This window comes from Protomyctophum parallelum, assembly GCF_964188405.1.
Source record: "Protomyctophum parallelum genome assembly, chromosome: 13".
Classification (NCBI taxonomy): Eukaryota; Metazoa; Chordata; class Actinopteri; order Myctophiformes; family Myctophidae; genus Protomyctophum; species Protomyctophum parallelum.
Genome location: NC_139708.1, coordinates 25,032,363 through 25,104,451, shown reverse-complemented (window position 1 = coordinate 25,104,451; position 72,089 = coordinate 25,032,363). Strand labels below are relative to the sequence as shown.

The 72,089-nt window shown below is 42.8% G+C and overlaps 7 protein-coding genes across 7 annotated transcripts; 2 read left to right on the top strand and 5 right to left on the bottom strand.

Annotated features, from left to right (window-relative positions):
* The first annotated feature begins 1,242 nt into the window (after positions 1 to 1,242).
* Positions 1,243 to 2,325, top strand: LOC310869398 (histone H2B 1/2-like). Its single transcript, XM_083780120.1, has one exon. The coding sequence runs from the start codon at positions 1,250 to 1,252 to the stop codon at positions 1,625 to 1,627; it is 378 nt and encodes a 125-aa protein (XP_083636246.1). The 5' UTR covers positions 1,243 to 1,249; the 3' UTR covers positions 1,628 to 2,325.
* A 38,657-nt stretch (positions 2,326 to 40,982) lies between these two features.
* LOC310869402 (histone H2B-like) lies at positions 40,983 to 41,357 on the bottom strand (the record flags this gene model as incomplete). Its single annotated transcript, XM_083780124.1, has 1 exon — positions 40,983 to 41,357. The coding sequence occupies one exon, from the start codon at positions 41,355 to 41,357 to the stop codon at positions 40,983 to 40,985; it is 375 nt and encodes a 124-aa protein (XP_083636250.1).
* A 1,214-nt stretch (positions 41,358 to 42,571) lies between these two features.
* Positions 42,572 to 42,955, bottom strand: LOC310869397 (histone H2A-like; the record flags this gene model as incomplete). Its single annotated transcript, XM_083780119.1, has 1 exon — positions 42,572 to 42,955. The coding sequence occupies one exon, from the start codon at positions 42,953 to 42,955 to the stop codon at positions 42,572 to 42,574; it is 384 nt and encodes a 127-aa protein (XP_083636245.1).
* Positions 42,956 to 44,604: 1,649 nt separating this feature from the next.
* Positions 44,605 to 45,252, bottom strand: LOC310869393 (histone H3.2; the record flags this gene model as incomplete). Its single annotated transcript, XM_083780115.1, has 1 exon — positions 44,605 to 45,252. One exon carries the CDS (start codon positions 45,250 to 45,252, stop codon positions 44,842 to 44,844), a length of 411 nt encoding a protein of 136 aa, XP_083636241.1. The 3' UTR covers positions 44,605 to 44,841.
* A 1,734-nt stretch (positions 45,253 to 46,986) lies between these two features.
* LOC310868564 (histone H2A-like) lies at positions 46,987 to 47,583 on the top strand (the record flags this gene model as incomplete). Its single annotated transcript, XM_083779021.1, has 2 exons — positions 46,987 to 47,033; positions 47,214 to 47,583. The coding sequence occupies 2 exons, from the start codon at positions 46,987 to 46,989 to the stop codon at positions 47,581 to 47,583; spliced, it is 417 nt and encodes a 138-aa protein (XP_083635147.1).
* Positions 47,584 to 48,157: 574 nt separating this feature from the next.
* Positions 48,158 to 48,775, bottom strand: LOC310869388 (histone H1-like; the record flags this gene model as incomplete). Its single annotated transcript, XM_083780110.1, has 1 exon — positions 48,158 to 48,775. One exon carries the CDS (start codon positions 48,773 to 48,775, stop codon positions 48,158 to 48,160), a length of 618 nt encoding a protein of 205 aa, XP_083636236.1.
* A 1,737-nt stretch (positions 48,776 to 50,512) lies between these two features.
* LOC310869401 (histone H2B-like) lies at positions 50,513 to 50,888 on the bottom strand (the record flags this gene model as incomplete). The annotated part of the gene is made up of 1 exon (XM_083780123.1): positions 50,513 to 50,888. The coding sequence occupies one exon, from the start codon at positions 50,886 to 50,888 to the stop codon at positions 50,514 to 50,516; it is 375 nt and encodes a 124-aa protein (XP_083636249.1). The 3' UTR covers position 50,513.
* Positions 50,889 to 72,089: the final 21,201 nt, after the last annotated feature.

Genomic DNA, 72,089 nt, shown 5'->3' with positions numbered 1-72,089 from the left:
TATTCAGATTTATCTTTTAAATGCATTGCCATACAGCAACTATTTATTAATCTCTTGTCTAGCTGTATATTAGTCTTAACTACTCTCCATTTGTCAAGGTCTGTTTGTAAAATAATTGCCCCATCAGGTCTGTTAAAGGACCACTTTTCAACTTCTTATAATCTTCACTAATAATCATGATAAAATCACACGATTCTTTTTCCCTACTCAGTATGTGTCTCATAGGACGGATGTGGGCAGTTTAGAAACCGTCTTCCAGTGACATCATTAGACAGATTATTTCATTGTTCCATTTTCGCATTGCAACTTTTCAGGACTAGAAAGCCTGCAGTTTCTATTGGCTTGTATTCCCCATTGATGTCACTGGAAGACGGTTTCTGAACTGCCCACAGCCCTCCTATGAGACACAGACCGAGTAGAAAACAATTTCGCCATTTCATCATGATTATTAGTGAGGACCTATTATATGAAGATTATTAGGTTAGTGGTGAAGTGGTCCTTTAATACAATAGTTAAATTAAAGGGTAGTATGGAATGTCATATTAGACTCGTCCTGATTCAGACGTTTATTTACGGGTGTTCTGAACAGGACGTGAGTTGTTGGTCCTCAATACCGTGAATGCGTTGTGAGAGAGGTAAGCGTCTGCTCACTTGTCATTTGGTAAGCCTGCCCTATGTGCTCGTTTTGTAGGCTATGTGTTTTTCGATTTTTATGAGTTTTATCAAGATATGAAGTGCTTAATAATACACACAGACCTCTGACTGGGTGTAATAGTTGGAGCCACAAACAGTTTTGAATAAACAGACTAGGAATGGGAAGAGCACACACACTCACACTCATGCACGTACGCGCACACTCACACAGGCCTGTGTGAGCCTGTCACTGCCAGCTCTCTATTTTGGCTTTATAAGAACAGAAGAGCAGAAATATTATCAATTAATAACAATTCATTAACTCTGTCTTAATGAACATCTAGATAGATCAGGGGGAAATGTGGAAAAACATAATAGCCTAATACCCAAAATATCTGTACATTCTTAATTTACAAAATGTATATTAACCCCTCACCATGTTGCACGAGCGGGAAAACAGTATGCAGGAACAAAGACACCACCCTCTTTGTGGCAGGATCAGATCAGCCAATCATATAGTGGGAGTCGCACACTTAATTTGCATAGCCGTGCTATAAATGCTGGTGCAACGCCGACCACTTATCACTTCTTCTCTTCGTTCCACTGAGAAAGAAACATGCCTGAAGTAGCAAAGCCAGCGCCCAAGAAGGGCTCCAAGAAGGGCGCCGTCACCAAGACCGCCACGAAGGGCGGCAAGAAGCGCAGAAAGGGGAGGAAGGAGAGTTATGCCATCTACATATACAAGGTCCTGAAGCAGGTCCACCCCGACACCGGTGTTTCTTCTAAGGCCATGGGCATCATGAACTCCTTCGTCAACGACATCTTCGAGCGCATCGCCGGTGAAGCCTCCAAACTGGCTAACTACAACAAGCGCCGCACCATCTCATCCAGGGAGATTCAGACCGCTGTCCGCCTTCTGCTCCCCGGCGAGCTGGCCAAGCACGCCGTGTCTGAAGGCACCAAGGCTGTGACCAAGTACACCAGCTCCAAGTAAACTCTTCTGCCTGCTCTAAACACAACGGTCCTTTTAAGGACCACCCATCTTTTCCAAGAAAGTGTTTATCCAAATACTATAAGCAAATGTCTGCTTATCCAGTTAGTCCAGGTCAGTCATCTGATGCTGATCTGGATAACTATACTAACACTAGGTATGTAACCTATTAATGAAGTACTGTGCATTACTTAAGCAAAAAAAATATTGCTGTAAATGGTGTTCAACATTATGAACTTTAAAAAGCATGTCATAATGCAGATTTTCTCCATATTTTGCTGGCCAAGCACGCTGTGTCTGAAGGCACCAAGGCTGACCAAGTAAACTTCATAGTTTGCTATTAAAAACACAATGGTCCTTTAAGGACCACCCATATTTTCCAAGAAGAGTCTACATATGTATATAATGAACATGGCCATTACAATGCATGTCGGCTAAACCTCTACCAGATAGTCCAAGTCTGACATGAATGTGTGAATACATTGTGCTCAGAAATGTGTAGACAGATTAAAGTATTGTGGTTAGATGCCGATAGAAATTTACTAGATATCATGCAAGCATTACACTAACAGCATAAATGTACATACATTTAGGACCTCATGTAGAATAGAGGGGGGAAATAATGCATTAACCACCACGAAGCAGTGTGGGTTCATTTCACTAATTTTCCATTCCAACTGAATAAATTAAGCAATAACCCGCTGTGCCGTTATGATTGCATAATGATGTGGACAGACTGGATGAATAGAAAGTTAAGCTATAAAAGTGGGCATTTAGAATATTGGAAATTACTCTTATGCAGAAACAGTGGGTGGCTCTTAAAAGAGCCTTTGTGGGAGTTTGTTCAGTCGAGTTAAGTAGATTTATTTTTTAGCGGCTTTCTCGGTCTTCTTGGGCAGCAGAACAGCCTGGATGTTGGGCAGCACATCGCCCTGAGCGATGGTCACTCCACCCAGCAGTTTGTTGAGCTCCTCGTCGTTGCGGACGGCCAGCTGGAGGTGACGGGGGATGATACGACTCTTCTTGTTGTCGCGGGCAGCGTTTCCAGCTAACTCCAGGATCTCAGCGGTCAGATACTCGAGGACAGCCGCCAGATAGACCGGGCGCCGGCACCGACTCTCTGGGCATAGTTGCCTTTACGCAGCAGCCTGTGAACACGACCCACGGGGAACTGGAGCCCGGCACGGGATGAGCGGGTCTTAGCCTTCTGCCTGACCTTTCCTCCGGTCTTTTTTTTTTTTTTTTTTAATTGCAAATTACATACCAGTAAAAATCTTGTTCCACAGCAGACATTCTTTCCTCGAACACCCCATACATGGCAGCATTATAGTTGATCTTAAGTTTAAAACCAATTTGTGGCATTTTCCCCCATACAAAGCTAGACCTTTGGCAGTCCACTAGCAGGTGCTCAACTGTCTCGTCTGCACCACAATTTAAAATTGGGCATTTAATGGTTCTAACGAAGCAGCTCCATTTAACAACTGCTCGTACAGCTAGTCTTCTCACGGAGACCAGCCACATGACGTCTCTGTTCTTTTCAGAGATATTTTTACTACTAGAATTTTTAATACACACCCGCTTTTGATTTTCATCCAGATATTTGTAGGGAAAAATGCCACCATATAAGTCATCACATATCTTACCATATATACATTTACTAGTCATAGCAGTCCAGTCAATATTTAAATGTGCAGAGTTTGACATCAAATCACCATACATGACTTTAAAATACGGAAAGGAGCTTCTTGCCCGACCCTTCTTTTTGGTCCAGCTCAGAGCCTCCCCTATCCACATAGCCCTCCTTTTAAAGCCAGCTGCTACATTTTTACAAAAAGAAATTTTCAGTTTAAGTCCTAAGTCCACAGCCCCAAGGCCTCCATTATTTCTACTCTTATATAGTAAGTTTCTCTTTGTAACTTCCCTAGTGGTTCCCCATAAGAAATTGACTAGTGTTTTATTTATGTATTTCAGTGTCTGGTCCTTGGGAGGGAATATAGTCGCCAAAAAAAGCAGTCTTGCCAAGACATATGTCTTAATAATTATAATCTTTGTTCTATAACAGCAAGATTTGTTTTCCCATTTTTCTAAGTCCTCCTTTATTTCTTTATTTTTATTATCCCAGTTCTGTTCATAACTGACATTATTACTAAACTTTACCCCGAGGACTGTCATTGTTTCCGTGTCCTTTATATTTAGATTTGGCTTTGCCTCACCCCTCCCGAACCAGACACCTTCAGTTTTATCATGGTTTAACCTGGAACCCGAGATCTCTTCGTAAAGTGCCAAGTGCTCATGTACAAAGTCTAATTCATTCTTGTTTTTAATTATGATGGTAATATTGTCAGCATAGGCCAAAACAACGACCCTCTCTCCACCACTAGTTTTTATACCTGTGAGTCTTTTATCATTCTTGATCTTGTTTAATAACGGATTAATAGCTAAAATATAAAGTGCAGCGGACAGGGGGCACCCTTGTTTTACACCCCTCTTAATTTCAAATGTCTCTGTTAGAACACCATTTACATTAACTTGCACTGTGGACTTGGCGTACAACAATTTGATCAAATTAATAAAATCATGATGAAAACCGTATACCTTTAAGACCTCCCACAAATACTCTCTGGATATAAAATCAAAAGCCTTTTTTTGATCTAAGCTTATAATAAAGAAACCCTCATTTGTATACCCACTTGTTATATCCCTTAAAATACTTAAGTTATCCCACATCAACCTTCCCTTAATAGCACATGTCTGTTCTTTTTCAACAAGTTTTTCCAAGTCTGTATTTAATCGATTAACTATTATTTTTGCAAGTATTTTATAGTCAACATTCATTAACGTAACATGTCTCCAATTATCTAAGTTATATGAAGACCCTTTTTTATATATAAGCGATATAACACCATGGTAGAAGGATGAATGCATTTTGCCTTCCTTGATCCCATCATTATATACAGAGGTTAGCATATGTACTAAATCGTTTGTGCAGGAGAGATATAACTCATTAGGCAGGCCATCGGGGCCTGGGGATTTACCCTTACTCAACTGGACAATTGCGTCCCTCACCTCCTGATTGGTGATTTCCCCACCCGTAGAGTTACGGCCAACCTCCCTCAAATCAACGGAATCAAGGAAAGCATGCAATTTATATTCATCAATCGTAGTTTTCTGGTACATTTTTTCACAAAGCTTCCTAACAGTTTCTCTTTTCATCTTCTCATCTTCTACCATATCACCATTTTCATTTAAAATCGCACTGACATGTTTACTTTGGAGTTTCTTTTTATGCATATTAATAAGACAAAGTGCATTGCTGGACGCATTTGTGTCACCCATGCCTGCCTGTAGGCGGAGGCCCTGGGAGACATCATTTAATTTGGCCAATTCAGATTCCATTTCAGTTAGTTTATCATTATCCTCATCCGTTCTATTTGCCTTAGTTTTTAGATTTATATAATCAGCCATTAATATACTGTATATTTCGTTTAGCTCTTGATTCAATCTTTTACATTTGTATTTAAAGTAGTATCTTAGTCTATCTTTAGTGATTTCCCATAAATCAACATATGAGTTAGTCAAGACATTTAAGCTTTTGGCAATAACCACTTCTTTTTTTAACTCTGTAAGCACATCATTATTATTTAAACAGTTCACGTTTAATTTCCAAAAACCCTTCTTTTCTGTCTTGCCAAACCTCAAGAGAACTACTACTGCTAGGTGATCTGAATTGACCAAGACACGTGTCTTATAGTATATAGGGATAATATCATCATTTACATATATACGGTCTATCCTCGTCTTGACATTAGTGTCAAAGCGAGTATAGCCGACCTCAGTTGGATGCAACATCCTAAAAACGTCACTCACTCCACAAGATTCGCTCATTGCTTTAAGAGCAATACCTTCCCTATTGCGAGCCCGGGCATTCAAGTGTTGAGCCGAAATCCTGTCATTATCATCGGTGTATGCATTAAAATCTCCACATAGTATGGTAAAAAAACCAACTGTTAATAACTCATATAATTTCTTAAACATTCGTACTTTCGTTGCTGCATCCGGAGGAGTATACACATTTATAATTCTCATTTTTAAGTTTTGATAAAAACAATCTACTAATAAGATTCTCCCTGGAATAATTTCTCTTGCTCTTATAATTTCAGCTTTACTCTTAAAAAATATGCCTATACCATCAGCCTTATCTGTGCCAATAGATATAATTGAAGTGCCCTTTTCCCACTTTAACGTTACGTCTGCAATGTCCTCCTGAGCAGTTAGCCGCAGCTCTTGTGCGCATATAATATCATATGTAGTGTTGTGTAATATGTCTATTTTCATCTTTCTATTTTCCATCGACTTGATACCTCTCACGTTACAAGTAACGATAGAGAGTGTAGACATTATAATATTAAGTTAAGTAAAGGCATTCATTTCCTTTTGTATCTTTTGTCAAGTTCATTCGCCAGAGGCGACGTGAGTCGCTTCTGTTTGGCACTCACTTGTTGTGAAGCTCTCGGTGTTTCTTCCTCTGTAGCAGCGAGGGTGAGCTCCCCTCCACTAAACGCCATCTCGCTGCTTCTTGAGTTGCCACTACTCATCTCGTCGCTTGCCGAGTCATACTCGGACTCATCGCCTCGCTCCTCCTGCTGTTGCTCACCGGTCCCCCCCTCATCCCCCACGCCTGAGGAATCAGACCAGGCCGGAAGCAGCTCGTTGACAGCCCTCTCTAGTTGTCTGACAGCCTCCTCCGTCTCCTCCGCTGGGAGCAGTAGCCTCTCTGGCTCTTTCTGCCACCGCTCTCATGTTGGCTGCGGCGAAACTGCCGTTCCCACGTCCTCTTCCTTTTCCTCTCATAGGCGCGGCTTGTTGTTGGAATGCACACGCTGCCATCTCACCAGTCACCTGCCGCTGGATCGCCGTTATCTCCTCCTCCGCACAGACCGGACCTGCCTCCTCCCCCGGTACCTCGTCTCCCGGGATCACCAGTAGTGCAGGCTCGGTGCGGCTCTGCCCACTGTCAGCCGACAGTGGGGTGCTGGCGTCAGCCGGTGGCGGCGGTCTGGTGCGCCTCAGTAGACCGATGACTCGGTTCTGCTGCTCCTCGGCTCGCTCTTTCCTCTCTGCTCGTGCCTTGTTGCTGTAGGACTGAGGGCACTGGAAGAAAGAGTGCCCCCTCTCTCCACACAGGCTGCATTCAGCGTCATTGGAACATTCTTTGGCTTTGTGGCCCAAAGTCCCACATCTCCAGCACTTCACCTGCGTGCATTCTCGGACCTGGTGCTCCGTGCTGTTGCACACAAAACACCGCGTCTGCTGCCCAGGGTAAAAAATCCGCCCGTTGTATGGGCCCAGGGAAATAGAGCTTGGCAGTGACAAACGTTGATTTATTTCGTCACGTTTGAGTTCAACCTTGTACTTCCGTACACCATACCAGATCCCGAACTCGTCGACTGGCTTGTATGGCTGCTCTTTGATATAACAGTACCGTTTTAGGTACAGATCCACATCATGGTCTGAGACCCGGCCGGTCCAGAACTTCACCACAACGTTCACTGTCCCTATATTGACTGAGGATTCAATGGACCAGCCTTTCCATGCATCCCGCAGTTTGTCAGTCTCATACTGCTCCAGGAAGCGACGGAGTGTCGACTCCTGGTAGAAACATAGCTCAAACTCCCGTCGGTTTGGCAAAGCAATAAATGAATAGATGTCCTTGGCACAGACTAAGTTCGATTTGAACAAAAGTTCTTTGCCGACAAACTCCCTTGTCGGGAGCTCCGCCTCACCAGTGAACTTAAGCCTTGCCCAGTTATTAACGAACTGGGAGGCAAAAGACGCCATAGCTAGGGCATAGCTAGGGCTCGCTTTGTGCGCGAGCAGCGCGACCAAACATTTTCCTACCTTGCTTTTTATATATACTTTATTGAAAATTATTCAGGGTTTACAGTTTATGCAAAATTACAAATACACATACACATAAGTTACAAAAATATAAAAATATATAAATCAATGCATTTCAATACAAGTTTTTTTTTTTTCTTTTTTTTCCTTTTTTACAATGTTAGTAGGTGCCATGGTGTCAGTTTCTTTTTTCGTGTGTCAAGAGTTCTTTGTCTTTTTAGTTCAGTTTGGATTTGTTTGAAGACCACCTCTCCCGAGATGGTCTCCTGGTGAATTACCATGGCACACCTGGTTTTCCACAGTTTGTTTACAACAGTGCAAATCACATACCAGTAAAAATCTTGTTCCACAGCAGACATTCTTTCCTCGAACACCCCATACATGGCAGCATTATAGTTGATCTTAAGTTTAAAACCAATTTGTGGCATTTTCCCCCATACAAAGCTAGACCTTTGGCAGTCCACTAGCAGGTGTTCAACTGTCTCGTCTGCACCACAATTTAAAATTGGGCATTTAATGGTTCTAACGAAGCAGCTCCATTTTACAACTGCTCGTACAGCTAGTCTTCTCACGGAGACCAGCCACATGACGTCTCTGTTCTTTTCAGAGATATTTTTACTACTAGAATTTTTAATACACACCCGCTTTTGATTTTCATCCAGATATTTGTAGGGAAAAATGCCACCATATAAGTCATCACATATCTTACCATATATACATTTACTAGTCATAGCAGTCCAGTCAATATTTAAATGTGCAGAGTTTGACATCAAATCACCATACATGACTTTAAAGTACGGAAAGGAGCTTCTTGCCCGACCCTTCTTTTTGGTCCAGCTCAGAGCCTCCCCTATCCACATAGCCCTCCTTTTAAAGCCAGCTGCTACATTTTTACAAAAAGAAATTTTCAGTTTAAGTCCTAAGTCCACAGCCCCAAGGCCTCCATTATTTCTACTCTTATATAATAAGTTTCTCTTTGTAACTTCCCTAGTGGTTCCCCATAAGAAATTGACTAGTGTTTTATTTATGTATTTCAGTGTCTGGTCCTTGGGAGGGAAAATAGTCGCCAAAAATAGCAGTCTTGCCAAGACATATGTCTTAATAATTATAATCTTTGTTCTATAACAGCAAGATTTGTTTTCCCATTTTTCTAAGTCCTCCTTTATTTCTTTATTTTTATTATCCCAGTTCTGTTCATAACTGCCATTATTACTAAACTTTACCCCGAGGACTGTCATTGTTTCCGTGTCCTTTATATTTAGATTTGGCTTTGCCTCACCCCTCCCGAACCAGACACCTTCAGTTTTATCATGGTTTAACCTGGAACCCGAGATCTCTTCGTAAAGTGCCAAGTGCTCATGTACAAAGTCTAATTCATTCTTGTTTTTAATTATGATGGTAATATTGTCAGCATAGGCCAAAACAACGACCCTCTCTCCACCACTAGTTTTTATACCTGTGAGTCTTTTATCATTCTTGATCTTGTTTAATAACGGATTAATAGCTAAAATATAAAGTGCAGCGGACAGGGGGCACCCTTGTTTTACACCCCTCTTAATTTCAAATGTCTCTGTTAGAACACCATTTACATTAACTTGCACTGTGGACTTGGCGTACAACAATTTGATCAAATTAATAAAATCATGATGAAAACCGTATACCTTTAAGACCTCCCACAAATACTCTCTGGATATAAAATCAAAAGCCTTTTTTTGATCTAAGCTTATAATAAAGAAACCCTCATTTGTATACCCACTTGTTATATCCCTTAAAATACTTAAGTTATCCCACATCAACCTTCCCTTAATAGCACATGTCTGTTCTTTTTCAACAAGTTTTTCCAAGTCTGTATTTAATCGATTAACTATTATTTTTGCAAGTATTTTATAGTCAACATTCATTAACGTAACATGTCTCCAATTATCTAAGTTATATGAAGACCCTTTTTTATATATAAGCGATATAACACCATGGTAGAAGGATGAATGCATTTTGCCTTCCTTGATCCCATCATTATATACAGAGGTTAGCATATGTACTAAATCGTTTGTGCAGGAGAGATATAACTCATTAGGCAGGCCATCGGGGCCTGGGGATTTACCCTTACTCAACTGGACAATTGCGTCCCTCACCTCCTGATTGGTGATTTCCCCACCCGTAGAGTTACGGCCAACCTCCCTCAAATCAACGGAATCAAGGAAAGCATGCAATTTATATTCATCAATCGTAGTTTTCTGGTACATTTTTTCACAAAGCTTCCTAACAGTTTCTCTTTTCATCTTCTCATCTTCTACCATATCACCATTTTCATTTAAAATCGCACTGACATGTTTACTTTGGAGTTTCTTTTTATGCATATTAATAAGACAAAGTGCATTGCTGGACGCATTTGTGTCACCCATGCCTGCCTGTAGGCGGAGGCCCTGGGAGACATCATTTAATTTGGCCAATTCAGATTCCATTTCAGTTAGTTTATCATTATCCTCATCCGTTCTATTTGCCTTAGTTTTTAGATTTATATAATCAGCCATTAATATACTGTATATTTCGTTTAGCTCTTGATTCAATCTTTTACATTTGTATTTAAAGTAGTATCTTAGTCTATCTTTAGTGATTTCCCATAAATCAACATATGAGTTAGTCAAGACATTTAAGCTTTTGGCAATAACCACTTCTTTTTTTAACTCTGTAAGCACATCATTATTATTTAAACAGTTCACGTTTAATTTCCAAAAACCCTTCTTTTCTGTCTTGCCAAACCTCAAGAGAACTACTACTGCTAGGTGATCTGAATTGACCAAGACACGTGTCTTATAGTATATAGGGATAATATCATCATTTACATATATACGGTCTATCCTCGTCTTGACATTAGTGTCAAAGCGAGTATAGCCGACCTCAGTTGGATGCAACATCCTAAAAACGTCACTCACTCCACAAGATTCGCTCATTGCTTTAAGAGCAATACCTTCCCTATTGCGAGCCCGGGCATTCAAGTGTTGAGCCGAAATCCTGTCATTATCATCGGTGTATGCATTAAAATCTCCACATAGTATGGTAAAAAAACCAACTGTTAATAACTCATATAATTTCTTAAACATTCGTACTTTCGTTGCTGCATCCGGAGGAGTATACACATTTATAATTCTCATTTTTAAGTTTTGATAAAAACAATCTACTAATAAGATTCTCCCTGGAATAATTTCTCTTGCTCTTATAATTTCAGCTTTACTCTTAAAAAATATGCCTATACCATCAGCCTTATCTGTGCCAATAGATATAATTGAAGTGCCCTTTTCCCACTTTAACGTTACGTCTGCAATGTCCTCCTGAGCAGTTAGCCGCAGCTCTTGTGCGCATATAATATCATATGTAGTGTTGTGTAATATGTCTATTTTCATCTTTCTATTTTCCATCGACTTGATACCTCTCACGTTACAAGTAACGATAGAGAGTGTAGACATTATAATATTAAGTTAAGTAAAGGCATTCATTTCCTTTTGTATCTTTTGTCAAGTTCATTCGCCAGAGGCGACGTGAGTCGCTTCTGTTTGGCACTCACTTGTTGTGAAGCTCTCGGTGTTTCTTCCTCTGTAGCAGCGAGGGTGAGCTCCCCTCCACTAAACGCCATCTCGCTGCTTCTTGAGTTGCCACTACTCATCTCGTCGCTTGCCGAGTCATACTCGGACTCATCGCCTCGCTCCTCCTGCTGTTGCTCACCGGTCCCCCCCTCATCCCCCACGCCTGAGGAATCAGACCAGGCCGGAAGCAGCTCGTTGACAGCCCTCTCTAGTTGTCTGACAGCCTCCTCCGTCTCCTCCGCTGGGAGCAGTAGCCTCTCTGGCTCTTTCTGCCACCGCTCTCATGTTGGCTGCGGCGAAACTGCCGTTCCCACGTCCTCTTCCTTTTCCTCTCATAGGCGCGGCTTGTTGTTGGAATGCACACGCTGCCATCTCACCAGTCACCTGCCGCTGGATCGCCGTTATCTCCTCCTCCGCACAGACCGGACCTGCCTCCTCCCCCGGTACCTCGTCTCCCGGGATCACCAGTAGTGCAGGCTCGGTGCGGCTCTGCCCACTGTCAGCCGACAGTGGGGTGCTGGCGTCAGCCGGTGGCGGCGGTCTGGTGCGCCTCAGTAGACCGATGACTCGGTTCTGCTGCTCCTCGGCTCGCTCTTTCCTCTCTGCTCGTGCCTTGTTGCTGTAGGACTGAGGGCACTGGAAGAAAGAGTGCCCCCTCTCTCCACACAGGCTGCATTCAGCGTCATTGGAACATTCTTTGGCTTTGTGGCCCAAAGTCCCACATCTCCAGCACTTCACCTGCGTGCATTCTCGGACCTGGTGCTCCGTGCTGTTGCACACAAAACACCGCGTCTGCTGCCCAGGGTAAAAAATCCGCCCGTTGTATGGGCCCAGGGAAATAGAGCTTGGCAGTGACAAACGTTGATTTATTTCGTCACGTTTGAGTTCAACCTTGTACTTCCGTACACCATACCAGATCCCGAACTCGTCGACTGGCTTGTATGGCTGCTCTTTGATATAACAGTACCGTTTTAGGTACAGATCCACATCATGGTCTGAGACCCGGCCGGTCCAGAACTTCACCACAACGTTCACTGTCCCTATATTGACTGAGGATTCAATGGACCAGCCTTTCCATGCATCCCGCAGTTTGTCAGTCTCATACTGCTCCAGGAAGCGACGGAGTGTCGACTCCTGGTAGAAACATAGCTCAAACTCCCGTCGGTTTGGCAAAGCAATAAATGAATAGATGTCCTTGGCACAGACTAAGTTCGATTTGAACAAAAGTTCTTTGCCGACAAACTCCCTTGTCGGGAGCTCCGCCTCACCAGTGAACTTAAGCCTTGCCCAGTTATTAACGAACTGGGAGGCAAAAGACGCCATAGCTAGGGCATAGCTAGGGCTCGCTTTGTGCGCGAGCAGCGCGACCAAACATTTTCCTACCTTGCCTTAACCTGACATTTTCAGTAGTAAAGTAGTAAATAGTAAGTAGTAAAGTAGTAAATAATTAAAGACAGAAAATTCCTCCTTTTCCTCGGCCTGACATTTTTTGAGTTGAACTCCGGTCTTTCCTCGGCCACTCATTTTTATGTAGTTTTATTTTTGGAGTTGAATTTCGAAGAAATGTGCTGGAGAAGAGGAGCGCGAGATCTTGTATACCTTCAACAACACAGACTGTCACAGAGAATACTACTTTCTGTATGTGCGGGTGTGCGCCCCACCAATCATAGAAACGGACGAGAGTGCGGGCTGAGTGTATGAACTTCCAACCAATCAGTAGGCTAGTAGTGGCATGAAGTGCGCCTCCCAAAGAAGGAGGTTCCTGACCAGAGACGCGTCTCAGAGCCAATGAGATAAAAAAGCAGCAGTTGGCGCCCTTTTTGCTACAAGACAATGGCTGACCTTCCAGACCGAGTCGTAAATGAGATCATGAATGAGAAGCTTCTTATAGGGGATTCACACTATGGTCCCGGGTGCGCACTCGGGACCACTTGGCAGATGTTGTGGTAGTGTGAATGATGCGTACCGTTCCCGGGAGCGGATCGACCAACCGTCCCCGGGACCGCATGGGGGGAGGGTCTCTGGACCGTTGAAGTGTATTCAGATACGGATCGTTCCAATGTGAATGCATGCAGTCGACGAGCCAAGCGTCAACAAAAAAAAACACAGCCTCTGCACGATGCGTAACACCAGCGCATTTCTCAACGCCGCCCTTCTCCTGTTGAATCTGCTTATACGCGCAGCACCGCGCTGATCTTATTCTGCGGACTACACGTGGCTCTTGGGCTTTGCTTGGCACAGTTTCCAAAGTAAAACAAAATAATAATAATAATGCTAAAGTAGAATCCATAGCAAACTAATACACTGGAGCACAGAACTGACACAGTGAATAGCAGGCAGGCTGACAAGTAGTATAACGGCAAAAAGCCAAAGAGGCAATGCAATTCAGTGTGTCTGGATTCATTTGAGACAATGTCGCACAGTTGATGGTCAGTGTCCGTGCGCGCCAGCCATCAAGCACACCGTCATCAGGAGGATTAAAGTGTGTTATGCAAGTGTACCCGGGTGCGCTGTTGAATCTCGGGCAATGTGAATCATGGCCATCGGGGACCAGGCAACCGTATTCGAAAACGGTTCCAATGAAACGGATTCAGTCCGTCTCAGTGTGAATCCCCTATTATTATAAACTCTAAAGCCAAATTCCAATACCCAGAATCTCGGCTACTCGCTCACTCGCACTCAGTCACTCCAGCAAGGTGGTGTTATGGTGGAATTGGTGACCTGCTGAAATATTATGTGACAACCGTGTAGACAATGTCTACACGGTTGTCACATATTGTCTACTAGACAATCACATAATGTAAATGTGTCCTAATGTAAATTGTTGCAGTTTGTTCATTAGCAGAGTTCAACCTAACTGTATTTAGGCCATGTATTTAAAGACTTCCATGTAATAGTTGTGTGAACAAGATGGTCACACATTTGGCAGGTCACCAATTTCACCGTAATTTGCCATGCTGGAGTGAGCGAGTGTGAGTGAGCGAGTGGCCGAGATATTGGGTATTGGAATTTGGCTTAAACTGACTGTCTCTGACTTTGTCATAGGTGATGGCGGCGGCGCGTGTAGACGCAGCGGCCCGGTGCTCCGCAACAGGTAGCAGTGTAGAGAAAGAGAAACAAGGACATTCTGTGTTTAAAAGACTATTACACTGGCTGTGCACCCGAAGAGTTTAACGCCTTCCCGGCGGAGATCACTCGTACAGCGGGACCCATAGGGAGGAACGGCAGGCCAGAGAGAAGGCATCATCGGCGGCGATGTGAGAGAAGGAACGGCAGGCCAGAGAGAAGGCAACGGCGACGATGCGAGAGGAAGCAGAAGCGGGGCAGGAGGGCGGGCGTCCGAGCCAGGCTCGTATCGGCACCGCACAAACCCGTTGTCCCCAGCCTCTTCCTTGCCAATGCCCGCTCTTTGGTCAACAAACTGGACGACATCAGACTACGGATTTCAGACGGGCACATAGATAGCCGTTTAGACAGCTGTGTTATGGTGATAACAGACCTGGATGAAGGAAAGCACTCCCGGCTTAGCAGTGGAACTAGCCGGCCGCACCGTCTACCGAGCGGATCGCACATCTGACTCTGGTAAGGGAGGAGGAGGCGGCGTGTGCATATATGTGAATAACAGCTGGTGTACAGACACTACTGTTGTTGAAAGACATTGTTGCCCGGATCTAGAGTTTCTAATGATCAAATGCAGACCATTCTTCTTGCCAAGGGAGATGTCTGCAGCTCTTATTATTGCTGTGTATGTCCACCCCCGAGCTAACGCTAAAGTAGCTATGAGCAAACTGCATGACGTCATTAGTAAACAACAGAACAAACACCCGGAGGGTATTTTTATTGTGGCTGGTGATTTCAACCACACAAACCTTAAGACTGTCTTGCCCAAATTCTATAAAAATGTACACATTAAGACCAGGGGAAATAAAATATTGGACCAGGTGTACACAAATGTACCTGGAGCCTATAAGGCATATGCCTCGCCTGAACTTGGGACAGAGACTAAATCTGACCATATGTCTGTTGTCCTGATTCCAGCTTACCAGCCCCGCATCTGCAGATCTAAACCCCAGATCAAGACAGTGCAGAGCTGGACAGAGGAGGACTCATCAGCACTGCAGGACTGCTTTGAGGATACAGTGTGGGAGCTCTTTGAACATCCAGACATTGAGCAGTACACCTCCACTGTACTATCCTACATAAACTTCTGCACTGACAATGTGTGCACAAAGAAGCAGATTAAAATCTTCCCTAACCAGAAACCATGGTTTACCAACGGGGTGCGACTACTGCTCAGAGCCCGGGACACTGCATTTAGATCAGGGGATAGGGAGGCTTATAGCAGAGCCAGAGCAGCCCTGAAAAGAGGCATTAAAAATGCAAAACAAAAATACAAACAGCGTATTGAGGACAACTTCAGAGACAACAACTCCCGCACCATGTGGCAAGGCATCAGACATCTCACAGACTACAAACAGACCTCTGGTTCCCCACCCCTGACAGACCCCACCCTCCCAGACCAGCTCAATGCTTTCTTTGCCAGGTTTGAGAACAGCAGCAACGCAGGTCCAGATATTAACATCACAGAGGGTGGACACCAGTTTTCAGCCATATCAGGTCAAACAGGTCCTCCAGAACATCAACAACAACAAGGCAGCTGGACCCGACGGTGTTCCAGGCCGAGCACTGAAGGCGTGTGCTGGCCAGCTTGCCGCAGTCTTTGCAGACATCTTCAATCTGTCACTCAAGCAAGCGACTGTCCCGACCTGTCTAAAAGCCACTACCATCATTCCTGTCCCCAAAGCCTCAGCCATCACCTGCATGAACGACTACAGGCCGGTCGCTCTCACGCCGGTGATCATGAAATGCTTTGAGAGACTGGTGCTGGCCAACATCAAATCCTGTATCCCCCCACCCATGATCAACACCAGTTTGCCTACAAGGCTAACAGATCAACCGATGATGCTGTCACTTTAGTGCTACATAAGGCTCTCTCTCACCTGGAGAATTTAGAGAGGAACGCTAACATCTATGTCAGGATGTTGTTTGTTGACTTTAGTTCCGCGTTTAATTCCATCAGCCCCTGTAAACTAGTCATTAAACTGCAGACCCTAGGAATACAACCTCACCTCTGTCTGTGGATAAAGGACTTCCTGACCAACAGGCCCCAAAAGGTCAGGCTAGGTCAACACACATCGTCCACTATCACCCTCAACACCGGCGTCCCTCAAGGATGTGTCCTTAGCCCACTCCTCTACTCTCTTTTCACCAGTGACTGTATCTCACACCACAGTTCCAACACTCTAGTCAAGTTTGCAGACGACACAACCATCGTAGGTCTGATAACAAACAACGACGAGGTGGCATACAGAGAGGAGGTCAGTGCACTAGCTGCATGGTGTAAGGACAATGACCTAAACCTGAACTCAAAGAAGACTAAGGAGATAGTCATGGACTTCAGGAGGGCAAAGCCATGTCACAGGGGTCTGAGTATCGGAGGGGAGGAGGTCGAGAGGGTTTCTAGTTTTAAATTTCTTGGAGTGAACATCTCAGAAGACCTGAGCTGGAGCCTTAACACCTCATGTCTGGTCAAGAAGGCCCAGCAACGGCTCTTCTTCCTGAGGAAGCTGAAACGGAATGGACTCCCGCAGAACCTGCTCATCAACTTCTATCGCTCTACCATTGAGAGTATCCTGACCTACGCCTGCACAGCCTGGTACTCCAGCTGCACCGACGTAGAGAGGAAGGACTTACAGCGAGTGGTCAAGACAGCGCAGTGGATCATTGGCTCTCCATTACCACACCTGAGTGACATCTACTCAAGCCGTCTCCACAAGCGAGCCCTAAAGAAATCCAAGGACCCCTCACACCCCGGACATCACCTGTTCGAGACCCTTCCATCCGGAAGGCTGAAGGTCATTAAGGCCAGAACCAACCGGCTGTCCAACAGCTTTTTCCCAAAGGCTGTGAAAACACTGCTCAGTTCACATATAAGCACGCACACACGTGCACACACACGTGCACAGTGAAAACACTGCTTGGTTCGCATACACGCACACACACTCGCATATGACTGTCCTATCTGGCAAGTGCAATATAGACTATGGGCAAACGCAATATGATATAGTATATATGCAATAGCATATGGGCAAGTGCAATAGTATATAGTATATAATATATTCCCCCATGGTCCCCTCCTACTGTTGATGAATTTGCATATGAATCTTATGATTGTGTGGTCCCCTTATTTTATCTTATCATTTTAACAGTGCATTAGAATATTTAATATTTATTAATGGATTGAGATGACTTGACTGGACTGGACTATGATGACGGACTAACAGTTTTATGCCATGAAGTTTTAGCCCCCTCAGTGTTTTTTTTCGTTGTCTTTGCGTCCTCTCTTGATACTGTTATATGTTGTGCTGCACTAAACAGAATTTCGTTGTATGTCTCATACAGTGACAATAAAGATCTTATCTTATCTTATCTTATCTTTGTCTTGTAAGTAAGCATAGCTATACACCATATTATGTGGTAGTAATAATTTGTAGGAAATTACATTACATTTAGCCTACATTTAGTGTCACATTGCATGGATTCCAGACAGTACATATATTCAAGTGCAATGCACATTTTAGTTCTATTCCACAATCAACACTTATTTGCAGCAAAGCAACGACATGTCCAAATATTGGAAGTTTAACCACATGAAATATGCTCTGAATATATAATATGAATTAGATGTTAATTATCTTGTTAAGATCCCTACTTATTTAAACACTTGTATAAAACAAGTAGAAATGCTTATTAATTTGCCCCCAAAAACGACCAAACATTGCTTGATTGGTGTTTGGTACGTGTGAATGAGGCCTTAAGGCTTATTCATAGTCTGGATTTTCGGTGGTGAGCTGACCACCAACCTCCCTCAAATCGGAATCAAGGAAAGCATGCAATTTATATTCATCAATCGTAGTTTTCTGGTACATTTTTTCACAAAGATTTCTAACAATTTCCCTTTTCATCTTCTCATCTTCTACCATGTCAACATTTTCATTCAAAATTGAGCTGTTAACTTTGGAGTTTATTTTATACATATTTATTAGACAAAGTGCATTGTTGGACACATTTGTGTCACCCATTATGTAACCCACATGTGAAGTTAGGGTGTACTATATTAAATAAATAAATCATTAAAATAGTAAAGTAAATTAATTCATGACAGCAACATTGATAAACTAGAAAAAGTGCCCTTCTGGGCACAGGTCTCCACCGAATACTGGACTACTCGCCCCGGTGCGTGCCCGTTTTTCCTCCCGGAATTTTCCCCAGTGAGGGGGATAACTTTGTAATATGTTATTGGCCGTTTGTATTCTTTTTGGAAAAATATAAAAAGATACTCCTGTGGAAAGGCTATATTATTTGACTTATATTGAACCTATAAACAATTTAGTATTATTTAGTATATGTAAGGTTTTGCCCCCTCAAATGGTACCTCGTCAGATAATCCCCACATATCCTACAACAACTTCTGTGAACAGACTTCACTGTAGTATAGCTTTTCATAAATTATATTTGTACTTAGGCTGTTCTGCTGTCATGAAAGTTTATAGTTAGAGAAATTCAAAGTCCAGCCCGTCTGCTGTCCAGCCTCTCCCACCCCTCACTGGGGAAAATTCTGGGAGGAAAACAGAAACGGGGCGAGTAGTCTTGTTACCTCTCCACCAGGAGGATAGGACTGTGTGAGATGTTTGGCAAAATGTTTAGGAGTAATATAAAAAAAGTTTTATTTTGTTTTAGTTTTCTTCATTTTGTTGAGGAAATGCAGAGCCAGATCACTCATAGCATCTCTAAGGATATAATTCTGGATGAGCATGACATGTGCAGCATTTTGAACGAAACGGGCCACTCCTGAAAACTTTGGAAGACAATCTTAGCCAATCATTGTAGAATCTGAGAAATCCAACAGACTCGTCTTGATCACATGACTACAGAAGATCATGTGGATCAATTTGCGTGAGATTTGGATGAAATCCGTGCAACATAAGCAATGTGATTTGCAGAAATCGGCCTCATGGTGGCGCTATAACCGGCAGATGTGGAGGGATGCAGGGACAATGTTTTTCCATGGCCTCTAGGGAGTGCGCATACATAAGTTGTATACAGATCGATGCAGTTATAGCTAAAAACAGGAATTGGCCTGTTATAGCACTACCGTGAGGCTGAGTTGGGGAAGACATTGTGGCATGTCGTCCTCGGCCTAGTGGAAATGTGCTTGTATAATTTAATGGAAATTGCACACTGTGTTTGTGATTTGTGGCATTTTTTCGAAACGGACCAATCGTGTGAGCTTTGGAAGCCGATTTTAGGCAATCAGGATGGAAGATGGGAAATGGTGCCGCTCCGTGTTGATCACATGACTATGGAGATAGTGTATACCGAATTGTGTGATGTATGGATAAAATGTGTACGAGTAATCTACAGAAATGTGTTTTGCCTAAATCGGCCTCATGGTGGCGCTATAACAGGCAGTTGAGGAATATTTGAGGCAGAGGTTCATCGTTGGCATCCAGGGAGTGTGTGTGCAATGTTTGACATGGATCGGGCCAACGGTGCCGGAGATTAGCTGATAACGGACGGACGGATGGAAGGACGGACGGACCCACACACACACACACACACACACACACACACACACACACACACACACACACACCGAAGGAGTGAAAAACATACTAAGGGGCCAGTGAGGCACTCCAACGTTTAAGCGCTGGGCCCTAGTGGTAAGAGGAAGGACCCCGTGCAACCGAGCGATCAATGTTAAAGCCCAGCTGCACTTCCGCATTTGGGCACCAAAATGTGGTGCCCAAATGCTGAATCGGTGAAAAAAGGGGGGAATAGACGGTCCTTCCGGGTGCTTCAAAACGCCACTGAGCAACTTCCACTGACATGAATAGCGGAGGGGGCGGAGCTTCACGACAGATCAGTCTCTATCCTTTTAATACTCTATGGGTGGACACTGCTTGATTTTAGGTTTAGTTCTGTCTGATCCACACACGGATCAGAAGGGGGCGGTAATGCAACTATTTGGATGCCAACCGCAATAAAACCCCAAGAAGAAGAAGAAGAAGACTTCCCCTTTAATGACAGTGTGTGTGGAGCATACTCTAAGCCAGGTGTGGAGGCTGACTGAAGCTGCAGTGTGGAGAGAGAGAAGCAGACAGAACGTCAGAACAGAAAGCTGCTAAACTTATTAAAAAGAAGAAATCTGTGATAAAAAAACGTTTGATTTAAAACTTAGAACAGTGACACACACACTTGTGTGAAGTGTTTGGTCAGACTTGGGAGCAGAACCTGCTCGGTTTGTTTTGAGTTTGTGCAGGCCGAGTGTTTTGGTGAGTTTAAAAACTATTAATTGATTCATTGCACTAAATGTTGTGATTGAACTTTTGCATGGAAACGTTTTGTATTATTTCATGAGTAAGAGTATATTGTGTATGTGTTGATGATAAAATGTTGGTTTGTTCATGGTAAAACATGAGTAGGTTACAATTAAGGCAGCTCAGCTGGGCAGCCAGCTGCTGGCAGTAATAATCAGCATTAATTTGGGTCTAGTTGTGCACAATGTAGCTAGTGCTAATTGACCCACAGGCACAGTGGCTGAAGCAATTGTGATGTAATTTAGTGATTCATTGTCTTTATGACCTGTTGTACAGGTCAGGTTTTTTGTCCCTGTGGGAACAACAATGTTGAAGATAATCAAGATGGAACACTGAAAGAACCATCCTACAGTGCAAGGGTCCACTTTGCACAGTGACAGACCACTGAATAGCAACTTTAAGCAACGACGGATACGGCAGTCGGCGACGGCAACCGGAAATGGGTCAGTGCTCGATACATAAACCTGCTCTCCGTCGCAGCCCTTTCTACTATGGGAGAACCTACACTTCCACGTAGTGTCTACAACGCCATGTCATAACCATGTTTATTGAAATTATAGCTGTCATACATTTACACCGATTGCTCCATCACCTCTCTTATGCTGTGTAATGTGTTGGCATGCTCTGAATGAAGAAATAACACCAATATTCATATTAACCATGTTAAAACGGTTTTAGAATAACACAGATTGATCCAGCACCTTCCTCTTTCTTTTAAAGTATTTTATTACATTTCCACAAATTACAAGGCATCGCAGTACATATCAAGGCTTGGAATTACATGATACAAAAACAGGCTGCTTGTCATCATATAAATACATCAAAGTTACATACATGTCATCAAAACAAACCATTCAGAGCAAACATTTAGGCGCCAGAAAGCGCGAACAAATGGCACCATGCTCATGTTTGTCTATCCGCACGCACATTCTAACGCCCGAATGCCTGCACCAAATGTGTTTTGAAGGTGCCGCCATGCGCCAACAAATGGCACCATGCGTTGATGCCATGTGTGTCTATCCGCAAGCACATAACCACACCCCCAAAACCACACTCAGTATAAACATTTTAAAGTATTAACATGTAAACATCGCGACCGGGAGGCGAACCCGGCCTCTGAGCCATGGTAGAATAAGGGCAAAACAGTATACATGTATAATGTTACAAGGAGTACATTACCTGGGCTGTGCTAAAGTGACTACAGTGCTAAAGTGGGCCGGCCAGTTTAAGTGCATGTGCAGTCTCTTCAGGTCCATGGTTTTTCTCCTTTTAAGTTCAGTTCTAATTTTCTTAAAAACAGTGTTTGCATCTATTACCACATTGTCCGTTGACATTTTGCACCGAGTCTTCCAAATCTTAAAAATAGTCACACAAATACAAACCCAAAATAAATCATAATTTTCTTTTCCACAGTTAAACATACCATATAAAATGTTTCTGTGACATGGCACCCTCACGCCTATATATATATATATATATATATATATATTAGGGCCGGGACTAATTGCGATTAATTACGATTAATTAACTACAGAAAAATTAATGCATTAAAAAAATTAACGCATTTTAATCGCACTATTTTTTTCACCGCGGAACGTTGTCACTGGACAGTTTTCAGATGGACCTGCGCACCAAGTGTCCGTGTCCTCTTCAGACAATCACACCACCAGAAACCGCAGACAGTTCACCAGACTGGGGGAAGCCGCTGAGATCACTTTGCTTGTCCCCGTGGATTGGAAATAGGATTTAAAAGGCTATCCGATGGTAGCGTGGATTACAGCACAGTTGTGTGCAATTATTCAATAAATAATTATTACCCCTATTACTACAAAAACAATGTTTTATTGCTTAAACTTATGTATTCACTATTCATTGATTCACTAGTATACCAAAATCCATTTGAAAAAATTGCTTTCTCACTGTTCTCGGGTCAAATAATGATATGCGATTAAAATGCGATTAATCTAGATTAATTAATCGCAAAGCCTCTGATTAATTAGATTAATTTTTTTAATCGAGTCCCAGCTCTAATATATATATATATATATATATATTCCCAGTGACTAGGCCGCTGTTAAAGTTATTTACCAGGTTTTTTTCTTTTCAAAAGAGCAATGTTTAAAATTTACCATACCTCCATATATCTTATTACTTATTAAATTATATATTTTATTTGATTGGGTTCCCCAGTTCATATTTAAATTGCTATGTTTCGTGGTAAAGTCCCCATATGCCAGTTTATAATATGGCAGTGACAGTCTGCCCCTGCCCCTCTGTTTTCTCCATGTTTTGGGGTCTTCTACCCAGGCTGCTCCACACAGAATGCCCCTAGCCACATTATTTTGCTGCCGACGTCCCTCTTTGACACTTTTAAACATGAGGACTCTAGCACAGTCCCTATTACCAAAGAAAATGCCAAGTATTTTCATTTCATCTTTCACCTCCATGAGCAGGGCCGGCCTCCGATCCTCCTCTCCTATCCAAATATATTCTGTTTTGGTCTCATTTAGTTTGGCCCCCGCTGCCTGCTCATGGAGGTAAAGGGTTCTCTGACAAAATCAAGTTCCCTCTGGGATTTTATAAAGGCAGTTACATCGTCCGCGTATGTGGACACCTTGGCTGCCATTCTATTAAGGAACACCTTGGATTCGGTTATCATTTTTAATTTTATTTAGTAATGGGCTGATGGCAAGAACGTAGAGCGCTGCTTCAGCGGACAGCCCTGTTTCACCCCTTTCTTTATGTCAATGTAATTAGACGTCCTTCCATTTACTTTAACCGCCACCTGAGATTTTACATACAACATTTTAATAATTTTTATAATTACACACCCCATAAATATTCTCTATTTACAAAGTCAAAAGCTCTCTTTTGGTCAAAACCAACAATAAAAATCTCTCTGATCCTATTTAAGTTGTCCCACATCACACACGTGCTTTAATGGCTGTTCTTTTTCAATTATTTAGTTTAATACTGTATTTAGTCTCATCATTATGATTTTGGCGAGTATCTTATATTCTATATTAGTTAGATATTTTATTTTTATTCTAAAATTATTTAGATATTTTTCATCACATTTTTTAAAGATCATAGAGATGGTACCTTGATAAAACCCGTCATGCATAGACTTTTTAAAACACCCGTCATTAAATGCAGAGGCCAAAATAGCAGCAAGTTAGCAAAGACCTGATAAAATTTGGAGGGTAGGCCATCCGGGCCGGGAGACTTCCCTCGGTTTAACAAAGAGATTGCTTTTTTTACTTCCTCGCTTGTGAAATCACCTAGGAGTGTGTCAAAGTGCACTCCATCTATTTTTTTCACCTCTGATAAAAAGGCCTCTGCATCCAACAACGCACCATCACCACAATACATTTCCTTAAAATGCTCCACAATCAATTCCATTATTCCATTATCATCATTTACAATTTGACCATGTTTATTTGTCAGTGCATTTATACAGTTAAACTCCTGTCTCTCTTTATATTTCTCTATAACTTTACGTATGTTTGCTGGTTCGTCCATATCAAAGCCTGCTTGTACTTTAGCTGCATTAAAATAATCGTTATTAAAAATCATCAAAGTGCTAGTAATGTCGTCTAATTTCTTTTAATCTTGTTCTGTTAGTGAGCTACCTTTACATTTGAGTTTAACATATAGTTGCATTAGTTTATTATACTCTTTATTTCGTTCTATATTTAAGTATTTACATTTTAAAATTAGTTGCCTTTTTACGCATCTCTTCATCTCTTCCCATAATTCGACATTCGATTCAGTAAGAACTCTTAAATCCTTTACTCAGTTTATTTCATTTTTAACACTCTGTATTAACTCTGGATTTTTTTAAGCAATTGATGTTAAGTTTCCAATTGTTTACTCTGGGTCTGGCGTGAAAGCCAATAGTAGCTCTCACTGCCAGGTGGTCGGAATTAACCCATGCCTCAGTTTTATACGTGTTCACATTAATGTCTTTTGACACATAAATTATGTCTATACGTGTCTTGACCCTTGGGTCAAAACGCGTATAGCCAGTTGCATCTGGGTACAACACCCTAAAAGTGTCTCATTTCTAGACTTTCGCAGGTTTCCTTCAAAACTTTACTCGCTCTATCATATAGGCCTGTGTTACTACCGGTTGTTGATATTCTATCTTTAAGATCAGTTATAGTGTTAAAATCACCGGCCAGAATTATACACTGCCCTCCACACAAGACTTCTCTTAACTTATTAAAAAGCCGTATCTTGTCGCATCGCTGCGGGGTTGTATATACATTAATAAGCCGCATTTTCTGTTTCCGTACTATACAGTCTAAGACAAGAAGTCGGCCTGGTATTATTTCTCGTTTCCTTTGAATAGTTAATTTTTTTGTGTTAAACAAAATACCGACTCCATCCACGTGGTCACCACCAATTGAAAATTCCGACCACCCGTGGGACCAGTACTCTGACAGTATTTACATCAGCCAGTGTTTTTAGCCGCAATTCTTGTGTAAAAATAATATCTGTTGGAAGTGGAAAAGGAGCCACTGTTGTAAACAAACTGTGGAAAACCAGGTGTGCCATGGTAATTCACCAGGAGACCATCTCGGGAGAGGTGGTCTTCAAACAAATCCAAACTGAACTAAAAAGACAAAGAACTCTTGACACACGAAAAAAGAAACTGACACCATGGCACCTACTAACATTGTAAAAAAAAAAAAAAAAAAAAAAAAATTGTATTGAAATGCATTGATTTATATATATATTTTTGTAACTTATGTGTATTTGTAATTTTGCATAAACTGTAAACCCTGAATAATTTTCAATAAAGTATATATAAAAAGCGAAAAGGAGCCACTCCACTTTAACTAGTCTTCCTGGAAATAGAGAAAGTTGCATCCACCAAGAGTACTCAAAAGTATTCAACCCAAACAAGTATTTCTCTCTGGTGAAACCAGAGAGGTTAAAGACTCTGAAAGAAGTTGACACAGGAAACCGTGTATAAGCAAATCAGAACTTTAGTAAAGTCTTCGGTTCAATAGTTGTTACAAGAAATGACAAGGCAGCAGGAGAGAGATTCTCCGTGCGGTAATTGTTCAGAACCCCGTTACATCATTTTGCACATACATTTATACTGGCAATCATTTCATAGATACAGAATTCAGTGGTCACATTGCAATAGGTTGATCGGTGATTATCAGAGTACAACGTCATGAGCTTCCGATTGTCTGAATCCTGTTTTTGACTCTTAATCACGTCGTGATTAGGATTCTGTTGTTATCTCTTTATCTCATGGGGTGAGAGGGTGTTTATATCCTCATCTTTAGAGCAAAGTTGTTTGTCAGGTCATGCGTCATATTTTTCCATCTGGAGAGGGTGACAGCTGATAATAGGATAAATACCAAGCAAATATGGATATAAAATCACTGGGTGACAGGGAGATTAATTAGGCAGTCCTGTACACCAAATACAAGGTCATTTTTAACATAGAAATAAGATGTGAACAAAATACCAAAGAAAAATATCCATCAATATCAGCTCTAATATTTTTCATTATATTAAGTTTCTCCTGTCTAGTGCTTTCTTGCTGTATTCCCCTTACATTGATTGTGGCGATATTAAACATCATGATGGCGAGTAGTGGGCCTACATATATCATCATCGAGTTGTAAAGGGCTTTTTCGATACCTGGCTTTTAGATTTTTTTCCATTCTTATGTAGGTCAGGAGACTGTCTGTCTCTCTTGCCTTGTAAGGGAGGAAAGTTATCTGTGGACACCAACAAGGTGGGTACAGGGCCCCGCTCCTCAGACTGTGATCCGCACAAAATATCAATTGCGTCTTCAAGAGCGGTTTGACCCTCGTTAGTCTCTAAATCCCGCAATCGGCTTTATCTATGCCAATAGAGATAATTGAAGTGCCTTTTTCCCACTTTAACGTTACGTCTGCAATGTCCTCCTGAGCAGTTAGTCGCAGCTCTTGTGCGCATATAATATCATATGTAGTGTTGTGCAATATGTCCATTTTAATCTTTCTATTTTCCATCGACTTGATACCTCTCACGTTACAAGTAACGATAGAAAGTGTAGACATTATAATATTAAGTTAGATAGAGGCATTCATTTTCTTTTGTACCTTTTGTCAACTTCATTCGCCAGAGGCGACGTGAGTCGCTTCTGTTTGGCACTCACATCTCACAACTCTCTGCGTTTCTTCCTCTGTAGCAGCGAGAGTGAGCTCCCCTCCACTAAACGCCATCTCGCTGCTTCTTGAGTTGCCACTACTCAGCTTGTCGCTTGCCGAGTCATATTCGGACTCATCGCCTCGCTCCTCCTGCTGTTGCTCACCGGTCCCCCCCTCATCCCCCACGCCTGAGGAATCAGACCAGGCCGGAAGCAGCTCGTTGACAGCCCTCTCCAGTTGTCCGACAGCCTCCTCCGTCTCCTCCGCTGCTGCGATCTCCGGAAGACAGGGACGCTGTTGTCTCCCCGCAGTAGCCTCTCTGGCTCTTTCTGCCACCGCTCATGTTGGCTGCGGCGAAACTGCCGTTCCCACGTCCTCTTCCTCTGCTAGGTGCGGCTTGTTGTTGAATTGCACACGCTGCCATTTCGCCAGTCACCCGCTGCTGTCAGCTCCGTTGTCTCCTCCTCCGCACAGACCGGACCTGCCTCCTCCCCCGGTACCTCGTCTCCCGGGATCACCAGTAGTGCAGGCTCCGTCTGAACGGTGCGGCTCAGCCCACTGTCAGCCGACAGTGGCGTGCTGGCGTCAGCCGGTGGCGGCGGTCTGGTGCGCCTCAGTAGACAGATGACTCGTTTCTGCTGCTCCTCGGCTCGCTCTTTCTCTTGCCTTGTTGCTGTAGGACTGAGGGCACTGGAAGAAAGAGTGCCCCCTCTCTCCACACAGGCTGCATTCAGCGTCATTAGAACACTCTGGCTTTGTTGCCCAAAGTCCCACATCTCCAGTACTTCACCTGCGTGCATTCTCGGACCTGGTGCTCCGTGCTGTTGCACACAAAACACCGCGTCTGCTGCCCAGGGTAATAAATCTGCCCGTTGTATGGGCCCAGGGAAATAGAGCTTGGCAGTGACATACGTTGTTTTTTTTTCGTTGTGCTTGAGTTCGACCTTGTACTTGTGTACTCCATACCAGATCTCAAACTGGTCGACTGGCTTGTATGGCCGCTCCTTTATAATACAGTACCGTTCTAGGTACAGATCAACATCATGATCTGAGACCCGGCCGGTCCAGAACTTCACCACAACGTTTACTGTCCCTATATTAACTGAAGATTAAATGGACCAGTCCATCCATGTATCCCGCAGTTTGTCAGTCTCATACTGCTCCAGGAAGCGACGGAGTGTCGACTCCTGATAGAAACAAAGTTCAAACTCACGTCGATTTGGCAAGGCAATAAATTAATAAATGTCCTTTGCGCAGACTAAGTTCGACTTGAACAATAACTCTTTTCCGACATACTTTCTTGTCGGGAGCTCGGCCTCACCCGTGTACTTAAGCCTTGCCCAGTTATTGGAGAACTGGGAGGCAAAAGAAGACGCCATAGCTAGGGCATAGCTAGCAGCTAGGGCTCGCTTTTTGCGCGACCACACGTTTTCCTCCCTTGCTTTTTATATATACTTTATTGAAAATTATTCAGGGTTTACAGTTTATGCAAAATTACAAATACACATAAGTTACAAAAATATATAAATCAATGCATTTCAATACAAAAGTTTTTTTTTTTTTTTTTTTTTTTTTTCTTTTTTTTTTTTACAATGTTAGTAGGTGCCATGGTGTCAGTTTCTTTTTTCGTGTGTCAAGAGTTCTTTGTCTTTTTAGTTCAGTTTGGATTTGTTTGAAGACCACCTCTCCCGAGATGGTCTCCTGGTGAATTACCATGGCACACCTGGTTTTCCACAGTTTGTTTACCACAGTGCAAATTACATACCAGTAAAAATCTTGTTCCACAGCAGACATTCTTTCTTCGAACACCCCATACATGGCAGCATTATAGTTGATCTTAAGTTTAAAACCAATTTGTGGCATTTTCCCCCATACAAAGCTAGACCTTTGGCAGTCCACTAGCAGGTGTTCAACTGTCTCATCTGCACCACAATTTAAAATTGGGCATTTAATGGTTCTAACGAAGCAGCTCCATTTTACAACTGCTCGTACAGCTAGTCTTCTCACGGAGACCAGCCACATGACGTCTCTGTTCTTTTCAGAGATATTTTTACTACTAGAATTTTTAATACACACCCGCTTTTGATTTTCATCCAGATATTTGTAGGGAAAAATGCCACCATATAAGTCATCACATATCTTACCATATATACATTTACTAGTCATAGCAGTCCAGTCAATATTTAAATGTGCAGAGTTTGACATCAAATCACCATACATGACTTTAAAATACGGAAAGGAGCTTCTTGCCCGACCCTTCTTTTTGGTCCAGCTCAGAGCCTCCCCTATCCACATAGCCCTCCTTTTAAAGCCAGCTGCTACATTTTTACAAAAAGAAATTTTCAGTTTAAGTCCTAAGTCCACAGCCCCAAGGCCTCCATTATTTCTACTCTTATATAATAAGTTTCTCTTTGTAACTTCCCTAGTGGTTCCCCATAAGAAATTGACTAGTGTTTTATTTATGTATTTCAGTGTCTGGTCCTTGGGAGGGAAAATAGTCGCCAAAAATAGCAGTCTTGCCAAGACATATGTCTTAATAATTATAATCTTTGTTCTATAACAGCAAGATTTGTTTTCCCATTTTTCTAAGTCCTCCTTTATTTCTTTATTTTTATTATCCCAGTTCTGTTCATAACTGCCATTATTACTAAACTTTACCCCGAGGACTGTCATTGTTTCCGTGTCCTTAATATTTAGATTTGGCTTTGCCTCACCCCTCCCGAACCAGACACCTTCAGTTTTATCATGGTTTAACCTGGCACCTGAGATCTCTTCGTAAAGTGCCAAGTGCTCATGTACAAAGTCTAATTCCTTCTTGTTTTTAATTATGATGGTGATATCGTCAGCATAGGCCAAAACAACGACCCTCTCTCCACCACTAGTTTTTATACCTGTGAGTCTTTTATCATTCTTGATCTTGTTTAATAACGGATTAATAGCTAAAATATAAAGTGCAGCGGACAGGGGGCACCCTTGTTTTACACCCCTCTTAATTTCAAATGTCTCTGTTAGAACACCATTTACATTAACTTGCACTGTGGACTGGGCGTACAACAATTTGATCAAATTAATAAAATCATGATGAAAGCCGTATACCTTTAAGACCTCCCACAAATACTCTCTGGATATAAAATCAAAAGCCTTTTTTTGATCTAAGCTTATAATAAAGAAACCCTCATCTGTATACCCACTTGTTATATCCCTTAAAATACCTAAGTTATCCCACATCAACCTTCCCTTAATAGCACATGTCTGTTCTTTTTCAACAAGTTTTTCCAAGTCTGTATTTAATCGATTAACTATTATTTTTGCAAGTATCTTATAGTCAACATTCATTAACGTAACATGTCTCCAATTATCTAAGTTGTATGATGACCCTTTTTTATATATAAGCGATATAACACCATGGTAGAAGGATGAATGCATTTTGCCTTCCTTGATCCCATCATTATATACAGAGGTTAGCATATGTACTAATTCGTTTGTGCAGGAGAGATATAACTCATTAGGCAGGCCATCGGGGCCTGGGGATTTACCCTTACTCAACTGGACAATTGCGTCCCTCACCTCCTGATTGGTGATTTCCCCACCCGTAGAGTTACGGCCAACCTCCCTCAAATCAACGGAATCAAGGAAAGCATGCAATTTATATTCATCAATCGTAGTTTTCTGGTACATTTTTTCACAAAGCTTCCTAACGGTTTCTCTTTTCATCTTCTCATCTTCTACCATATCACCATTTTCATTTAAAATCGCACTGACATGTTTACTTTGGAGTTTCTTTTTATGCATATTAATAAGACAAAGTGCATTGCTGGACGCATTTGTGTCACCCATGCCTGCCTGTAGGCGGAGGCCCTGGGAGACATCATTTAGTTTGGCCAATTCAGATTCCATTTCAGTTAGTTTATCCTTATCCTCATCCGTTTTATTTGTCTTAGTTTTTAGATTTATATAATCAGCCATTAATATACTGTATATTTCGTTTAGCTCTTGATTCAATCTTTTACATTTGTATTTAAAGTAGTATCTTAGTCTATCTTTAGTGATTTCCCATAAATCAACATATGAGTTAGTCAAGACATTTAAGCTTTGGGCAATAACCACTTATTTTTTTAACTCTGTATGCACATCATTATTATTTAAACAGTTCACGTTTAATTTCCAAAACCCCTTCTTTTCTGTCTTGCCAAACCTCAAGAGAACTACTACTGCTAGGTGATCTGAATTGACCAAGACACGTGTCTTATAGTATATAGGGATAATATCATCATTTACATATATACGGTCTATCCTCGTCTTGACATTAGTGTCAAAGCGAGTATAGCCGACCTCAGTTGGATGCAACATCCTAAAAACGTCACTCACTCCACAAGATTCGCTCATTGCTTTAAGAGCAATACCTTCCCTATTGCGAGCCCGGGCATTCAAGTGTTGAGCCGAAATCCTGTCGTTATCATCGGTGTATGCATTAAAATCTCCACATAGTATGGTAAAAAAACCAACTGTTAATAACTCATATAATTTCTTAAACATTCGTACTTTCTTTGCTGCATCCGGAGGAGTATACACATTTATAATTCTAATTTTTAAGTTTTGATAAAAACAATCTACTAATAAGATTCTCCCTGGAATAATTTCTCTTGCTCTTATAATTTCAGCTTTACTCTTAAAAAATATGCCTATACCATCAGCCTTATCTGTGCCAATAGATATAATTGAAGTGCCCTTTTCCCACTTTAACGTTACATCATTCTGCAATGTCCTCCTGAGCAGTTAGCCGCAGCTCTTGTGCGCATATAATATCATATGTAGTGTTGTGTAATATGTCCATTTTCATCTTTCTATTTTCCATCGACTTGATACCTCTCACGTTACAAGTAACGATAGAGAGTGTAGACATTATAATATTAAGTTAAGTAAAGGCATTCATTTCCTTTTGTATCTTTTGTCAAGTTCATTCGCCAGAGGCGACGTGAGTCGCTTCTGTTTGGCACTCACTTGTTGTGAAGCTCTCGGTGTTTCTTCCTCTGTAGCAGCGAGGGTGAGCTCCCCTCCACTAAACGCCATCTCGCTGCTTCTTGAGTTGCCACTACTCAGCTCGTCGCTTGCCGAGTCATACTCGGACTCATCGCCTCGCTCCTCCTGCTGTTGCTCACCGGTCCCCCCCTCATCCCCCACGCCTGAGGAATCAGACCAGGCCGGAAGCAGCTCGTTGACAGCCCTCTCTAGTTGTCTGACAGCCTCCTCCGTCTCCTCCGCTGCTGCGATCTCTGGAAGACAGGGAGCAGTAGCCTCTCTGGCTCTTTCTGCCACCGCTCTCATGTTGGCTGCGGCGAAACTGCCACGACAGTGGCGTGCTGGCGTCAGCCGGTGGCGGCGGTCTGGTGCGCCTCAGTAGACAGATGACTCGTTTCTGCTGCTCCTCGGCTCGCTCTTTCTCTTGCCTTGTTGCTGTAGGACTGAGGGCACTGGAAGAAAGAGTGCCCCCTCTCTCCACACAGGCTGCATTCAGCGTCATTAGAACACTCTGGCTTTGTTGCCCAAAGTCCCACATCTCCAGTACTTCACCTGCGTGCATTCTCGGACCTGGTGCTCCGTGCTGTTGCACACAAAACACCGCGTCTGCTGCCCAGGGTAATAAATCTGCCCGTTGTATGGGCCCAGGGAAATAGAGCTTGGCAGTGACATACGTTGTTTTTTTTTCGTTGTGCTTGAGTTCGACCTTGTACTTGTGTACTCCATACCAGATCTCAAACTGGTCGACTGGCTTGTATGGCCGCTCCTTTATAATACAGTACCGTTCTAGGTACAGATCAACATCATGATCTGAGACCCGGCCGGTCCAGAACTTCACCACAACGTTTACTGTCCCTATATTAACTGAAGATTAAATGGACCAGTCCATCCATGTATCCCGCAGTTTGTCAGTCTCATACTGCTCCAGGAAGCGACGGAGTGTCGACTCCTGATAGAAACAAAGTTCAAACTCACGTCGATTTGGCAAGGCAATAAATTAATAAATGTCCTTTGCGCAGACTAAGTTCGACTTGAACAATAACTCTTTTCCGACATACTTTCTTGTCGGGAGCTCGGCCTCACCCGTGTACTTAAGCCTTGCCCAGTTATTGGAGAACTGGGAGGCAAAAGAAGACGCCATAGGTAGGGCATAGCTAGCAGCTAGGGCTCGCTTTTTGCGCGACCACACGTTTTCCTCCCTTGCCTTAACCTGCCATTTTGAGTGGTAAAGTAGTTAAAGATAGGGAATTAAATTTCCTCCCTTCCCTCTTCCTGACATTTTGAGTAAAGCTGTAGATGGAGTCAGAAAACAGCTAAGTAACACAGGTTTAAATAAGATATTTTAACTATTTCCTGGGCTGCAACTCCCCATGTGGTGTAGTTGGCTATATATCAATTCATAACGCCATGCTACACAGACTTCATTTTCAAAAGCTGAACACAAATTAAATGTTGTTTTTTTATTGTTTTTTGAGGGTGGGCTATCCCTCCCTATGTCCAGATCTGAGGGTCTGTGTAAACAAACATTGAAGACAAATGTGAGGGTGCAAATTGTGACTTGCCAGAATGAGATTATGTATGAAAAACTTCACTTCACACATTTTTTTTTATATATTAATCTTATTTGGGAGAAGGAGGCTTTTGGTTCGGTCTTACTTTATTCGGAAATAATAATTTCAATAATCGCCTCAATCACTCATGCATTCAGCTCCACCCTGTGGGGGAGGTCAGAGGCATTGTTCCATTGTATCAAACCCAACATAATGCTTCACAACAAAACCAACAGCTATTCATAGTCCTGGAATGAGACACTTCTGTACAAAGCAAGTGTAGAGAGTTTTGGTGTAGTTCTAATCAATTTAATTATATTCAAATGTGATTTATTGGCATGAGAACTACTTTCTGGCCTTTACAGGCCCTACATCCAAACAGAAAAGTCCCATCTGGTTTAACAACTTTAAACAACGTTAAACACACTTTGCCACTCGATTTGCCATTCTCAACTTTTTTTTTATATAGCACATTTATCATGACCCAAGTCAACCCAAGTGCTGTACAGGTTAAAATAAAACAAAGAGCAAACAATTCAATATAAACAAACATCTAAAAATACCCTCTATACTCAGCTATTAGTGTAGATTTGTCTTACACAAACATTACATTATCATTGACAATTAATTATATATTTACATACCGGTATTTGTCTAAGAAAATTAAATTGGCTATTTTCGTCGCACACAAACATTACATTCCTAATGACAATGAATTTACGTCATGTGTCTGAGCAAATTGGCATATATAGTGTCTATAGAGCGTCGCAGTCCCTCCCCCTTTCAGAACGACGAGTGGCCCAGGAAATTAATCCCAATGCATTTACGAAGCCAACTCTTGTCGTGACAAATCATGACAACACAAACACACATAATATTTTGGACCAAACAAATAATTACAAAGAAGAAAAAATAAAGTGTTGTAACCTGCCGTTTTGTTCTACTTTCTAATTCTTTGTTTGGCCCGAGCTCTCTCTGTGTGTGTGTGTGTGTGTGCGTGTGCGTGTGCGTGTGTGTGTGTGTGTGTGTGTGTGTGTGTGTGTGTGTGTGTGTGTGTGTGTGTGTGTGTGTGTGTGTGTGTGTGTGTGTGTGTGTGTGTGTGTGTGTGTGTGTGTGTGTGTGTGTGTGTCTCTCTCTCTCTATGGGGAGCTCTCTCGCTTTGGCACCGCCCACTGCACTGCAGAGCAGTCTGCATTTTAAAGTATTTTATTGAATTTCCACAAATTGTCTGGACAAATTACAATGACCAGACATTGAAAAAATTAAATAAAACACTAGTTACCGGTAATTTTATATGGGGAAACACTAGAGAAGTTACAAAATAAACCTGCAAGGAGCTCTGTGCCCTATTTTAAAATCATGTATGGTGACTTAATGAATGTTCCTGCACGCTTGATTGGACAGTAATGTCAAGCAAAATTATATATGGTAAGATTTGTGAAGATCTGTATGGTGGCATCTTCCCCTATAGAAATCTTGATGAAAAGCAAAAACGGGTAGGTCTAAAGAATATTGGTAGTAAAAGTATATCTGAAAAAAGCGGCTGCATGGTCTCTGTGAGGAGACTGGCAGCAAGGGCAGTGGTCAAATGGAGTTGTTTTGTCAACTGTTTAATGCCCGGTTGTAAATTGTAACCAAGATGGAACCATAGAGCACCTGCTAGTGGACTGTCAGAGGTCTAGATGTATGGGGGAAAATGCCACAGATCGGTTTTAAAATTAACGTTACGTATAATGGAGTATTTGATGACAAAATGTCTGCTATGGAACAATACTTTTATTGGGCTGTAGTTTGCACTGTGGTCAATAAGATCTGGAACACCAGCAGTGCCATGGTGATCCATCAGGAGAGGTGGTCTTCAAACATATTGTGACTGAACTAAAAAGACAGAGAACCCTGGACTTAGGACAGAAAAAACTGAAACCATGGCACTTATTGACACTGAAAAAAAGAAGGAAAATGTTGTACTCTCCTCTGTATATTTGTGTATTGAAATGCCTTAATACTATACTTGTTTTCAAAATGCCAAACTCCATGTAATATGACTGCATAAAATGTACCATGAATAATTTAAAGGTATATTCAGTGATTTCACTTAATTCAAATATCACTTTTTTTTTTGTTTTGTTGTGATAATCCTCCCTACTATAGAGTGTGCTGGCCATATAAGGAGTTCCTCCCTGTCCCCAGTTAACCCCTGGGGGTCAAAAAACCTTAGGTTTCGTTTTTGACTCTCTATCCTGATTGGACGAAAGGCTGGGTCCCACAGCCAAAAACGAAACCTAAGGTCTTTTGAGTGAAATCACTGAATATACCTTTAAATAAAGTATATTTAAAAACGAAAAGGAGAAAAGTATAGGAGTAAAAAATATGGAGGCCATGGGGCTGTGGATTTGGGACTTAAACAAAAAAAATCATTTTGTAAACGTATAGCTTCTGGTTTTAAACGAAGGGCTGTATGGATAGGGGAGGCACTGAGCTAGACCAAAGTCATGTATGGTTATTTGTTGTCAAACTCTGCACATTTAAATATTGACTGGACTGAAATCAGTCCATTAAATGCATTCATGGTCAAATATGTGAAGATTTATATGGTGGTATTTTCCCCTACAAAAACCTAGACGAAAATCAAAAGAAGGTATACTAGTAGTAAAACATCTCTGAAAAAAGAGACTTTAGAGCACCTGCTAGTAGACTGCCAGAGGTATAGAGAGGTTTGGGGGGAAAATTCACAAATTGGTTTTAACATTAATGTCCTGTATGGAGTCTTTATTGAAATAATGTCTGCCATGGAGCACAATTTTGACTGGACTATTGTTTGCACTCTGGTTAACAAAATATGGAACACCAGAAGTGCCATGGTGATTCACCAGGAGGCCATCTCAGGAGAGGTGGTATTTAAAGTACAAACTGAACTGAATAAAGAACTATTGACTAAAAAAAATAAACTGGCACTTATTAACATTGTTAAAATAAAAAATAAACTTTTGTATTGAAATGTCTTGATATATTTTTGTACTTCAATGTAATATATGTATACATTGTAAAACCCTGAATAATTCTCAATATATGTATACATTGTAAAACCCTGAATAATTCTCAATATATGTATACATTGTAAAACCCTGAATAATTCTCAATAAAGCACAATTATATAAAAAGTGAAAAGGAGGAAAAGGACTTGGCTGCTAGTAGACTGCCGGAGGTCTAGATTTGTGTGGGGGAAAATGCTACAAATTGGTTTTAAAATGAATATAAATTACAATGCTGCTATGTATGGGGTCTTTGCTGAAATCAGTGCTCGGCGACATGTATCTTGTGATAAGTTAATGACACTTACAAAGAACTGTCAAATTGTCTTGCACTAGATAAATTGACTAGCCATTAAAGGGGAATCTGATGACTTTCAAGAAATATGGGGACATTAATGCGTTCTATGGAAAGCAATCCATTAGGACCTGCATTAGATAATCCACAGTGATGTGAGGAGGAAAATGGGGACCATATCTGTTTTATTTATTTTGATTGTTGAGTTATGATTGTATACGTTTTTTAAGACGTTCCTTAAGTGACTGTGTTGGTGGCTGCGTCTGAGCACGAAAACAGCATGTTGGTTTTTCACCACCTGTGTGCAACCTAAGGGCCGATTCATACTCTTATTGTCTCCACCAGGCCGAAGGCATGGGGGGAGAGTATGTTTTGCACTCCGTCCGTCCGTCCGTGTGTCCGTCCGTCCGTGTGTCCGTCCGTGTGTCCGTGAGCAGCTAATCTCGGCCACCGTTAACCCGGTCGATGCCAAATTTTGCACACACACTCCCTGGATGCCAACGATGAACCTCTGCCCCAAACTTTCCAGAACAGCCTGTTATAGCGCCACCAGGAGGCCGCTTTGTGCAAAACAAGTTTTTGCACAGTACACCTACAGATTTTGTCCAAACATCACGCAAATTGGTACACAGTCTCTCTAGAGCCATTCAACGAAACCAGTCTTTCAGATTTCTCAGACTCCATCCTGATTGGTTAAGATTGGCTTCCAAAGTTCACAGGAGTGCTCAGTTTCAAACAAAATGCTGCAAATCATGAACACATCGCGTGATTTCCGTGAAATTGTGCACCCACATTCCCACTAGGCCGAGGACGAAATGCCACATGAACAATTTCAACTCAGCCTCAAGGTGGCGCTATAACTGGCCGAAAAGTGTTTTTGCCTCTAACTGCACGGATCTGTGGATAACTTTGTATGCCAACTCCCTAGAGGCCAAGGAAAAACCTTTGCCTGGAATTTTTCACATCTGCTCTTTATAGCGCCACCAGGAGGCCCACATATGTAAAACACATTTTCTATTATTACTCCTTCAGATTTTATCCAAATTTCACGCAAATCGGTACACATGATCTCCATAGTCATGTGATCAAGACAGGTTTGTTTGATTTCTCATATTCCATCCTGATTGGCCACGATTGGCTCCTACAGTTTTCAGGAGTAGCCCGCTTTGTACAAATCGCCACAACTCCTCAACGCAGTGTCCATTTCCGTGAAATTGTGCACCCACATTCCCACATGTTTTAATCAAGGTGGCGCTATAACTGGCCGAAAAGTCTTTTTACCTCTAACTGCACGGATCTATGGATAACTTTGTATGCCAACTCCCTAGAGGCCAAGGAAAAACCTTTGCCTGGAATTCTTCACATCTGCTCATCCTGGTGGAGACCTTTGCCCAGAAGGGCACTTTTTCTAGTTTTACCGCTGTTTCGGCGCTGTAGTGCCGAAATGATTTTGGCTCGTCAGAAATTTTCAGTAGCACTGAAGAGACGACTTTAGGAGGGTACCCGCCCCCCAGAACCTCAAATGACGTCAAATTGTAGGCTCTACAGAGCCGAACCGACTTTTATTCTGCTCTAAAATAGGAGTATGAATCGGCCCTAACACACACACACAAACACACGCACATATTAACTGTGTATATGGTGATTTTGGGTGTGCCTGTACAGTAGTTACAGTACAGTGGAGGGTACAGTAGAGGGACCCCCACACGGTAACTGTCATTTCTCAACCGTTTTTTTTGTTGTTTTCTGGACATTTTATTAGTTATAACTCTGTTTAATATAATAACACAGTCCTCCTATGAGACACAGAAGGAAAACAAAATGGTACTTTATCATGATCATTAGTGAGCACAAATTATATGAAGATAGGTTGAAAAGTGGTGAAGTGGTCCGTTTAAGTTCCAATGAAATGAACATGTGCAAACAGGCAGTCAGACCTTGCAGCATTTTATTATTGTGCTTTGATTTAGCGTTGATCTTGTGTGCCATGCTTTTGCTGGCTGCTATGACACCCACATTTCCCCATACCATGGTCTAAATCTGTCACAATAGAGCACCGAAGTGTGACGTCAATATCGGTAGAGGGCGCAAATAAACAGGTTTGTGTACTTTTTATTTGCATTATAATCCCTACAGGGGGATTTTAGATTGCCTCATATAAGAACTGTGTTTTGAAAAATAAACATGTCACCCCGGCCGTTTCACTCATATGGATATGAAGAATCAACTGACTGAGAGAAAACGCTAATGTTACTGCTACTGAATTAGTTACATTTTCGCTAGAAACAGACTATCATATGAGTGACTGACTGTTGCAAACGATACAGAGACACCTCCCTGACAATAAAGCAGAGACAGCTTGTTTATTTTTGGACCACAACACTTATATGAAACGATTTTAAGATGAGCCCATGTTATTCTCCATAGAGAAATTACTTCTGCGAAGCAGGGGAATCGAAGGGATGAGCGAGTTACGCCAGGACTTCGGAGCACCGTTGCTGTGTCTATATCAGCTTGAGCTTAAATCGCTATAGAATACAGGTGCTGAACATGTCATTTATTTACAACTTGAAAACAGTGATAGTACTGATTATACAAAGGTCTACATTTTCACAAGCTTATAGTACATAAATTACATCCCATTTACAGGAGTCAACTTTTGTATTAATTTATTGCAAGTGTAGTGGGTTGAGCTTTTCCAATCATGTGGCTCAGGGGTAGAGTGACTGGATGGCAACCGCAAGGTTGTCAGTTCGAATCCGGGCTCCCCCAGAGTTAGTGTCGAAGTGTCCTTGAGCAAGACACTGAACCCCTAATTGCTCCTGATGTGCTGACTGGTGCCTTGCATGGTTTCCGCCACCATCGGTGTATGAAAGTGTGCGAGAATGGGTGAATGTGCAATGCACAATCTATGTAAAGCGCCTTGGATAAAAGCGCTATATAAATGCACCATTTACAATTTACCATGTGACACCCCAATTACCCATATTCAGGACAGCTGAGACACCTGGCTGTAAACTGAATAAGAGGGAGCCACACTCAGCTATCAGAGTAGCTGGCTGGATTGTTGTTTGCCTGGTGGTGTGTTGGGGTTGTATGTTCAAGAGAATGTCATTGACGGTATGTCAGGTCTACATGTGTTTTTGTAATTGTAAAGTTATGAGCAAAATCTAAGTGTTTCTTATTTTACATGCATCTGGGATAGGCTGCTTTGTTTCCCCCCACCTGTTGTAGGCTATACCATAGCTTCGTATGACTGTTTGTTGGCTCCTGATCGTTTAGAGGCTTGCTGCCCCATGGACCAGCTACGTAGGAGTAGGCTACTGACTGCGTGGCTTCTCCACGCCATGTCCTCGTATATATTTATGCAGCGCTTTTCCAGCCCCAGTTGGTTCGGTGGCATGCTCCAGGGACCGAGCGCTGATGACAGCATGGCCTCTCATTGCCAATTGTGGTATTCTTAGCTCGGAGGTAAAGGGCTGCCTCTGCATATTGTACTTGTATTTTAATTTGTAATTATGTCTATTAATATATTGTCTTTTTGTTTTATTAGGAGGAGCTGTTTTTGTCCTTATTTGGTTATCTGTTTTAGTTTATTTTGTGCAAACCAGCTCACTATTGAATTGATGCAAAATTATAGGTTTTGAATATAAAGTATATTTGCCTCTGACTGTGCCAGTAGTAGCAGTAGTATGGGTGGGCTAGAGTTGTAGTCCCGACAGGTGGTGGGTAACGTGGTATAGGCTGTCTTGGGGTTTTAACTAGTTTAGTGCATGGTTTGTGAAATCAGTGTTGTGTGTGTGTGTATCTAACTTTATCCCTTTGTCTTGCAGTGCGAATGGCTTGTGTGCGTGCGCTCTTTGGTGGTGTTGCAAACCTCTCCCCTCACTCCCTGCCTTTCCCCTGTCAGCAAGGACACCTTTTGTTCCCCCTGGCTACTGGTATTGTGGTAAGTTAGCATAACTGACATTTTAACCTAGTTTCTGATATGTTGTCGTCATCCCTTTTTTAAATAGGTTGTATACCTGTAGTTTTAAGTGATTCAAGTATTCTGCTTTGAGCCTAAATAAATTATTACATTTTTGTACTGGAAACACGCGTCTCTGCTCCTTATGTAAACCTGTTGGGTATTCAAGTGTATATATTATGTGTTATCATATATTCTCTGGGTGAAACTCCCAAAGTGGCGTAGTCTGGTGTTCTGTGTCCGGGCCTTAGTGCCCTGGTCACAAGTACATGTCATCGGAGCACACTTACTCACATAGTCTTACGATGACTGACCAGATTTAACGCAGTCTTAGAAATTTGTTTCTAGGATTTGGATACTCTTTGTTGGAAAAGATGGGTGGTCCTTAAAAGGACCGTTGTGTTTAGAGCAGAATAGTTTACTTGGAGCTGGTGTACTTTGTCACAGCCTTGGTGCCTTCAGACACGGCGTGCTTGGCCAGCTCACCAGGGAGCAGCAGGCGGACGGCGGTCTGAATCTCCCTGGATGAGATGGTGCGGCGCTTGTTGTAGTGAGCCAGTTTGGAGGCTTCACCGGCGATGCGCTCAAAGATGTCGTTGACGAAGGAGTTCATGATGCCCATGGCCTTGGAAGAGATACCGGTGTCAGGGTGGACCTGCTTCAGGACCTTGTATACGTAGATGGCATAACTCTCCTTCCTGGACTTTCTGCGCTTCTTGCCGCCCTTTGCTGCGGTCTTGGTGACGGCTTTCTTAGAGCCCTTCTTGGGCGCTGGTTTCGCTACTTCAGGCATGGTTCTCTCTCAGTGGGTTGAAGAAAAGAAGTCAGTATTTCTCGACGTTGCACCAGTATTTATACAAAGCCAACGCAAATGAAGTGTGCTACTTCCAGCATCTGATTGGCTTCTGCTGTCACTGCTCATGTGACCCACAGAGGGAGGTGTCTCAACACTGTCTTTGTTTCTGAATAATGTTCTCCCGCCTGCCTCATCTATTGTCCCGCTATAATATAGTCAAACACATGTAATGAATAGCTCTATTCGACGCTCCAATTTAAATCCAGTTGGAATACACAGTCCAATTACTGTAGTCAGTCTATTTGATACTAATCCGAGAAGATCATTCATATGGCCCATATGGCACTGTCCAGTTTGTATCACACAGAGCAATCAAAATGAGTAGGCCTACATCTAAAAAAGAGAACGCATCTTTTCCAAGAGTTTATCCAAATAATTTAAGCAAATGGCCAAAAGGTGGCCATTACAGACTGTCCGCAGCTAAACCAGTTTTGTCCAGGTCAGTCATATGACATTAGTGTGAATAACAGTGCGACTGCGAAGACTAATTGCAAATAAGGTAAAGTATTGGGCAGTTTAATTCATAAGACAAAATGACTGCTGTAAATGATGTCCAGGTTAGTATGACCAAGCTTGTGAAAATCTAGAATCATATTGCATTAGCTCCACTACACTAACGATGTGTATGCAGTTAAAATCTTAATTGTATTAAAAGGTGTTTCAAGTTGTGAATACATGATTACCGGTAAATATAACTGCAGCTGTATTCTATCATAGTGATTGAGTTGACTCAGACTGCATTCAACTACTCAGGGAAATGTGGGTGTCGTATAGCAAGACAACCTGCATTGAAGTACTTAGACGTGTATCATCTCATACAGTAGTAAGCATGGCACAGGATCAATGCGAAATCAAAACACAAACCTGACTTTTATACCATGTATTTTTACCCTCAGCTTTTAGTGTAGATTCTTGTCCTGACAAATGAAATGCCAGTGACAATGGATAATTTACATAATGTAGCCGAGGAAATCGGCTATTTTGTTCTAACACAATTATATGCCATTGGATGGAGCACAATTAGAGCACCCCTCACTTCACTTCACACGGGTGTGATAATACTAAACTTAGATTGGAAATTACTCTTTATATTAGAAGGATTGGGTGGCTCTTAAAAGAGCCTTTTTTGGGTTTGTTCGGTCGAAGCTGATCTATTTCTTGGAGGCTTTCTCGGTCTTCTTGGGCAGCAGAACAGCCTGGATGTTGGGCAGCACACCGCCCTGAGCGATGGTCACTCCACCCAGCAGTTTGTTGAGCTCCTCGTCGTTGCGGACGGCCAGCTGGAGATGACGGGGGATGATACGAGTCTTCTTGTTGTCACGAGCAGCGTTTCCAGCCAACTCCAGGATCTCAGCGGTGAGATACTCGAGAACCGCAGCGAGGTACACTGGAGCTCCGGCGCCGACTCTCTGGGCATAGTTGCCTTTACGCAGAAGTCTGTGGACACGACCCACGGGGAACTGGAGCCCGGCACGGGATGAGCGGGTCTTAGCCTTCGCCCTGGCCTTTCCTCCAGTCTTCCCTCTTCCACTCATGATGACATTTAATTTCGGAAGTAATATCTCAGAGAAATGTGAGGAAACAGAGGCGCGCGAGAGCTTTTATATCTTCAACAAACACAGCCTAGTACTAATCTCTGTGTGCGGCTGTGCGCCCCACCAATGAATGAGAGTGAGTGTGTATGAGCTCCCCTCCAATCAGACCTAGTGGCTGAACGGCTCCTCCCAAAGAAGGATGTTCCTGACCAGAGACGGCGTTTCAGACCCTCACCCAACAGTTGCAAGAAGAAAGCAGCCCACTTTGAAATCAGAAGCATCAGTTTATAAACTCACTTTATAATTATATACACGTGTGATGTGGTCGTAAATAATTCGAAGCACTAGGCAATCAATGTATTTAAGGCCTATTCATAGTCTGGATTTTCGGTGGTGAGGTGACCACCGCTCCGGTGGTGAGCTGACCACCGGAGCTGAAATAACGTTGAGCGGTGGTGAGTAAAAACAGAGAAGGGCTGGAGCGGTGGCGGTGGTTTTCTCTTCACCATGTTGTAGTTCGGTGGTTACCCCACCACCGAAAATCCAGACTATGTATGAGCCTTTAGCCTACAGTGTCACTCACGTTCCATGGCTTACAACATGACGTCACAAGCCGCGGTGAAGAGCAAACCACCGCCACCGCTCCAGCCCTTCTCTCTGTTTTTATTTCAACTCCGGTGGTCAACTCACCACCGGAGCGGTGGTCACCTCACCACAGAAAATCCAGACTATGAATAGGCCTTAAAAGTGCAAGGCACATTTAGTTTAGTCCACATTCCACAATCAACCCTTCTGTGCAGCAAAGGCACAGAAGTGTCCAACATTGAAGACAGGAGATATGTACTTATTGTTATTCTTATACACCACCACATCCACCCATGTGTTATATATGTTATTTTGTCACACAAATAGAAATGTTTAAAAAAACATCTGTCTAATGATGATGTAACTGGAAGACGGTTTCTAAACTGCCCACAGCCCTCCTATGAGACACAGACTGAGCAGAAAAAAATGGTGCCATTTTATCATGATTATTAATGAGGACCTATTATATGAAGATAGGTTGAAAAGTGGTGAAGTGGTCCTTTAAGTGTCCTACATCAAACTGTGAATATCAGTCACTTCACACTGAAGTCAACACAACCATCTACCACCATTTATAATAGTTTTGCCATGGCATCATTGTCATGTCTGTGTTGCTGAACAGTGCAAAACAGACAGATTTAAGTCATTTTCCACACTCATCTCCCCCCAGGCCTTCCTAAATGGATAGGTGCTGTACGTGTGAATCGCCCACAGGCCAAGTCATGGATAATATAACTCCCTATAACTTCATAATAATACATGCAAGGCAAGCGCACATCACTGAGCACTTGAAACACACTCTCTCTTCTGCACTGAAACTGTACCCATTACTTCTTTAATAAAACTATATTTGTATAGCACCTTTCATGAGGATGAAATGCAGCTCAATGTACTTTACAGAGAAATAGACAAAAAAGGAAAGCAAAGGCATAAAACATTAAAATGATAGCAGTGAATAAGTAAATAAAGCTGCTTCAGCATGTCATGTCTTAACTTAGTTATGTGTGGTAATTTCTTGCATTTCCAATGCCTCTTCCTGAATGTCCGAGTGATTAAGATCACAATTTAATTGTTATATTTCTGATTCAAAGAGAAAAGTACTTAAAATGGAACAAACTATAGAATACAAAAGAAAGTGTCTGCTGTGTCCCTACGCAGATGGTTATAGCAAATATATTTATTTCAGTAGTTATGTCATATTGTGCATGACTCCAGTGTATAAAGGAATAATTGCTCTCCAAATAACGCATTTGGTGGCTCTTAAAAGAGCCGTTTTGGGGTTGTGGCAGTGACAAATTAGTTTAAGCACGTTCTCCGCGGATACGACGGGCAAGCTGGATGTCTTTGGGCATGATGGTAACCCTCTTGGCGTGGATAGCGCACAGGTTGGTGTCCTCAAACAGACCGACCAGATAAGCCTCGGCTGACTCCTGGAGAGCCATGACGGCGGAGCTCTGGAAGCGCAGATCAGTCTTAAAGTCCTGGGCGATCTCCCTCACCAGGCGCTGGAAGGGCAGCTTGCGGATCAGCAGCTCGGTAGATTTCTGGTAACGACGGATCTCCCTCAGAGCCACTGTACCGGGCCTGTAGCGGTGAGGCTTCTTCACTCCACCAGTTGCCGGCGCGCTCTTACGCGCTGCCTTGGTGGCGAGCTGCTTCCTGGGAGCTTTGCCACCGGTGGACTTACGAGCAGTCTGCTTGGTTCTTGCCATTGTATCGTGTTCTCTTCTAAAGAAGTTGAGAATAGAATGCTTATTGCAGCGCAAACTGCTGCTTTTATTTTATTTCTGAGACGCCGTTTGTTCTCTGATTGGTCAATGGTGAGGGACCTCCTTGTTTGGGGAGGTACCATGCATCACTGGCACCGATTGGAAGGAAACTCTTACAAAAGTCCAAGTAATAAATGGACAGAACAAAGAAAATACTTTGCTCTGTTGTATGATATGGAGCAAATAAATAAAATTTCTACTTGTGACAAAATGACACAGGGATGTTTTATACTAGTGTATACGAAAGTAGGGATCGTAACAAAATAATTAACATCGAATTCACATGATATAGTCACACAGCATATTCATGTGGTTAAACTTCCAATATGTGGACATGTCGGTGCTTTGCTGCACATAAGTGTTGATTGTTGACTAGAACTGTGCATTGAACTTCAATATAGGAACTGGAATGCATGCAATGTGACACTAAAAATGTAGGCTAAATGTATGATTTCATACAAATTATTACTACCACATAATATGGTGTATAACTATGCTTACTTAAAAGACACAGTCAACGACAGTCATTATTACGAGAGGTCAGACAGGAACAGTTGATTCTTGTCATTTTCTATCTCTGTAAAGTTAATAAATTAGTTGTAACAAAAAGGGCGCAAACTGCTGCTCTCTGGTCAAGAACCTCCTTTTTGGGAGGAGCAGTTCATGTCACTACTACTGATTGGTTGGAAGCTCATACACACACTCAGCCCGCGCTCTCATCCGTTTCTATGATTGGTGGGGCACCCACCCGCACATACAGAAAGTACTATACTCTGTGTTGTTGAAGGTATAAATGTTCTCGCGCGCCTCTCCTCCAACACATTTCTTCTATATTCAACTATAGAAATAAAGCTATATCAAAATGAGTGGCCGAGGAAAGACTGGAGGATAATAATAATAAGATATATGGAGGTATGGTGCATTTTAAACACTGCTCCCTTGAAGAAAGTAAAAACCTAGTAAATAATTTTAACAGCGGCCTCGTCACTGGAAACATGCAGGACGTTATGTGGCTAACTGCCCACGGTAGACTCCCAACGAGAGCAGTGGTTAAATGGAGTTGTTTTGTGACCACAACAGAATGCCCCATGCCAGACTGTGAAGAACTAGAGACCATATGGCACTTGCTCATAGACTGCAATAGGTCAAAAGCAATCTGGAGCAAGATGCACGATATAGGTTTGAGGGTGCCATGCCACAGAGACATTTTGTACGGTATTTTTAACTGCGGAAAAGAAAATTATGATATATTTTGGGTTTGTATTTGTATGACCATTTTTAAGATTTGGAAGACTCGGTGCAAAATGGCAATGGACAACGTGGTAATTGACGCGAACACTGTTTTTAAACAAATTAAAACCGAACTTAAAAGGAAAAAAACAATAGACCTGAAGAGACTGCACACGCACCTAAACTGGCCCACCTTGGCACTGTAGTAATTCTAGAACAGCCCAGACAAATAGAAATATCCTGATGTGACTCCCGGTTGCGTCTACATGTTTTATACTTTTAAATGCTCATGCTGAGTGTGTGGCTCTGGGGGTCTTGTCGCATGCCAGCGGATAGGCACACATGGCACCAAAGCATGGTGCTATTTGTTGGCGGGTGGCGAGGCCCTCAGAACAGCACATGCAGGTGCAGGCATTTGGGCGTTAGGGGGTGCTGCGGATAGTACACATGGCATCAAAGCATGGTGCTGTTCGCTCGCGCTCCCTGGCGCCTAGGTGTCTGTGCTTTTTTTATGTATGTATTATGTATCATGATGTATGTATTTGAGGTTATGTATTATGTATTATGATGTATGTATTTGATGCTATGTATTTATATGATGACAAGCAGCATATTTTCTGTATGACTTGTAATTTTGTGGAAATTTAATAAAATACTTATATAAAAAAAAAAAGAAAGACTGGAGGAAAGGTCAGGCAGAAGGCTAAGACCCGCTCGTCCCGTGCCGGGCTCCAGTTCCCCGTGGGTCGTGTTCACAGGCTGCTGCGTAAAGGCAACTATGCCCAGAGAGTCGGTGCCGGCGCCCCGGTCTATCTGGCGGCTGTCCTCGAGTATCTGACCGCTGAGATCCTGGAGTTGGCTGGAAACGCTGCCCGCGACAACAAGAAGAGTCGTATCATCCCCCGTCACCTCCAGCTGGCCGTCCGCAACGACGAGGAGCTCAACAAACTGCTGGGTGGAGTGACCATCGCTCAGGGCGGTGTGCTGCCCAACATCCAGGCTGTTCTGCTGCCCAAGAAGACCGAGAAAGCCGCCAAGAAATAAATACTTAATTCTGTTAACGAACTCCACAAAGGCTCTTTTAAGAGCCACCCACTATTTCCATATAAAGAGCCTTCCATTTCACCCGGGTGAACACAAGCCTGCTTTTGATTATGCTCCGTTGTTTTATAAAACGAATTACTATTAAGTAATATGCCGAATTAATGTCTCATTTATAACTAAGTCCGGCTATACAGTTTGATTTTAATAATTTTACTTTAACTGAATACAATCATGTACTGAATGATGTTGAATTTTAGTGTAGTTTTGCTTTCATTGGAGCTTTTTTCTGCACTGTCTGGCAATGCAAATAATGAATTTCAATAGATTATGCCTTCTGATTCTGTTAGAACGAAAGATAATTAGACTGCATTCTTCGTGCAGTGAGAACGACAAAATAATATCCACATTGCCTAGTTGAGCCAAAAAAATAAACCTAATCATATATTGTACATGTGTAATAATACACTATCATTACATTATACTATATTGAGGAATTATCTTTAAATGAAGTTGTGTGTGGCTCTTAAAAGAGCCTTTGTGGGTTAAAACATGCTGTTGCGTGGAATGTGGATGTTTATTTCTTCTTGGCGGCTGCCTTCTTGGGTTTCGCGGCCTTGGGCTTTGCTACTTTCTTTGCTGGTGCCTTCTTAGCGGCGACGGGCTTCGTCACCTTCTTGGGACTCTTTGTCGCCTTCTTGGGGCTCTTAGCTACGGCTTTCTTTGCAGCGGCAGGCTTCTTCACCTTCTTGGGGGATTTCTTAGCGGCTGCGGGCTTCTTGGCTGCAACCTTCTTGGGGGATTTCTTAGCCGCGACGGGTTTCTTGGCTGCCGGCTTCTTGGGTTTGGCTACCTTCTTAGCGGGTTTCTTTGCCTTCACTTCGGTCTTCTTGTTGAGTTTGAAGGATCCAGCAGCACCTGTACCCTTGGTCTGGAGCAGGGTGCCCTTTGCTACCAGGCTCTTCACAGCAGCCTTGACGCGGCTGTTTTTCTTCTCCACGTCGTAGCCACCGGCGGCCAGAGCCTTCTTGAGTGCGGCCAGAGACACACCGCTCCTCTCCTTGGAAGCGGTCACAGCCTTAACGATGAGGTCCTGGGCGCTGGGACCGGCGGCGATCTTGGGTTTGGCGGCGGCCTTCTTCTTGGCGGCTTTAGCCGGGGAGGCGGCTGCTGGAGCTGGGGCGACTTCTGCCATTCTCTTGTAGTTCGTATTTCTGTTGTACTGAACTAAAATCTCTGCGTAGTCCGAGTGATGATGAAGCAGAGGAGGAGTGGGTGGAACTTAAAGGATGTGTGAGAACCTTGTAGACTCAAGCCACTAGGTCAGTGCTCTGTCTGCTGCAGAATAGTGGAACACTTGTGTTTTCTCTACAACTAAAAACCAAATAAAACACAGAGAAATTTAAGTATTAAAGTAAAACAACAAATGGAGCATATAGCAGACTAGTTTAGCATTATAATTAAACCATGTGGAGCCCCGAGGCCTCCTGCGTTTTGTAATGAGACGTTTAAAACATCACATATACACAGGTACATGGAGTTGTTCATCAACTTTCCTCTGTCATTTGGCTTTTAAAATAGTTTCACATACAATTTCCTGAGCAATATTCACTGCACAGCAAGGTGAGATGTCTGGCAATGTTATAAAAGTAAAATAAGTCATCTGTATCAATGTGTTTGATTTAAAAATCAAAAAATGTCAGTGTCTGCAAACACAACCATGGACCTGTGACATAGTGACTTATGAGAGGACACTTGTGGTCGTTTATTTTGCTCTCTAAGTGTTATTAATTGTAATACATCTGACGTTTCAGTTCATTTCACATGTCATTTCACATTTATTCACGAATGGCCAATTGAGAACAATCTTCACTTTCCCAATGTACATGGGCCTGCATAGGTAAAGGCACACTTATCCTCAGATTGCATGATATATGTTTGTATTGGTCAAAGGAAATACAGTATTGTGTGGGTGTAGATTACTTGTGTGTTTTACTAGTAAAACCAAATTGCCAGTATTAAGCAGCCTTCAAATGCATTGTATGACCTTAGAGTATATAGTGTATGACACTTGAATGACAAAGGCCTATGTGCTAGGATGCTGAGTTTATCCACACACCATAAACGAGTAGTAAGTTATCAAAGTGCCAACTGGGTCTCCCCAGTCAAATAAGGTAACTTTAAGCACTTAATGTGTTATACTTTGGTTATTTGACTTGAAAGAGAGGGGCTTTGTCTATTCGAAAATAGCCATTATACAAGGTCACGTCAAGTTACAATATGTGAGCTTGTAGATCAGTGAGAAAGACAGACAATTTATGGTGGGGTCCCTGACGGAAACTCATTTGAGATGGGGGTCTGCGGCCAAATGTATCAGTGTCAGAATCTTACAAATCTTTAAGGCTACTATATGCGCACAATAATTAACACTAGTCTCGTACACTTCAAAATTGACCAGTCTACAGCAGTTTTTACATGAAAGGGGACAAGACAAAAGTACCTCATACATGGGCCACATGCAGCCCTCACCATCACTTAATGCGGCCCACAGGTTAATATCAGAATTCTGATATATACGTATATATTGATTTCACCTAATTACTAGTAACTAAATGCATTTGAAATTAAATTAGGTTACTTTTCAAGATTCCAATATATAGCAAAAATAGCTGATCTACAAGCTCAAAACACATGACGGTCTCAGGTTGTAGATCAGATATTTTGACAGTAATATGCAATGTGGCTCTCTGCATTTAGTGTTGAAATAGTGGCCCGCTCCATTGTCAAAGTTGCACACGCCTGACCTAACTGGTCAGACTCTGCAATAGTTATTAGTTGGTCACTTGCCAAGTATAGTATCTGGATAAACTCTGTTAGGGAAAAAAATGGGTGGTCCTTAAAAGGACCGTTGTTTTTAGAGCACACAGAACAGTTTACTTGGAGCTGGTGTACTTGGTGACAGCCTTGGTGCCTTCAGACACGGCGTGCTTGGCCAGCTCACCGGGGAGCAGCAGGCGGACGGCGGTCTGAATCTCCCTGGATGAGATGGTGGAACGCTTGTTGTAGTGAGCCAGTTTGGAGGCTTCACCGGCGATGCGCTCAAAGATGTCGTTGACGAAGGAGTTCATGATGCCCATGGCCTTGGAAGAGACACCGGTGTCAGGGTGGACCTGCTTCAGGACCTTGTATATGTAGATGGCGTAGCTCTCCTTCCTGGACTTTCTGCGCTTCTTGCCGCCCTTTGCTGCGGTCTTGCTCACGGCTTTCTTAGAGCCCTTCTTGGGCGCTGGCTTGGCAACTTCAGGCATGGTTCTTGAATCTTTCTTTCTCAATGGATTGAAGTACAGAAGTGAATTATGCTCGGCGTTGCACCATTTATACCAAACCAAAGCAAATTAAGTATGTGACTCCCAGCACATGATTGGCTTCAGCTGTCACTGCTCACGTGAACCACAGAGGGTGTCTCTTATGGGTGTCTCACACTGCTTCTTTCTGCATAATGTTCTCCCGCCTGCCTGATAGTGCCTGATATATTGTCCCTCTTCTAGGGTAGGGATGTAATTATGATAATAAACACATTTAATTAATAGCTCTTTTCGACGCTCTAATTTAAACCCACGTGTATCACACTTTCTATAGTCAGTCCACTTAATGCAGTCAATTCTATAACAAACCTGGGACGTATCCCAAGGTCATCGGGGTTTCGGGTCTCGCAACATAATACCCCTAACTCAGGTGACCCAGCCAGGAGTGATCAAGTCCCGACTTACGGCCCAGTAGCTACCCTCGATAAGTCCCATTAGGGAAAAACCAGGGCCACACAATCCGTTCCTCCTGAACTATTCTGCCGGGACTGGGAGGTACCATTCTGGCACATGGAAGGACAATAGCGCACTGTGCAATGAAACTGAAGACGAGTGCATGCGCTCCGGTATTTCCGACATGTCTTGGCTGTTTAGGGGATCACAAGAAGGTTACTGTAGAAGTAATAAATTACAGTAAAACCTTTCAATGTAGAACTGTGATGTAACTGTAAGGGATTTTATTCAGACATAAACACTGTCAGTTCATGAATCATGGCCCATATGCTAACGTGTGTTCATATGAAAGAATGGAATAAACTCTGTAAAGAAAGTGTGGGCGGCTCTTAAAAGAGCCTTTGGGTTGTTGGTAGCCTACATCAAGTCAGCGTTTGGGTTGTTGGTACTTCAAGTCAGCGTTATTAACCTCCGAAGCCGTACAGAGTACGTCCCTGTCTCTTCAGAGCATAGACAACATCCATGGCGGTCACGGTCTTTCTCTTGGCGTGCTCGGTGTAGGTGACGGCGTCACGGATCACGTTCTCCAAGAAAACCTTGAGGACACCGCGGGTCTCCTCGTAGATCAGACCGGAGATACGCTTCACACCGCCACGGCGAGCCAGACGGCGGATGGCGGGCTTGGTGATTCCCTGGATATTATCACGAAGCACTTTGCGGTGACGCTTGGCGCCTCCTTTTCCAAGACCCTTTCCTCCTTTTCGCTTTTTATATATACTTTATTGAAAATTATTCAGGGTTTACAGTTTATGCAAAATTACAAATACACATAAGTTACAAAAATATAAAAATATATAAATCAATGCATTTCAATACAAAAGTTTTTTTTTTTTTTTTTTTTTTTTTTTTTTTTTTTACAATGTTAGTAGGTGCCATGGTGTCAGTTTCTTTTTTCGTGTGTCAAGAGTTCTTTGTCTTTTTAGTTCAGTTTGGATTTGTTTGAAGACCACCTCTCCCGAGATGGTCTCCTGGTGAATTACCATGGCACACCTGGTTTTCCACAGTTTGTTTACCACAGTGCAAATTACATACCAGTAAAAATCTTGTTCCACAGCAGACATTCTTTCTTCGAACACCCCATACATGGCAGCATTATAGTTGATCTTAAGTTTAAAACCAATTTGTGGCATTTTCCCCCATACAAAGCTAGACCTTTGGCAGTCCACTAGCAGGTGTTCAACTGTCTCATCTGCACCACAATTTAAAATTGGGCATTTAATGGTTCTAACGAAGCAGCTCCATTTTACAACTGCTCGTACAGCTAGTCTTCTCACGGAGACCAGCCACATGACGTCTCTGTTCTTTTCAGAGATATTTTTACTACTAGAATTTTTAATACACACCCGCTTTTGATTTTCATCCAGATATTTGTAGGGAAAAATGCCACCATATAAGTCATCACATATCTTACCATATATACATTTACTAGTCATAGCAGTCCAGTCAATATTTAAATGTGCAGAGTTTGACATCAAATCACCATACATGACTTTAAAATACGGAAAGGAGCTTCTTGCCCGACCCTTCTTTTTGGTCCAGCTCAGAGCCTCCCCTATCCACATAGCCCTCCTTTTAAAGCCAGCTGCTACATTTTTACAAAAAGAAATTTTCAGTTTAAGTCCTAAGTCCACAGCCCCAAGGCCTCCATTATTTCTACTCTTATATAATAAGTTTCTCTTTGTAACTTCCCTAGTGGTTCCCCATAAGAAATTGACTAGTGTTTTATTTATGTATTTTAGTGTCTGGTCCTTGGGAGGGAAAATAGTCGCCAAAAATAGCAGTCTTGCCAAGACATATGTCTTAATAATTATAATCTTTGTTCTGTAACAGCAAGATTTGTTTTCCCATTTTTCTAAGTCCTCCTTTATTTCTTTATTTTTATTATCCCAGTTCTGTTCATAACTGCCATTATTACTAAACTTTACCCCGAGGACTGTCATTGTTTCCGTGTCCTTTATATTTAGATTTGGCTTTGCCTCACCCCTCCCGAACCAGACACCTTCAGTTTTATCATGATTTAACCTGGAACCCGAGATCTCTTCGTAAAGTGCCAAGTGCTCATGTACAAAGTCTAATTCATTCTTGTTTTTAATTATGATGGTGATATCGTCAGCATAGGCCAAAACAACGACCCTCTCTCCACCACTAGTTTTTATACCTGTGAGTCTTTTATCATTCTTGATCTTGTTTAATAACGGATTAATAGCTAAAATATAAAGTGCAGCGGACAGGGGGCACCCTTGTTTTACACCCCTCTTAATTTCAAATGTCTCTGTTAGAACACCATTTACATTAACTTGCACTGTGGACTGGGCGTACAACAATTTGATCAAATTAATAAAATCCTGATGAAAGCCGTATACCTTTAAGACCTCCCACAAATACTCTCTGGATATAAAATCAAAAGCCTTTTTTTGATCTAAGCTTATAATAAAGAAACCCTCATCTGTATACCCACTTGTTATATCCCTTAAAATACCTAAGTTATCCCACATCAACCTTCCCTTAATAGCACATGTCTGTTCTTTTTCAACAAGTTTTTCCAAGTCTGTATTTAATCGATTAACTATTATTTTTGCAAGTATCTTATAGTCAACATTCATTAACGTAACATGTCTCCAATTATCTAAGTTATATGATGACCCTTTTTTATATATAAGCGATATAACACCATGGTAGAAGGATGAATGCATTTTGCCTTCCTTGATCCCATCATTATATACAGAGGTTAGCATATGTACTAATTCGTTTGTGCAGGAGAGATATAACTCATTAGGCAGGCCATCGGGGCCTGGGGATTTACCCTTACTCAACTGGACAATTGCGTCCCTCACCTCCTGATTGGTGATTTCCCCACCCGTAGAGTTACGGCCAACCTCCCTCAAATCAACGGAATCAAGGAAAGCATGCAATTTATATTCATCAATCGTAGTTTTTTGGTACATTTTTTCACAAAGCTTTCCTAACAGTTTCTCTTTTCATCTTCTCATCTTCTACCATATCACCATTTTCATTTAAAATCGCACTGACATGTTTACTTTGGAGTTTCTTTTTATGCATATTAATAAGCCAAAGTGCATTGCTGGACGCATTTGTGTCACCCATGCCTGCCTGTAGGCGGAGGCCCTGGGAGACATCATTTAATTTGGCCAATTCAGATTCCATTTCAGTTAGTTTATCATTATCCTCATCCGTTCTATTTGCCTTAGTTTTTAGATTTATATAATCAGCCATTAATATACTGTATATTTCGTTTAGCTCTTGATTCAATCTTTTACATTTGTATTTAAAGTAGTATCTTAGTCTATCTTTAGTGATTTCCCATAAATCAACATATGAGTTAGTCAAGACATTTAAGCTTTTGGCAATAACCACTTCTTTTTTTAACTCTGTAAGCACATCATTATTATTTAAACAGTTCACATTTAATTTCCAAAACCCCTTCTTTTCTGTCTTGCCAAACCTCAAGAGAACTACTACTGCTAAGTGATCTGAATTGACCAAGACACGTGTCTTATAGTATATAGGGATAATATCATCATTTACATATATACGGTCTATCCTCGTCTTGACATTAGTGTCAAAGCGAGTATAGCCGACCTCAGTTGGATGCAACATCCTAAAAACGTCACTCACTCCACAAGATTCGCTCATTGCTTTAAGAGCAATACCTTCCCTATTGCGAGCCCGGGCATTCAAGTGTTGAGCCGAAATCCTGTCGTTATCATCGGTGTATGCATTAAAATCTCCACATAGTATGGTAAAAAAACCAACTGTTAATAACTCATATAATTTCTTAAACATTCGTACTTTCGTTGCTGCATCCGGAGGAGTATACACATTTATAATTCTCATTTTTAAGTTTTGATAAAAACAATCTACTAATAAGATTCTCCCTGGAATAATTTCTCTTGCTCTTATAATTTCAGCTTTACTCTTAAAAAATATGCCTATACCATCAGCCTTATCTGTGCCAATAGATATAATTGAAGTGCCCTTTTCCCACTTTAACGTTACGTCTGCAATGTCCTCCTGAGCAGTTAGCCGCAGCTCTTGTGCGCATATAATATCATATGTAGTGTTGTGTAATATGCCCATTTTCATCCTTCTATTTTCCATCGACTTGATACCTCTCACGTTACAAGTGACGATAGAGAGTGTAGACATTATAATATTAAGTTAAGTAAAGGCATTCATTTCCTTTTGTATCTTTTGTCAAGTTCATTCGCCAGAGGCGACGTGAGTCGCTTCTGTTTGGCACTCACTTGTTGTGAAGCTCTCGGTGTTTCTTCCTCTGTAGCAGCGAGGGTGAGCTCCCCTCCACTAAACGCCATCTCGCTGCTTCTTGAGTTGCCACTACTCAGCTCGTCGCTTGCCGAGTCATACTCGGACTCATCGCCTCGCTCCTCCTGCTGTTGCTCACCGGTCCCCCCCTCATCCCCCACGCCTGAGGAATCAGACCAGGCCGGAAGCAGCTCGTTGACAGCCCTCTCTAGTTGTCTGACAGCCTCCTCCGTCTCCTCCGCTGCTGCGATCTCTGGAAGACAGGGAGCAGTAGCCTCTCTGGCTCTTTCTGCCACCGCTCTCATGTTGGCTGCGGCGAAACTGCCGTTCCCACGTCCTCTTCCTCTTCCTCTCATAGGCTCAGCTTGTTGTTGGAATGCACACGCTGCCATCTCACCAGTCACCTGCCGCTGGATCGCCGTTATCTCCTCCTCCGCACAGACCGGACCTGCCTCCTCCCCCGGTACCTCGTCTCCCGGGATCACCAGTAGTGCAGGCTTGGTGCGGCTCTGCCCACTGTCAGCCGACAGTGGGGTGCTGGCGTCAGCCGGTGGCGGCGGTCTGGTGCGCCTCAGTAGACCGATGACTCGGTTCTGCTGCTCCTCGGCTCGCTCTTTCCTCTCTGCTCGTGCCTTGTTGCTGTAGGACTGAGGGCACTGGAAGAAAGAGTGCCCCCTCTCTCCACACAGACTGCATTCAGCGTCATTGGAACATTCTTTGGCTTTGTGGCCCAAAATCCCACATCTCCAGCACTTCACCTGCGTGCATTCTCGGACCTGGTGCTCCGTGCTGTTGCACACAAAACACCGCGTCTGCTGCCCAGGGTAATAAATCCGCCCGTTGTATGGGCCCAGGGAAATAGAGCTTGGCAGTGACAAACGTTGATTTTTTTCGTCACGTTTGAGTTCAACCTTGTACTTCCGTACACCATACCAGATCCCGAACTCGTCGACTGGCTTGTATGGCTGCTCTTTGATATTACAGTACCGTTTTAGGTACAGATCCACATCATGGTCTGAGACCCGGCCGGTCCAGAACTTCACCACAACGTTCACTGTCCCTATATTGATTGAGGATTCAATGGACCAGCCTTTCCATGCATCCCGCAGTTTGTCAGTCTCATACTGCTCCAGGAAGCGACGGAGTGTCGACTCCTGGTAGAAACATAGCTCAAACTCCCGTCGGTTTGGCAAAGCAATAAATGAATAGATGTCCTTGGCACAGACTAAGTTCGATTTGAACAAAAGTTCTTTGCCGACAAACTCCCTTGTCGGGAGCTCCGCCTCACCAGTGAACTTAAGCCTTGCCCAGTTATTAACGAACTGGGAGGCAAAAGACGCCATAGCTAGGGCATAGCTAGGGCTCGCTTTTTGCGCGAGCAGCGCGACCAAACATTTTCCTACCTTGCTTTTTATATATACTTTATTGAAAATTATTCAGGGTTTACAGTTTATGCAAAATTACAAATACACATAAGTTACAAAAAAAATATATATCAATCAATGCATTTCAATACAAAAGTTATTTTTTTCTTCTTTTTTTTTTTTTTTTTTTTACAATGTTAGTAGGTGCCATGGTGTCAGTTTCTTTTTTCGTGTGTCAAGAGTTCTTTGTCTTTTTAGTTCAGTTTGGATTTGTTTGAAGACCACCTCTCCCGAGATGGTCTCCTGGTGAATTACCATGGCACACCTGGTTTTCCACAGTTTGTTTACAACAGTGCAAATTACATACCAGTAAAAATCTTGTTCCACAGCAGACATTCTTTCCTCGAAAACCCCATACATGGCAGCATTATAGTTGATCTTAAGTTTAAAACCAATTTGTGGCATTTTCCCCCATACAACGCTAGACCTTTGGCAGTCCACTAGCAGGTGCTCAACTGTCTCGTCTGCACCACAATTTAAAATTGGGCATTTAATGGTTCTAACGAAGCAGCTCCATTTAACAACTGCTCGTACAGCTAGTCTTCTCACGGAGACCAGCCACATGACGTCTCTGTTCTTTTCAGAGATATTTTTACTACTAGAATTTTTAATACACACCCGCTTTTGATTTTCATCCAGATATTTGTAGGGAAAAATGCCACCATATAAGTCATCACATATCTTACCATATATACATTTACTAGTCATAGCAGTCCAGTCAATATTTAAATGTGCAGAGTTTGACATCAAATCACCATACATTACTTTAAAATACGGAAAGGAGCTTCTTGCCCGACCCTTCTTTTTGGTCCAGCTCAGAGCCTCCCCTATCCACATAGCCCTCCTTTTAAAGCCAGCTGCTACATTTTTACAAAAAGAAATTTTCAGTTTAAGTCCTAAGTCCACAGCCCCAAGGCCTCCATTATTTCTACTCTTATATAGTAAGTTTCTCTTTGTAACTTCCCTAGTGGTTCCCCATAAGAAATTGACTAGTGTTTTATTTATGTATTTCAGTGTCTGGTCCTTGGGAGGAAATATAGTCGCCAAAAAAAGCAGTCTTGCCAAGACATATGTCTTAATAATTATAATCTTTGTTCTATAACAGCAAGATTTGTTTTCCCATTTTTCTAAGTCCTCCTTTATTTCTTTATTTTTATTATCCCAGTTCTGTTCATAACTGCCATTATTACTAAACTTTACCCCGAGGACTGTCATTGTTTCCGTGTCCTTTATATTTAGATTTGGCTTTGCCTCACCCCTCCCGAACCAGACACCTTCAGTTTTATCATGGTTTAACCTGGAACCCGAGATCTCTTCGTAAAGTGCCAAGTGCTCATGTACAAAGTCTAATTCATTCTTGTTTTTAATTATGATGGTGATATCGTCAGCATAGGCCAAAACAACGACCCTCTCTCCACCACTAGTTTTTATACCTGTGAGTCTTTTATCATTCTTGATCTTGTTTAATAACGGATTAATAGCTAAAATATAAAGTGCAGCGGACAGGGGGCACCCTTGTTTTACGCCCCTCTTAATTTCAAATGTCTCTGTTAGAACACCATTTACATTAACTTGCACTGTGGACTTGGCGTACAACAATTTGATCAAATTAATAAAATCATGATGAAAACCGTATACCTTTAAGACCTCCCACAAATACTCTCTGGATATAAAATCAAAAGCCTTTTTTTGATCTAAGCTTATAATAAAGAAACCCTCATTTGTATACCCACTTGTTATATCCCTTAAAATACCTAAGTTATCCCACATCAACCTTCCCTTAATAGCACATGTCTGTTCTTTTTCAACAAGTTTTTCCAAGTCTGTATTTAATCGATTAACTATTATTTTTGCAAGTATTTTATAGTCAACATTCATTAACGTAACATGTCTCCAATTATCTAAGTTATATGAAGGCCCTTTTTTATATATAAGCGATATAACACCATGGTAGAAGGATGAATGCATTTTGCCTTCCTTGATCCCATCATTATATACAGAGGTTAGCATATGTACTAGTTCGTTTGTGCAGGAGAGATATAACTCATTAGGCAGGCCATCGGGGCCTGGGGATTTACCCTTACTCAACTGGACAATTGCGTCCCTCACCTCCTGATTGGTGATTTCCCCACCCGTAGAGTTACGGCCAACCTCCCTCAAATCAACGGAATCAAGGAAAGCATGCAATTTATATTCATCAATCGTAGTTTTCTGGTACATTTTTTCACAAAGCTTCCTAACAGTTTCTCTTTTCATCTTCTCATCCTCTACCATATCACCATTTTCATTTAAAATCGCACTGACATGTTTACTTTGGAGTTTCTTTTTATGCATATTAATAAGCCAAAGTGCATTGCTGGACGCATTTGTGTCACCCATGCCTGCCTGTAGGCGGAGGCCCTGGGAGACATCATTTAATTTGGCCAATTCAGATTCCATTTCAGTTAGTTTATCATTATCCTCATCCGTTCTATTTGCCTTAGTTTTTAGATTTATATAATCAGCCATTAATATACTGTATATTTCGTTTAGCTCTTGATTCAATCTTTTACATTTGTATTTAAAGTAGTATCTTAGTCTATCTTTAGTGATTTCCCATAAATCAACATATGAGTTAGTCAAGACATTTAAGCTTTTGGCAATAACCACTTCTTTTTTTAACTCTGTAAGCACATCATTATTATTTAAACAGTTCACGTTTAATTTCCAAAACCCCTTCTTTTCTGTCTTGCCAAACCTCAAGAGAACTACTACTGCTAGGTGATCTGAATTGACCAAGACACGTGTCTTATAGTATATAGGGATAATATCGTCATTTACATATATACGGTCTATCCTCGTCTTGACATTAGTGTCAAAGCGAGTATAGCCGACCTCAGTTGGATGCAACATCCTAAAAACGTCACTCACTCCACAAGATTCGCTCATTGCTTTAAGAGCAATACCTTCCCTATTGCGAGCCCGGGCATTCAAGTGTTGAGCCGAAATCCTGTCATTATCATCGGTGTATGCATTAAAATCTCCACATAGTATGGTAAAAAAACCAACTGTTAATAACTCATATAATTTCTTAAACATTCGTACTTTCGTTGCTGCATCCGGAGGAGTATACACATTTATAATTCTCATTTTTAAGTTTTGATAAAAACAATCTACTAATAAGATTCTCCCTGGAATAATTTCTCTTGCTCTTATAATTTCAGCTTTACTCTTAAAAAATATGCCTATACCATCAGCCTTATCTGTGCCAATAGATATAATTGAAGTGCCCTTTTCCCACTTTAACGTTACGTCTGCAATGTCTTCCTGAGCAGTTAGCCGCAGCTCTTGTGCGCATATAATATCATATGTAGTGTTGTGTAATATGTCCATTTTCATCTTTCTATTTTCCATCGACTTGATACCTCTCACGTTACAAGTAACGATAGAGAGTGTAGACATTATAATATTAAGTTAAGTAAAGGCATTCATTTCCTTTTGTATCTTTTGTCAAGTTCATTCGCCAGAGGCGACGTGAGTCGCTTCTGTTTGGCACTCACTTGTTGTGAAGCTCTCGGTGTTTCTTCCTCTGTAGCAGCGAGGGTGAGCTCCCCTCCACTAAACGCCATCTCGCTGCTTCTTGAGTTGCCACTACTCAGCTCGTCGCTTGCCGAGTCATACTCGGACTCATCGCCTCGCTCCTCCTGCTGTTGCTCACCGGTCCCCCCCTCATCCCCCACGCCTGAGGAATCAGACCAGGCCGGAAGCAGCTCGTTGACAGCCCTCTCTAGTTGTCTGACAGCCTCCTCCGTCTCCTCCGCTGCTGCGATCTCTGGAAGACAGGGAGCAGTAGCCTCTCTGGCTCTTTCTGCCACCGCTCTCATGTTGGCTGCGGCGAAACTGCCGTTCCCACGTCCTCTTCCTCTTCCTCTCATAGGCTCGGCTTGTTGTTGGAATGCACACGCTGCCATCTCACCAGTCACCTGCCGCTGGATCGCCGTTATCTCCTCCTCCGCACAGACCGGACCTGCCTCCTCCCCCGGTACCTCGTCTCCCGGGATCACCAGTAGTGCAGGCTCGGTGCGTCTCTGCCCACTGTCAGCCGACAGTGGGGTGCTGGCGTCAGCCGGTGGCGGCGGTCTGGTGCGCCTCAGTAGACCGATGACTCGGTTCTGCTGCTCCTCGGCTCGCTCTTTCCTCTCTGCTCGTGCCTTGTTGCTGTAGGACTGAGGGCACTGGAAGAAAGAGTGCCCCCTCTCTCCACACAGGCTGCATTCAGCGTCATTGGAACATTCTTTGGCTTTGTGGCCCAAAGTCCCACATCTCCAGCACTTCACCTGCGTGCATTCTCGGACCTGGTGCTCCGTGCTGTTGCACACAAAACACCGCGTCTGCTGCCCAGGGTAATAAATCCGCCCGTTGTATGGGCCCAGGGAAATAGAGCTTGGCAGTGACAAACGTTGATTTTTTTCGTCACGTTTGAGTTCAACCTTGTACTTCCGTACACCATACCAGATCCCGAACTCGTCGACTGGCTTGTATGGCTGCTCTTTGATATAACAGTACCGTTTTAGGTACAGATCCACATCATGGTCTGAGACCCGGCCGGTCCAGAACTTCACCACAACGTTCACTGTCCCTATATTGACTGAGGATTCAATGGACCAGTCTTTCCATGCATCCCGCAGTTTGTCAGTCTCATACTGCTCCAGGAAGCGACGGAGTGTCGACTCCTGGTAGAAACATAGCTCAAACTCCTTTGAGCCTTAACCTGACATTTTCAGTAGTAAAGAAGTAAATAGTAAGTAGTAAAGTAGTAAATAATTAATAATTAAAGACAGAAAATTCCTCCTTTTCCGCGGCCTGACATTTTTTCGCTTAGGTTGAAGAGACGAAAGTGAATGGAGGATAAACTCAGAGCATCCTGTTTTTAAGTGTGATCTGAGGACGTAAGTGAGGACAGGCAGACTGCTCTGCAGTCCTCTGGGCGGTGCCAAAGCTGCAGACCCCCTCCCCCATTCACACAATAGCATGCATGTTCGGCTGTCTTTGTTCTCAATCTCACCAACGGTCTGAAATCTGCATGGATTTATTTTGCACATTGTAGCTGAGACCTACACTTTAATTATAGGCACTTTCAACAATAGGCACTTAATCATGAAGGGTACTGGTATTCAGGCAGTAGGCCTGCATGGCCTACTGCAAAATGTGATGGGTTTGCAGGGTAGGCGCTACTCTATTTTGGAGGAATTTAGGTTTAGTTACTTGGACTTATTTTAAAGTATATACATGTTTTAACTTCCAGAAAATGTCAATCTTGCATGGACAGCAAGCCTGTGTCTTATCCACACAGGCTAGCCTTTGACCCACGTTGAAGCTCTCCCAGACTCCCACTCCTCACAGAGGTGGCACATGAGTTGTCAACCCTAACCTACTCAAAGTCACCACTGGCACCATCATCATTACTAGTTTACAAGATGTATTTATATATCGGCCACGTGCCACATGATGACCTCATATTTTACTGCCCTTTACAAACAGTAACACCTTCTCCTATCACAGCAGCTGACAAATCTTGCTGCTGTGTTTGCTCATTAATGTACTTCATCCAGCAGATATGGGAGTTTTTTTGGCATTAAGCCCCGTTCAGATAAAAAAAAGCTAAAAAAAAAAAAAGCAAAACTCATTTCCACGCAGCTTTTTTTTTTTTAGAAAGTGGGCGTGTACAAGGTACCTGTCACTCAAGCTGCCTGGACTGGCTTTGAGGAGGAAGAACACACAGGCAGTTTTTTAGCAGATGCGCATTTGAAAGTCTAAAATGTAAAATAGCGACTGTAGAGGAGAAATAATTATATATTTAGTTACATCATAACCTATGTATGGATGAATAAATAATATAATCTTGGTAAACTTGTTTGTAAATAACCGAACGAGACTACGGACCGGATCTCAATCCTCCCTCTTTTACCCCGTCTTCAGTGCTCATCTCCCCCCCACTCCGCTCTCCTCTCCCCCAGGCCACGAGCGAAACCCTCCGGGCATTTTTTTAAATAGCGGCTCTGTATGTAATGTTAATGTTGATTTAGCAAGGATGCAGGATCAATTCTCCCCAGAAAAAGTGACAATCCAGTGGGAACACGGAACACAACCTGTTTTCACCGCTTCGACAACTTGTTTCTCATATAAACTTTCATTTCTATCGATAAAATCTGCTATGGTCTTGCCAAATATCCATTCATATTTCATATACAGCCCATATTTAAAAAGTTTATTTTTTAATTCGGAGAATCAGCCCGCACAGCTTTCGGAGAGGCAAATGCCTAATTTGCATATTTAAACATATAATTTCAGAAAACTTGTAATACAAAAAATCTTATTTTTAATATAAGTAATCAACTGGAGAAGTTTCATTGTGATAGCTATTATTTAACTTTTTTTCCCTATTCACCTGGGGTGTCTCGCCAACATGCATTATTTGGTATTTGTTGCTGGTTCCGGAGATTCGATTTGCTGAATTCTGTGTGTAGGGTCTCGGTATGGTGTTTATCCAATTTTTCAAGGACTTGGTTTGATAATGAACCCCAGATCTCACAACCATAGAGGGAAATTGGTTCTATCACAGAGTCCAGTATTTTAAGCCAGGTTTTAGGGATGCATTGACCATTATGCAGACTGCATCCAAGGTGCCTAAGTGCAACTTCCCATTGACAGCACATTCATCCAAACAGAAAAGTCATATCTAATTGGTTAGTGTTTGTTTCATTCATATACAGTAGACATGTTATGAGGTATACTTGTCAAGAAATTCCTTGCAGGAGATTATTTTTCTCTAAGTGTTGGAGTTTGGAAGTGTTCGTTGAATATCACTCAACGGCCCATGAGTAGCCTACCACCTGTTTTGAATTTGCACATAATGGAGGAGGTTGCTTTACTGATAACGAGCGCTTCCAACCTGCACGGAAGTTATTTACAGGAAGTAGCTATACGGTGGATTTTTATGAACCTAGAAACTTTACAGATTGATAGAGGATAATTCAAGTTTTCTGTACAGCTGCAAGGTTGGTGTGTTTGACGTTGTTTAATTGTGTGTTAGTTCACCTAGCACCTTGCTGGCAAGGTGGATGCTGTCTGCATATTATGGTCAATAGAAGGCCCATCTTGCCTTGTCTCTCAGGTCCTTTACAGCTTGGTTGAAGTTCCATGTGCTGCTGATGTTTAGGTAGGTAGGTATAGTTTGTTCTAATGGTATTGTATTTCGGGAAAAAAATGGTTTTGGCTGCTGGATCTCAAGCAAGATGACTGTTATAAACTCAATACTGATATTGAATCATAGTCACACCTTTCCCTTATCCTACACTGACCCCCACTGGCGATACTCTGAATGACACACACTGAATTACTAGTCTATTTGAATAAAGATAGACCTGGACTAGTTAGTTAGTTAGTATAGTAAACGTGAATATATCTGTATTCTATTCTGTATCTGTATTTGTATTTTATATAGAGTATTATGTATTTTGTTTTAAATGCACTGAGCTGGATTGCAAATCAATTTCGTTGTCTTGTACAATGCCAATAATGATATTCTGATGCTAGATGCTAGGTGCTAGGTGCTGTCACAGCACCTCAAAGGCCCTTAAAACAAGGCTCCAGACCTCCCAAAACAAACTGGTCAGGCTCCTACTTGGCCTCACCCCCCGAACCCACCTCACCCCTGCCCACTTTGACAGGCTGGGATGGCTTAGGGTCGACGACAGAGTACAGCATCTTGCAATGGGTCTGGTCCACAAGATTCGATACACCACCAAGATACCCATGTACCTAAATACTTCCTTAATGTAAACGAAGTTCACACCCACAACACCAGAGGGAGTGCAACAAACCATGTACAACCCAGATTCGGCACAAACAAGGGACTAAATTATTTTCGCTCCTATGCCACCAAAATGTGGAATGCCCTACCAACAGTCATTAAGACATGTGAATCCCTTGATCCTTCAAAACCGCTCTCAAAGGGCACCTACGGATGGCTGCAATTCGAAACTGGCCTCTGTAAAATCTGAATCCCCCCCCCCCCATTTTCCCTCACTGTATATTGTATCTTTTCCCTTTTTTGCTTCCCATATGATGAATTCCTGTTCTGTACTTTAGCTACATAGAAATGTCTATTTGTATGTCTCTAAATGTCTGTATGTCTTTAAATGTTTTGATGAATTGAACAATGTGGACCCTGTTGTAAACAAGTGTAATGCTTAATTGGGTCGTCCACTCACAGTTGACAGTCTTTGTATTGAGTTTGTGCTTAAAATGTACTGTAAATTCTACAAACTGTTAATAAATATTTCAATCAATCAATCAATGATTCTGATTCTGATTCTATTGCATGCAGTACTGAGTCCTCAAGGAGAGATGTGGTTGAAATCAACCAACGTATCAAAAACAAAAATCACATTCACGTGACGTGAGGGGCGCCTTTTTGAGGGGAGCGGGTTAGCTCCCCTCATACTGCTTTTTGTCCCGTCACATCTCACATTTGCCAATGACAATGAAAGGAACTAGAGTTGTAAGATTTGTCTTCATGATTATGTTATCAATCTAACCCTTTAAGTCTTAAAGGGCTACTTATTTGACTTCCTAAAGTTTAAGAAGTCAAATAAGTAGGCCTATACTTGGCCTTCAATGAGTATGCCATTGACGATGAAAGGAAAATTCACGTCATATGTAGGCCTAGACGAGCAAATCGGCTGACCAATCACATAACTTCAGTTGTCATCTTAAATGTTCATGGTGAAAAGATGAGTTTTTTTAACCCTAGAACACTAAACATGGGTGATTTTCACCCGGACGATTATATTTTTGCAATTTTCATAATGTTGCTGATGTCTGAGGTGGGTGGGTCTTGCAGTGTACCTCCATGATGCTTAGTGACATCATAGAAGGTAGATTTGTTTCCCTGCCCACATCCCTGATTTTTCCTACAGGCAGGTGTTCGGTGAATGCACACGTGTTTAGTGATAGTGTGATAGAGAAAAATCCAGAAAAATCCAATACACCCACAATGGATATTTTTTCACTGGACCAATCTCACATGTTTTAGGAATGGGTGGACCAAAAGAGAAGTTCCCAACTTATTTTTTATTTTTTTAGGAATATTGAAAAAATAATATCCACGTTTTTCACCGATTTTGCCGATTTAGTCTTCTAGGGTTAAACATGTATCATCATGGTTAAAAGATAATAACATAAGTTGACAAATTAGTTCATGAAGAAGTATATTACTTTTTTATTGGATGATGTACGACGACAATGTCACAAAGGGCCCATTGACTTCATGGCTGCTATACATGATGAGGTGGCAGCCAAGAATCTGTCTCTATATGAATATCTGTTTTACAACAATGGTTATAGTTGTAATTTGCTTGCTTTTATCCATGGCTTCTATACATTGTTTCTATTTGTATGATGAAACAAATGTAGTTTACAAGATTTATTTTTATTGGCCACATGATGACCTCTTTTCTTACTGCCCTAAACAAACATTAAAGTCCATAGACTTGACCTGAAAATGATTAACGTCCCGTGTGAAGTGAGTGGTGCAACTCTGTGTGGGGGTCCCCGGGGGGTCCCCGGAAGTTTCCGACCCCCAGGATCACGGCCAGGGTGCCGGCCCGGTTCCGGCGAGCCGCCCCACGTCCGAAATGGTAGAGAAATGACAGTTACCGTTACCGTGTGGGGCTCCCTCTACTGTACTGTACTGTACTGTACTGTACTGTACTGTACTGTACTGTACTGGCACACCAAAATCATCATATATACAGTTAATATGTGCGTGTGTGTTTGTGTGTGTGTTAGGTTGCGCAAATGCGCACAAGTGGTGAAAAACAACCATGCTATTTTCGTGCTCATACCCAGCCAGGCACCCAGCCACACACATAGCTCCGTAAGGGAGTGGTTGCACCAGCAAAAGCCATCCTTTTCTATAGTGTTGGTAGTTGTTGTTGTTGTTGTCGTCAAATTTAGCAAATATTAACATCTTAATATGTTAAATCTTAATCTGAATTACACACTGAATGAATACAGTCGGTTCATCTAAAGTCAGTCAGTCAGTCAGTCAGTCAGTCAGTCAGTTACTTATTTTTGAGGGAAGGTTTGTTTTTGTTTGTTTGACAATGAAGGGAAAATGTACATGCATCTTGTCCCTAACACAAACATTAAATGCCATCAACAATCAAGAGAATTTAATGTTTGTGTTGGCACCGTTTGTTTTACATCACCATTACATCACCTAATCAAGGTCATAGACATTTAAGACAAGGCTGTATTTTGCGTGTCTTAAGTACCAGGTCTTATTACTTAACTTAAGACCTGGAGGCGTGGTCAATGCTCTTTGGCCACTCAGAATAGCCAAATGACATTGATCACGCCTCCAGGTCTTAAGTTAAGTAATAAGACATGGTACTCAAGACACGCGGAATACAGCCCTAAAATTAGACTTTAAAGTATTAGCGCCTCACTTCACATTTTTAAGACATAATCACAAGGGGGGGGGGGTTATAGAATATAAATACAAACAACTACAGTAAATATGCAAGACAAGTATTTATTTTGACTAATTTTGGAGCATAGCCTATCCAGTCCCAAACTGTGGTGCGTGCAGCCGTGCACCCCTTCTGGTGCGCGAGCGCCTTCTAGGGGGTGTGCGACATCTTGCGACAAGTCTAATGGTGGTGCTATGGTTTTATTAAAAATATATTAACATATTGTGCCGATATATGGCAAGTACTGCATAATATAGCCTATGCTGCATATATTAGTATGCCATATTCAGGTGATCAGGAAATATATGTCTCTATATAGCTTATGCAATTTATTTTTCCATGTGGGGGGGGGGGGGTGCATCAGCTAGGTCGGGAGGTAACAGTGGGTGCATGGCCAAAAAGGTTTGGGAACCGCTGGCCTATACTATAGCCAATCAGCATGTCAGTCATGTCAATGTCAATCCACCCTGGGCAAGACCTAAGCTGAAAAGACTATCAGCGGAAGTTGCGGGATTTTAGCGGAAGTGAAATCGTTGATACTTTACAAATCAGTTTACATTCTCCGCGAATGAAACAAGTGTTGTGATTGGTCGGGAAAATATCGTATCCGGGGGAAATACATTTGACGGCTGTTCCGGAGGATACGGCTTACAGTTAGGCTACTGACAAGTTCAGATGCAAATAATAACATAAAAATAAAATGTATTATAGGCTATTTCATATACCGGTAATATCAAATCAGAACAGTGCAAGTTGCAACACTGCAGTGCTTCAACGAGAGAGAGAGAGAGAGAGAGAGAGAGAGAGACTTGTTGCTAACAGGGTCCCGTTAGCAACAAGCTATAACAGCATACCGGTGGTACGTTCGTTCCATAAAATGAGAGATCCACAACGCGCATGGAGCTGCTACCCAGAGGGCAAAGGGGGTTGACCTGCATTTGCCATGACCTCAAAGGTTGTCCACCAGAAATAATATCTATGACCCCGTAGGATCACAATCTATATGGACAACCCGGTAATTTTTTTGCTGGAAATCCAATATGGCCGCCCCAATATTAGCCCCTATTAGTTATATTGAATAGGGCAAAATTTTACACTGGGCCATGGGACCAGGGGCTAGAAAAAGAAACTGGGGCACAGGACTAAACACTGACTGGCATGGACTGGGCAGGGCAAAAAACGGTCAAAACACAGAAACAACTACACAAGGAATCACACAGACAGGCAGGCGGGCAAACACACAGACAAGCACACAGACAACAGGTGGGACAAACCGAGGGACAAACAGATCAACTGACAGACAATCAGGCAGGCAGACAGACATGATGTTTGACACAATAGGCGGGTAAAGGGGTCAGAAGGGCGACAGGAGGACTGGGGGGTCGAAAGACGGACAAACAGACAGGCATTCACACTAGCAGACAAGCATACAGACAGACAGGCGGACAGACAGACAGGGAGAAGGACTAACGGGCTGGTAGGTGGGACAGAGTGGAGGTGGGCTGGGGACTGGACATAGCCTGGGGAAACTGAGGGCCTGAGATATGGGGGACAAAGGGGCTGGCAGACGGATAAAGGGAGCTACGCTGGGAAACTGGAGTAGAAGGGCATGGAGACAGGGGAACCTGGGGACAAGGAGACACAGTCACTAGAAGCGAGGAGCGGGGGTCGGCGGGGCCAGCCGACGGGGGGTCCGGCAGGATGTCGGCGGGGGGGCGGCCGACGGGGGGTCCGGCAGGACGTCGGTGTGGGCAGCCGACGGGGGGTCCGGCAGGATGTCGGCGTGGGCAGCCGACGGGGGGTCCGGCAGGACGTTGGCGTGGGCAGCCGACGGGGGGTCCGGCAGGACGTTGGCGTGGGCAGCCGACGGGGGGTCCAGCCACACTCAAAGTGGCTGGTCAGCTGGGGCTCCTGGATGCTCGGCAGCAGAGGCTCGTGGGCGCTGGGCAGCAGAGGCTTGTAGGCGCTGGGCAGCAGAGGCTCGTGGGCGCTGGGCAGCAGAGGCTCGTGGGTGGCAGGAAGTGTAGAGGAGGTTGGAGAAATCGAACCAGGTGCCCACTGAGGCTGTGGGGCACCACGACTCTCCCACCGAAAAAACGCAAAATACTTCGCAACTTCATGGTCCCTCCTCCAATATTGAGCAAGTTGCTCAAGGAACTCACCGTCTTCAAAAAACACCTCCCTGGTCACCCCAAAGTTCTATCAGGTAAAGGGCAAGCTGGGATGGTGAGCAGACAGGCAAGCAGATTGAGGGCTAGCAGGCTGGAGAGCAGGTGGTGAAGCAGGTCGGAGGCTAGCAGCCCGAAGGCTAGCAGGCACATTGCCTATGGCAGCCCACAACCCCTTAATAACCCCATCCAGCTTGCCTGCTAGGTCGGGCCTGGAGTAGGCCACGCGGAGAACCTGTTTCACAGACTCGATCTTCTTCTCTGCACTGGTGGACGGACGAAGGCAGTCTTCCATTATGGAACTCATGGAGAGCAGCAGTTTGGAAAAATCGTCCACCTCTGCATTGTCCGCTGGGTCCATCGTGGTTGGTTCGTACTGTCACGATCAGAGTCAGAGGTGTAGGACCCAAGCGCAGGACAAGGCAGAGACTGAGGCAGACACAAGGCAGGTCGAGTGCACGGTGGTTTATTATCCAAAAACCGTACAGGAACAAACACAGGAAACACGGGGAAACTAGGGATAACTAGGAGCAAGACAAATAACACTAGGACTAGGAAAATACAATGAATCACAATAAATAAAACAATACTACAAAATAAAAGGTACACAAGAAAACATAACATGTCACGGACCGTGACATATACGCACGCACGCACACACACACACTGTATACGCACGCACGCACACACACACACACTGTATACGCACGCACGCAACACGCACCCCACTCCTCCCCTCCCCTCCCGTGTCTAACCTAAGGGGTGTCTAACCTAAGGGTAACCTGTCTAACCTACGGTTTGTCGGACTATTGTGGGAACTTCTGTCTGTCTAATGTCGTGTCGAACTGTTGGAGTAAAAAGACGGTATTTCAGACAATAGTCCGACAGTGTCGGACCATTGTCCCGTTGGCTAAAAGGGTGTCGGAAAAAAGACCGCCTCCCGGCCAGGTGAGAGCAGGAGTGGACCTGGTGAGACAGACACTGTAGGAGGGGCCCGGACAGGAGTCAACCCACAAAGCCTAGTCCTTCCATGTGCCAGAAGCGTACCTCCTGCAGCCCTGGCAGACTTGTTCTGGAGTAGTTACAAAGGATTGTGTGGCCCTGGTTTTGCCCTAGTGGGACTGATTGAGGGTATAGCTACTGGGACGCAAGTCGGGACTTGATCAACCCGGCTCATGGGTCACCTCAGTGAGGGGTATGATGTTCGAGAGACCAGAAACCCTGATGACCTTGGGATACATCACTAGGTGGATACGTCCCATGCAATGTTTTTTGTTATGCAGGTGCGGGATATATTGCTGGAGGTCGGTCTCCTTCTCTGCTTGGCCTCTCACCCAGTTCAACACCGTGGCCACTCTCCCACTCAGGTTAAGTGGGTGAAAGTCTACCTCCAGCTAGCTGTAAAGTTATTTCACTTCAGGTGCAATGTACTGCTGCATGTTTAAACTCACCATGTCATTGATAAGGCTCTGGTGTGTTGGTGGGGACTGCAGGAACTCTAAAATGTCGGCCAGTTTGTATGGTGTTTCTCCACAACATGCCATCTCTCCATCCATGTCCAGGAAACGAGCAATGGCTGTGCTCATCTCCACATAGAGATTGTAGAGGCGATGGAGGGTGCAAGCATGGAGGAGAACATTCCCACACTTCTAGAATGCCGTAGACAACTTGTTGTAGTAGTTGCATGGCCATCGGTTTGAGTTTTCTTGGAGGCTTCTTGGAGAGAGCTTCACCAGTCGTGTCTCCAAGAGCATAGACTGGCTATCTGAGTTGTCCATTTTGATTGCAGTGCTCTGGTTGTGGTTGTGCTGCTGTTTAGAGTTGTAGTACAAGCTATCACAGAGCTCTCAGAACTCATTCTTGCAGGTGTACTGAAGGCAGAACTTAAACGCCTGCTGGATAATCCCATGCTAGAGGCGCTCCACCTTGCAATTGTTACACAGCAAGTCGAGGCAATGGTGGTAGGACTCCTATAGGAACCTCATCCGGGGGGGTGGTCATGAGTGTCCTCTCCACTTACAGCACTCAGGAGCACACTCTTTCACACATTTTCGCCTTGATGGTGTCGTAATCAAACATAAAATGTCTTGTCTTTTAGTTCTACTGGATCTCTTCTCCACTATAGTACCCACACTAGTCTACGAGTCTAGCATGGCTATTTGTTGGCGCCCGGTCAAGGGCGCCAGTTAAGGGAGTTCACTGAAGGGAGTTCACTGAAAGAAAAGGACCGGTAAAATGGTTGCCAATCGGGGTCCACCAACGTGCTTCACACACACACAGACTTCAAACACTTCAGAA

What these genes read in the sequence shown, in the direction of transcription:
- LOC310869398 (XM_083780120.1), top strand. Translation starts at nt 1,250, where the DNA reads ATGCCTGAAGTAGCAAAGCCAGCGCCCAAGAAGGGCTCCAAGAAGGGC.